Raw genomic sequence first — 54896 nt, 5'->3', positions numbered from 1 at the left:
TACTTGCATACAGACCATCCTCAGATGTATACTGTACATGGTACACACACCATTCATTGGTACACTGTGCATCGAATATCTACCATCCTTAGGTGTGTACACATACCTCAGATGTATATGGTACATTGGATATTCACCATCATGTACATTGTACATCGTATATCCGCTATCCTCAGATGTATACCGTACATATTAAACCCACTATCCCCAGGTGTATACTGTATATGGGATACTCACCATCCTCAGGTGAATACTAAATTCTATATATGGGATACCCACCATCTTCATGTATACTGTACATGGGATAACTACCCCTATTCCTAAGGTATACAATGTAGATGGTATACACATCATCCAGAAAAGTATGCTTGTAATACCCACTATACACAGGTGTATAATGTTCATAGGATACCCAACATCCTCAGGTGTATACTATGCAAGGCATACCCACCATCCACATGTATATATTGTACATGGGATACCCACCATCCTCAGTTGTATATTGTACATGAGATAACGACTATCCTTAGGTGTATACAGTACATAAAATACTCACCATCCTCAAGTTTATACTGTACTTGAGATACCCACCATACACTGGTGTATAATGTTCATGGGTTAGCTAGCATCCTCAGGTGTATATTGTATGTGAGAAACCCACCATCCTCAGGTGTATAGCGCACAAGGGATACCCACCATTCTTAGGTGCATACTATTATTATTATTATATTATTATTATACTTTGTCGCTGTCTCCCGTGTTAGCAAGGTAGCGCAAGGAAACAGGCGAAAGAATGGCCCAACCCACCCACATACACATGTATATACATACACGTCCACACACGCACATATACATATATAAACATTTACATAATTCATACTGTCTGCCCTTATTCATTCCTGCCGCCACTCCGTCACACATGAAATAACAACCCCCTCACCCCGCATATGCGCGAGGTAGCGCTAGGAAAAGACAACAAAGGCCACATTCGTTCACACTCAGTCTGTAGCTGTCATGTATAATGCTCCAAAACCACAGCTCCCTTTCCCTATCCAGGCCCCACAGAACTTTCCATGGTTTATCCCAGACGCTTCACATGCCCTGGTTCAATCCATTGACAGCATGTCGACCCCGGTATACCAAATCGTTCCAATTCACTCTATTCCTTGCACGCCTTTCACCCTTCTGCATGTTCAGGCCCCGATCACTCAAAATCTTTTTCACTCCATCTTTCCACCTCCAATTTGGTCTCCCACTTCTCCTCGTTCCCTCCACCTCTGACAAATATATCCTCTTTGTCAATCTTTCCTCACTCATTCTCTCCATGTGATCAAACCATTTCAAAACGCCCTCTTCTGCTCTCTCAACCACACTCCTTTTATTACCACACATCTCTCTTACCCTTTCATTACTTACTCGATCAAACCACCTCACACCACATATTGTCCTCAAGAATCTCATTTCCAGCACATCCACCCTCCTCCACACAACTCTATCTATAGCCCACGCCTCGCAACCATATATCATTGTTGGAACCACTATTCCTTCAAACATACCCATTTTTGCTTTCCAAGATAACGTTCTCGACTTCCACACATTCTTCAGTGCTCCCAAAACTTTCTCCCCCTCCCCCACCCTATGATTCACTTCCACTTCCATGGTTATCCGCTGCCAAATCCACTCCCAGATATCTAAAACACTTCACTTCCTCCAGTTTTTCTCCTTTCAAACGTATCTCCCAATTGACTTGTCTCTCAACCCGACTGTACCTAATAACCTTGCTCTTATTCACATTTACTCTCAGCTTTCTTCTTTCACACACTTTACCAAACTCAGTCACCAGCTTCTGCAGTTTCTCACCCAAATCAATCACCAGCACTGTATCATCAGCAAACAACAACTGACTCACTTCCCAAGCTCTCTCATCCACAACAGACTTCATACTTGCCCCTCTTTCCAAAAGTCTTGCATTTACCTCCCTAACAACCCCATCCATAAACAAATTAAACAACCATGGAGACATCACGCACCCTTGCTGCAAACCAACATTCACTGAGAACCAATTACTTTCCTCTCTTCCTACACATACACATGCCTTACATTCTCGATAAAAACTTTTCACTGCTTCTAACAACTTGCTCCCCACGCCATATATTCTTAATAACTTCCACAGAGCATCTCTATCAACTCTATCATATGCCTTCTCCAGATCCATAAATGCTACATACAAATCCATTTGCTCAATCAATACCCTTTCATATATTTTCCCAGGAATACTCAACAAACTTATACCTCTGTAATTTGAGCACTTACTTTTATCCCCTTTGCCTTTGTACAATGGCACTATGCAAGCATACCGCCAATCCTCAGGCACCTCGCAATTAGTCATACATACATTAAATAATCTTACCAACCAGTCAACAATACAGTCACCCCCTTTTTTAATTGATTCCACTGCAATACCATCCAAACCCACTGCCTTGCCGGCTTTAATCTTTCGCAAAGCTTTTACTGCCTCTTCTCTGTCTACCAAATCATTCTCCCTAACCCTCTCACTTTCCACACCACCTCGACCAAAACACCCTATATCTGCCACTCTATCATCAAACACATTCAACAAACCTTCAAAATACTCACTCCATCTCCTTCTCACATCACCACTACTTGTTATCACCTCCCCATTAGCCCCCTTCACTGATGTTCCCATTTGTTCCCTTGTCTTACGCACTTTATTTACCTCCTTCCATAACATCTTTTTATTCCCCCTAAAATTTAATGATACTCTCTCACTCCAACTCTCATTTGCCCTCTTTTTCACCTCTTGCACCTTTATCTTGACCTCCTGCCTCTTTCTTTAATACATCTCCCACTCATTTGCATTTTTTCCCTGCAAAAATCGTCCAAATGCCTCTCTCTTCTCTTTCACTAATAATCTTACCTCTTCATCCCACCACTCACTTCCCTTTCTAATTTGCCCACCTCCCACACTTCTCATGCCACAAGCATCATTTGCACAAGCCATCACTGCTTCTCTAAATACATTCCATTCCTCCCCCACTCCCCTTACGTCCTTTGTTCTCACCTTTTTCCATTCTGGACTCAGTCTCTCCTGGTACTTCCTCACACAAGTCTGCATGTATAATATCCATCATCTTCAGGTGTATAATGTACTTGTGATACTCATCATCCTTAGGGGTGTGCTGTACAAGAGATATCCACCATTTTAAGGTGAATACTACAGTTGGGATACCCACTATCCTCAGATCTGTACTATACATGGGATACCAACCATCCTCAGTTGTAGACTGTACGTGGATATCCACCATCCTCATATGCTGACTGTGTATATGGGTTACCCACCATCCTCAGGTGTATACTATATGTGGTATACCCATCTTCAAATGTGTGCTTTATATTGGATACCATCTACAGATGGATACTGTTCATGGTATACCCCACTATCGTCAGGTGTATTCTGTACATGGGATACCCACGTCCTCAGGTGTATATTGTACGTGGGATACCTACCATTCTCAGGTGTGACTGTACGTTGGATTCCCATTCTCTGGTGTGTACTGTATATGGGATAACCACCATCCTCAAATATATATTGTACACGGGATGTCCAACATCCTCAGGGGTATACATGACAAGGGATACCCATCATCCACAAATGTATATTGTTCATATCCTCGTATGTATACTGTACACGGGATAATTACTGTTCACAGTTTTATACTGTACATGAGATGTCCACAATCCTCAGTTATGTACATGATGCCCACAGTTCTCAGGTGTACACTTTACATGGATACCCACCATACTCAAATGTAAACTTCATGGGTTACTCACCCTCCTCAAGTGTATACTGTACATGTTATACCCCATCCTCAGATGTTTACATCAGATACCATCTTCAGATGAATACTGTGCATGTTATACCTACTATCTTCATGTATACTGTACATGGGATACCTACCTACTCATGTGTATACTGTAGAAGGGATTCTCTTCATTTTCAGCTGTATACTGAACATGGGATATTCACCATCCTTATGTGTATACTGAACATGGTTTACAATCCTCAGGTGTATATATACTTAAATGAATACCCACCATCCTCAGATGTAAACTATGTTACCATCCTTAGGTGTATACTGTACATGGTATGCCCCATATTCAGATGTATACTGTACATTGGATACTCACCATACTTAGATGGATATTGTATATGGTATACCCACCATTTCAGGTTATACTGTATATTGGATTCCGACCATCTTCAGGTGTATACTGTAATTGAATAACCATCATCCTCACACGTATACTGTACATGGCACACACACCATTCTTACATGTATGATGTACATGAAATATCCACCATCCTCAGGTGTGTACTGTACAAGGGCTACTCACCATCCTCATGTGTATTCTCTACATTGGATACCCACCATTCACATGTTTATACTGTATATGGGATAACCACAATCCTCAGGTGTATACTGCATAAAGAGATACTCAGTATCTTCAGGTCTATTCTATACATGTACTACCCAACGTCCTTTGGTGTATACTGTACATGGTATACCCCCATCTTCTAACATACTGTATACTAGATACCATCCACAGATACTGTTTATGGTATACCCACAATCACCAGGTGTGTATTGTGCATGGTGTGCCCACTATCCTCAGATGTATACAACATAGAATACTGACCATTCTCATGTATACTGTGCATGGTACACACACCATTCTTAGGTGTATACTGTACATGCAATATCCACCCTCCTCAGGTATATATTGCACATGGAATACCTACCATCTCCAGGTGTATACTGTACATGGGATACACAACCATCCTGAAGTGTATCCTCAAAATGGGATACCCACCATCCTCAGGTGTATACTGTACATGAGATACCCACCACCCTCATGTGTACATTGTATATGGATACCCACCATTCTCAGATGTAAACTTTGTACACGGGGTACCCGCCCTCATCAGGTGTATTTTATAAGTGGTATATCCCATCTTCATATGTATATTGTACATTGGATATTCACCAGCTTCAGGTGTGTATGTACAGGGTTTACCCACTATGCACAGTGCATATTCACCTGAGGATGGCGAGTATCCAATGTACAGTATATATGAAGATGGGATATACCACTTATAAAATACACCTGAGGGCAGGTAACCCAACTACACAGTTTACATGAGAATGGCGGGTATCCATATACAATACACATATGAGGATGGTAGGTATCTCATGTATGGTATACATCTGGGCATGGTGAGTACCCTGTTTTCAGTATGCACTTCAGGATGGTTGGGTATCCCATGTACAGTATACACTTGGAGATGGTAGGTATTCCATGTGCAGTATACACCAGAAGAGGGTGGATATTCCATGTACAATATACACCTAAGAATGGTGTGTATACCATGCACAGTATACATGAGAATGGTTGGTATTCCATGTTGTATACACCTGAGGATGGTGGGCACACTTTGCACAATACACACCTGATGATTGTGGGTATACCATGCACAGTATCTGTGGATGGTATCTAGTGTGCAGTATATGTTAGAAGATTGGGGTATATCACGTACAGTATACACCAGAGGACAGTGGGTAATACATATATAGAATAGACCTGAAGATATTGGGTATCTCATTATCCAGTATACACCTAAGGATTGTGGGGTATCCCATATACAGTATGAACCAGTGAATGGTGGGTATCCAATGTTGAGTATACACATGAGGATGGCAGGTATCCCATGTACATTACACACCTGAGGATGGTGGATATTTCATGTTCAGTATACACGTAAGAATGATGTGTGTGTGTGTGTGTGTGTGTGTGTGTGTGTGTGTGTGTGCCATGTACAGTATACATGTGAGGATAGTGGGTATCCAATTAGTATACACCTGAGGATGGTCAGAATCCAATATAAAGTATAACTTGAAAATGGTGGGTATACCATATACAGTATTCATCTAAGTATGGTGAGTATCCAATCTACAGTATACATCTGAATATGGGGGTATACCATGTACAGTATAACCTAAGGATGGTAACATAGTTTACATCTGAGGATGGTGGGTATCCATGTAAGTATATATACACCTGAGGATGGTAAGTAAACTGTGTTCAGTATACACCTAAGGATGGACATCCCATGTTCAGTATACAGCTGAAAGTTACGAATATCCCTTCTACAGTATACACATGAGTAGGTGGGTATCCCATGTACAGTATACACACAAGGATAGTAGGCATACCATGCACAGTATTCATTAGAAGATGGTATCCAATTTATTCATCTGAGGATGGGGTATAACAATGTACAGTATACACTTGAGGAGGGTGAAAAACCCATGTAGTTTACATTTGAGGATAGTGGGTATCCATGTAAAGCGTACACCTGAGAATTGTGGGCATCATGTGTAAAATAAACATTTAGATATCTGGTATCTCATCATGCAGTATACACCAGAGCATTTTGGGTATTTCATGTATGTACATAAATGCCCACACATGCACATATACATACCTTTACATTTCAACGTATACACACATATACATACACAGACATATACATATATACACGTGTACATATTCATACTTGCTGCCTTCATCCATTCCTGTCGCCACCTCACCACACATGAAATGACACCCCCCTCCCCCCATGTGCATGTGAGGTAGCGCTAGGAAAAGACAAGAAAGGCCACATTTATTCACACTCAGTCTCTACCTGTCATATGTAATGCACCAAAACCACAGCTCCCTTTCCACATCTAGGCCCCATAAAAATTTCCATAGTTTACCCTAGACGCTTCACATTCCCTGGTTCAATCCATTGACAGCACGTCGACCTCGGTATACCAAATCATTCCATTCACTCTATTCCTTGCACACCTTTTACTCTCCTGTATGTTCAGGCCCGGATCACTCAAAATCTTTTTCACTCTATCCTTCCACCTCCAATTTGGTCTCCCCCTTCTCGTTCCCTCCACCTCTGACACATATATCCTCTTTGTCAATCTTTCCTCTCATTTTCTCCATGTAACCAAACCATTTTAATACACCCTCTTCTGCTCTCTCAACCACACTTTTTATATTACCACACATTTCTCTTATCCTTTCATTACTTACTTGATCAAACCACCTCACACCAAATAATGTCCTCAAACATCTCATTTCCAACACATCCACCCTCCACTGCACAACCCTGTCTATAGCCCAAGCCTCGCAACCATAAAACATTGTTAAATCCACTATTCCTTCAAACATACCCAGTTTTGCTCTCTTGAGGTAACGTTCTTGCCTTCCAGACATTCTTCAACGTTCCCTGAACCTTCGCCCCTTCCCCCACCCTGTGACTCACTTCCACTTCCATGGTTCCATCCACTCCCAGATATCTAAAACACTTCACTTCCTCCAGTTTTTCTCCATTCAAACTCACCTCCCAATTGACATGTCCTTCAACCCTACTGAACCTAATAACCTTGCTCTTATTCACATTTACTCTCAGCTTTCTTCTTTCACATACTTTACCAAACTCAGTCACCAGCTTTTGCAGTTTCTGACCTGAATCAGCCTCCAGCACTGTATCATCAGCGAACAGCAACTGACTCACTTCCCAAGCCCTCTCATCTACAACAAACTGCATACTTGCCCCTCTCTCCACAACTCTTGCATTCTCCTCCCTAATAACCCCGTCCATAAACAAATTAAGCAACCATGGAGACGTCACGCACCCGTACTGCAAACCAACATTCACTGGGAACCAATCACTTTCCTCTCTTCCTACTCGTACACATGCCTTATATCCTCAATAAAAACTTTTCACTGCCTCTAGCAACCTACCTCCCACACCATATACTCTTAATACCTTCCACAGAGCATCTCTATCAACTCAGTCATATGCCTTCTACAGATCTATAAATGCTACATACAAATCCATCTGTTTTTCTAAGTATTTCTCGCATACATTCTTCAAAGCAAACACCTGATCCATGCATCCTCTACCACTTCTGAAACCACTCTGCTCTTTCCCAATCTGATGCTCTGTACATGCCTTCACCCTCTCAGTCAATACCCTCCCATATCATTTTCCAGGAATACTCAACAAACTTATACCTCTGTAATTTGAACACTCTTCTTTATCCCCTTTGCCATTATACAGTGGCACTATACATGCATTCTGCCAATCCTCAGGCACTTCACTGTGAACCATACATTCATTGACTATTCTTACCAACCAGTCAAAAACACGTCACCCCCTTTTTTTTAATAAATTCCACTGCATTACCATCCAAACCTGCTGCCTTGCTGGCTTTCATCTTCCGCAAAGCTTTCACTACCTCTTCTCTGTTTATCAAACCTTTCTCCCTGACCCTCTCACTTCACACACCACCTCGACCAAAACACCCTATATCTGCCACTCTATCATTAGACACATTCAACAAACCTTCAAGATACTCTCTCCATCTTCTCTCTTCACCACTACTTGTTATTACCTCCCCATTAGCCCCCTTCACCGATGGTCCCATTTGTTTTGTTTTACGCACTTTATTTACCTCCATCCAAAACATTTTATTCTCCCTAAAATTTAATGATACTCTCTCACCCCAGCTCTCATTTGCCTTTTTTTCCACCTTCCTCTTGACTTCCTGCCTCTTTCTTTTATACATCTACCAGTCATTTGCACTATTTCCCTGCAAAAATTGTCCAAATCCCTCTCTTCTCTTTCACTAACAATCTTACTTCTCCATCCCACCACTCGCTACCCTTTCTAATCTGCCCACCTCCCACCTTTCTCATGGCACAAGCATCTTTTGTGCAAGCCATCACTGCCTCCCTAAATACATACCATTCCTCCCTCACTCCCCTTACGTCATTTGCTCTCACCTTTTTCCGTTCTGCGCTCAATCTCTCCTGGTACTTCCTCACACAAGTCTCCTTTCCAAGCTCACTTACTCTCACCACTCTTTTCACCCCAACATTCTCTCTTTTCTGAAAACCTCTACAAATCTTCACCTTCGCCTCCACAAGATAATAATCAGACATCCCTCCAGTTGCCCCCTTCAGCACATTAACATCCAAAAGTCTCTCTTTCACGAGCCTATCAATTAACATGTAATCCTATAATACTCTCTGGCCATCTCTCCTACTTACATACATATACTTATTTATATCTCTTTTTTTAAACCAGGTATTCCCAATCACCAGTCCTTTTTCAGCACACAAATCTACGAGCTCTTCTCCATTTCCATTTACAACACTGAACACCCCATGTATACCAATTATACCCTCAACTGCCACATTACTCACCTTTGCATTCAAATTACCCATCACTATAACCTGATCTCGTGCATCAAAGCTGCTAACACACTCACTCAGATGCTCCCAAAACACTTGCCTCTCATGATCCTTCTTCTCATGACCAGGTGCATAGGCACCAATAATCACCCATCTTTCTCCATCCACTTTCAGTTTTACCCATATCAATCTAGTTTACTTTCTTACACTCTATCACATACTCCAACAACTCCTGCTTCAGGAGTAGTGTTAATCCTCCTCCTCCTTTTGCTCTTGTTCTCACCAACCCCTGACTTTACTCCCATGACATTCCCAAACCACTCTTCCCCTTTACCCTTCAGCTTCACTTCACTCAGAGCCAAAACATCCAGGTTCCTTTCCTCAAACATACTACTTATCTCTCCTTTTTCTCATCACATTTAGACACCCCAATCTGAGCCTTCGAGGAGGATGAGCACTCCCCACATGACTCCTTCTTCTGTTTCCCCTTTTAGAAAGTTGAAATACAAGGAGGGGAGGGTTTCTAGCCACCTGCTCCCATCCCCTTTAGTTGCCTTCTACGACACGCTGGAAATGCGTGGGAAGTATTCTTTCTCCCCTATCCCCAGGGATATACCTGCTAATATCAAGTGTGGGTGAGGAGAAAAATGTCATGGATGGTTACATAATGCTTATTCTTGCTATTATGCAGTTGGCTATGGGCCAGACTTACTCCTACATTTATATTTATTCATTCATTTTGCTTTGTCGCTGTCTCCCGCGTTAGCGAGGTAGCGCAAGGAAACAGACGAAAGAATGGCCCAACCCACCCACATACACATGTATATACATACACGTCCACACACACACAAATATACATACCTATACATCTCAATGTACACATATATATACACACACAAACATATACATATATACACATGTACACAATTCATACTGTCTGCCTTTATTCATTCCCATCGCCACCTCGCCACACATTGAATAACAACCCCCTCCCCCCTCATGTGTGCAAGGTAGTGCTAGGAAAAGACAACAAAGGCCCCATTTGATCACACTCAGTCTCTAGCTGTCATGTAATAATGCACTGAAACCACAGTTCCCTTTCCACATCCAGGCCCCACAGAACTTTCCATGGTTTACCCCAGACGCTTCACAAGCCCTGGTTCAATCCATTGACAGCACATCGACCCCGGTTTACCACATCGTTCCAATTCACTCTATTCCTTGCACGCCTTTCACCCTCCTGCATGTTCAGGCCCCGAAAACTCAAAATCTTTTTCATTCCATCTTTCCACCTCCAATTTGGCCTCCCACTTCTCCTCGTTCCCTCCACCTCTGACACATATATTCTTTTGGTCAATCTTTCCTCACTCATTCTCTCCATGTGACCAAACCATTTCAAAACACCCTCTTCTGCTCTCTCAACCACACTCTTTTTATTTCCACACATCTCTCTTACCCTATTATTACTTACTCAATCAAACCATCTCTCACCACATATTGTCCTCAAACATCTCATTTCCAGCACATCCACCCTCCTGCGCACAACTCTATCCATAGCCCACGCCTCGCAGCCATACAACATTGTTGGAACCACCATTCCTTCAAACATAGCCATTTTTGCTTTCCGAGATAATGTTCTCGACTTCCAAACATTCTTCAAGGCTCCCAGAATTTTCGCCCCCTCCCCCACCCTATGATTCACTTCCGCTTCCATGGTTCCATCTGCTGCCAGATCCACTCCCAGATATCTAAAACACTTTACTTCCTCCAGTTTTTCTCCATTCAAACTTACCTCCCAATTGACTTGACCCTCAACCCTACTGTATCTAATAACCTTGCTCTTATTCACATTTACTCTTAACTTTCTTCTTTCACACACTTTACCAAACTCAGTCACCAACTTCTGCAGTTTCTCACATGAATCCGCCACCAGCGCTGTATCATCAGCGAACAACAACTGACTCACTTCCCAAGCTCTCTCCACAACATTACATCATGACAATTGTTATAAAGAAAAATGGAATTTAGGTACCTGTGTTATATTAAAATCATTACATAGAACCTTGCAACATCGTGACACTACAGGAAATTTTCCTTATGCACTCATAAAAATTTGTTTTCATGACTCCCTAACACCATGAGAATCCGAATTTCCCTACTCTGTCTCTTTGTAATGGTAATACTGCATTTTTTGTACTTTCCCATCCCTATGAAGTGAGTATTTCACTGCTGAATGTAACATCCTGATTGTTTCTTCACTGTCATCCTGGTATATCTTCTGGATCGTTTTTCTTCTTTGGAGGATTACCTAACATTGACACCACAGTTACTCTTCCAATATGTATTGTCTGAATGGTCATATCAGTGTTTCTGACATGTGTCTGTGAATGAAATGCTATGGTGTATAAGTGCTTGAACCCTTCCCTATATCTTTGTTGTGCAGTATTAGATGGGAGGGACTGTGAATCTGGTTTACTGTAATATTAGTTTACTGACTGAAGGCTGTATGCACATTGTGCTCTTCGAGTAAGCCAAGCAGTTTTGTATGATTGTTTCTAATGTCATCGGTTGAAGTTATAGGATGTTTAGTGTGCTTCTAGGGTTCTGTGGAGTTGTAGAGTTGATTTGGCCAGGATGGGATTGTGTAATCTGTGCTGTTATTTATAGAGTGATGTGCTTTGGTGGTTGCTTTGGGGTTCAAGTCTAAGTGGTTGCTACATGCTTTGAGTAGTCCTTTATGGAGGGAAGTGGTGTGAAGTGGAGTTGATACAACTGAAGGCAGTTTTTACATCAGACTGGAAAGTAATTCCTGGTGATGTGGGTTTGAAACAGTGGGAAGAGATACCTTGGGGTTCAAGGGCTGAGGTTACCGGCTTGCATTAGTAGTTGGAGGATGATAATTGGGTCTGTTTTCTCTGGTACGACCCAAGATTTGGTATAGCAGCTGGGGACATCCTGAAGTGAGGAGAAGCAGGCTCTTTAGGGGCAACAGGATGGATGTTGCAGATCCTATCAGCTTCATGACCAGGTACACTGCTCCAGCTGGTCATCAGCTCATCCCCTCCACTGGTCCATGGTGCCAAGTCACACAAGGGAATGATTTAATTTAGGAATATGGTTGTATTATGTTTCTGATGGTAAACTCCATCAAAACCCAATCATTGCCTGCCAGTATCTTCTGCTTGTGCATTGACATAAGTTATCAAACAAAAGCTACCTTTTATAATGAGCAATTAGTGATGTGATGAAAGTGCAGCCATGAAAAAAGTTAATTTCCCTTGAAACATTACTGTAATAATTAGAGAGACTTTTAATGAGGAAATAGTCTAAAAATGAAAAAAATCACTTCCATGTTTATCATTATTCTCAACATTTATTTACTTATTGAAACAGCAGAAGGAAGCAACAAAACTTTGACACACTAAAGATCTTTACATGATATGCAACTAAGGTTGTCAAATTCATTATTCTAGTCTAGTTGACATCGCCCTGATATTCACAACTACAGCTATTTAAAATTTCTGTATCTATCATGATGGATACAAAAAATTAGTACAGCTGCAATCAACACAGCAATTGCACTGATGCAATACATATGGTACTATTGGACTAACATTTGATAAAATGATATTCATTTAAAGCTTTAATATTTTCATGAAAAAATTCAAGCACCACTTAGTATCAGAAGAACCTAGCATCACTAGTTGTTTCAGATAGTAGTAGGTTTATAGTTTCATGCTGCAATCATTATAACCACCTACTAAGATTATTATACAAATATGCATTTGAATATCTGAAATCTCGGAGCCTAATCAGAATATATGTACAACACAGTATCATGTAACTTTGAATAAGATCAGAGATGCATTACTTTGTTCATAAGAAGCTTGACTAGCATTACAGTATTTGTAGTAAATACTAAATATGTTTAGAATTATTTTAAATAACAAAGCTTGAAGTTGCTTTGAAAAATTAAACAATCAACAGTATAACAATCTCACCAAGAGTAATTAAATTCATGGAAAATCGAGAAACACTCTATATTATCCCAAGGTCTGGTATGTAAGTTTTTAAAAAACATTCAAAAACAAATGTAAGATTATTACAACCTTGAACACTACAACTGCAAACTCATTGAAAATATAATTCTGCCTTTTAGTTAAAAGACATTTAATTCTAATACAATGTAAGGAAAGTTGTTGGGTGTATGAACGAGCATATCAGTAGTTACTGTGATCTAAATGTGAAACTCCATTTCCATAAAGTAATTGTGGGGAAATAATTCACAGGTGTATCTTTCAACCTTAGATAGAACACATCAGTAAAATGCTTATACATACAAGTAATGTATGCAGCACAAATGTACCCATAACAAACAAATTTACAAAGTGTAGTCCGAGGTCATCTATTACTGTACAAAAATGCACGCTCCAGGACCTGGCCGAGAGCTAAACAGAATGCTGCTTGGATCCCGACCCTGCGCAGATGGTTCCTGGCTGAAATATCTCTCTTGCAACATCTTTTTATAAGCTTCTGTATCATCATCTTGCACCAGTGCAACCATACATCCACCCCAGCTGTGTGGTAAACAAAGCAAACATGCAATGTAAAGACAAAAACAGAAGATAAGGTGAAAATTAAAAATTCAAGGCTAGATGCATCACTAATGAAACTTGTTAGTATAAGTATGTGCATAGAAATTCAAGTAAGATGCATGGAAGTGAAAATAAAACCTTTACCCCCTTTTCAAACTGACAGAAGTTTAGTGAGAACCCAATATGTATCATAAAAGTGAGGGTTCAAAGGTATGGAGGAAATATTTCCCAACCTCCTGGTATTGAAGGGAACCTCCCTCTCTATCAGCAGCAAGATGCAGGAAATATGGAAGGAAGATCCCCTAGGACCACTGAGCTAGAGACAATAAGAAAAGCTACATCATCCAACAGAATTGGGGAATGGGAAATAAAGGTGGTACAACCTCCTCTTCCATTGTATCTTAAGACTATATTTATGGAGCATGAAGAAAAGTGTCAAAGTTGCCCTCTGGCTCAAAGGTTATGAAATCCTATGTGGCAATACTGCTATTTTTTTGGATTTCCAATGGCCTTCTAAGGCATGGTTATAAGTGAGGGTGAAAGCTGGCAGTTTAAAATATATAATGTCTGTAGGGACTGGAGATCACTGGGGTAAAGCCCCACCTATCTTTAGAACAACAAGCTTTCAAGTCTCTGAGTCAGAAGCATTACTTATCATGATGCTACTGGAATTGCTGAGAGATATGGAAGCATGTCAGGCACAGCCTAAGGCAGATTACCCATAGAGCCAAGAGGACTGTAGCCTGGCGTGAGAACTTTTTCCAGTGAGGCTCAGTCATCTTTTCCTACCATTTCCTCACTAATGCAAGAAATAGCACCAGGAAACAGACGAAAAAAGCCACATCTGCTCACACTCATTCTCTAACTGTCAGGTGTAATGCACCGAAACCACAGCTCCCTATACACATCCAGGCCCTACAGGCCTTTCCATGGTCTATCCTGGATGTTTCACATGCCATGGTTCAGCCTATCAATGGCACACTGACCCCAGTATACCACATCATTCCAATTCACTCTATTTTGTGCATGCTTTCCACCCTCTTCCATGTAAAGGCCCTGATCCCTCAAAATCTTTATCACTCCATCCTTCCACCTCCAATTTGGTCTCCCGCGTATCCTTGTTCACTCCACCTTCGACATATAAATTCTTTGTTAACCTCTCCTCACTCATTCTCTCCATATGTCAAGAGAGCTGGTCTGAGCATATGGAAAGAATGAGTGAGGAGAGTTTGACAAGGAGGATATATACCAGAGGTTAAGGGGAAAAGGAGGAGGAGGAGACTAAACTGGAGATAGAAGGATGGAGTGAAATATTTTTGAGTGGTCAGGGCCTAAACATACAGGAGGGTGAAAGGAATCCATGGGTTAGAGTGAATTGGAACAATGTGGTACACGGGGTGATGAGCTATTAATGGACAGAAACAGGGCACGGTTCCTTCACGTATTTGCAACATTTGATATTTACACCCATATTTCTTGAACAATCCCTTCTTGTTCAACACATATAATGTGTTTTAACAGTCATTCAATCACAGCTCTCCCATACATTTCAATAATACACCAAGAAATTTATCCCTCATGATTTGCTGACGAAAAAAGAAAATAATAAAATCAATATATCTTATATAACATCAAAATTATCATAAACATTTAATTTTAGCAAGCACCATACAATACCATACTTGAATAACTTACCCAGCTCCAGTTAGTCTTGCCCCTAAAGAAACTCCTCGTGATAATTCCACTAGAGTGTCAAGTTTGGGATGTGAACACTCATACAGTAGTTGAGTGGATCTATGGGAGTCTTGCATGAGTTTCCCAAGTTCTAACAAGGCTGTGTCTCCTTGCTGATCACACACTTTCTTGAATTCCCATACACGATGGGCCTCAGAGAAAACATGTAAGGCACGATCATGCAGCTTGAACAGTTGGATGTGTCTGGTATTTTCAGTCAATGTTACCTAAAAAATGTTTTCTTATAACATTATCTATGACATTTATGGATTTGTACATTCATCAAATAAATCATTCCGCAATTACTATGGAGTCTGTATCACATTCAGAAAGCAGCTCTGTGCAGAGTGGACTCATCTCTACTGAAGGCATAAAAAGGACACTTAGTAAAATTCCTATGCATCAGTCTCCTTAGTTATCAAAAACTATGAGTCACTGGAAAGTTTATCTCCCCAAAAAAGCAATAAAGATGGTACATCATTTATGAAAGTAAACGTATCTATCATAAGTCATATACATGTATGAAAAGGAAAACACAATTTTGTATACTGTATATAAGAAAACTACAGACACTGAACAACAAGAACAGATGTAAAGCAAGGCTTTAAGTTACAACACTTCAAACTGCAAGGTTTCAGACTTAAAGTACTTTAGAATTAGGATGCACATTTCCCCACTCGAGCATCTTAACGTGTACTTTACCAAGGCAGCATGCATGGTTTTACTTCTTTTCATGTTTAGTGCTAGTACTGATTTCATCATATCATTTATTTTCTGAGACCCTTGTACAGTCTTGTCACTCATTTTAACCAATGTACAAAGAGGAAATTACTGTACATTTTCCACATCCCTAATGTGTAATACATCATTTCATAGTCTTTATCTTCTACTGGCAGTGCCAGCCTTAAATAAAGGTAAATGAGGCAGTGGCATCAGGCCCTATGATTTATGAGCCCTATGCTTTCTATGTCTTAAGAAGACTGAATTCTCTGGTACTTATGTTTAGTGAAAATAACTTTTTCCACAATCTGGATTACTGTATCTTGATTCAAGCCCAACTTCACAGAAAACTGAGTTGGTTTGAAACATTCTTTATTTTCATTTATTCCCAAATATGTGTGTCACTTTTATCAGAATCTGCCCTTCCATCAACTTCTAAACATGAGTTTGCCTTTGGTAAACCTCAATTTTTTTAGATTCAATACAATTTTTAACCGCCAGGTTTACATCTCCTATGAATACGTATACATCTAAAATCTAAACACAGTCCATTTACTTTCTGTGAGTGATTTTGACAGTACACTGTTTTCAGGATTATAGTATCCTAGGACTGCCCTACCCGTTTGTTCCTTAGATTCACTTTACTAACTGGGTCTCTTACCTTCTCCGTCACTTCATCAACCCATCTCAGCTTTTCTAATGCACTTCCATTCATTTGTATACACCTAAAGAATTGTGTGCTCAGTTTTCCTTTGAGATACATACCTTCATTCTCATTATTTACATGCTTCATTAATGACACTACTATAAAAAATGTAAATGCAAAATACTCTCAGATGACTGTTTTATTTGTGTGTTCCTTTTTCACACTATATAAAACAAATGAAATATATGAAAGTACACTGTTTCAAGAGCCTCACCTGATCTAGCTCTTCAGAAGAAGCATCAAGTAGTTTGCAGATCTCCTCCTTTGTATATGGTCGTGCCTCAAATGTGTCCGAGACAAGAGCCATCATCTGTGGAAGAGTCCAGCCCAAAGCTTTTTGCAGATCTCCCAATTTCTGATATTCCCTCCAAGCCAGTCCTGTCACAATTTGAAGCATTATACCTTACAGATGGACTGGTCTAAACAACATGAAAAAAATGTGTCAGAGCTCTTTCTTGATTTGAAATAAATCAAACATCAAATGTGTGTTCCTGACTAAATCTTTTTTTCTTTTCTTTTATACATTTATACCATTTCCCACATCAGTGAAGTAGTGCCTGGAACAGATAAAGAGATGGTCTCATTTGCTCACATCATTCCATAGCTGTCATGGGTAATGCATCAAAACAAGAACCCCCTATCCACAACCATGAGCTAGAAATCTTTCAGGGGTTCTCAAGTATGTTGTCCCCTGTATACCAAATCACTCATTTACTCTGTCCCTTGCATTTCTTTTATGATCAACCCTCCTCACATTCACTGCCATATCCACTTTCAGGTATCTACAACACTTCACTTCCACCAAGTTCTATCCATTCAAACCTACACTCCAAATAACCTGCCTCTCTTCAGTGCTAAACCTTGCTTTCATTTCATTCTGCTATCTTGCAAACTCAGACACCAGTTTCTGTAGTCTCTCACTTGAATCTGCCACCCAATGCCATATCATCAGCAAATGAATGACTCAACTCTCAGGCCCACCCCAACCCCCAACAGACTACATACCTGCTTCTCTCTCCAAGAATTTTGCATTCACCTCCCTCACCAACCTATTCATAAACAGATGGTGGCATCATACACCACTGCCAGAGGACCTACCTTCTCATATACAAATCCTTCTCTTTCTCTAAATATTTCTCACACATTATTCAAAGCAGATACCTGATTCACACATCATCTACCACTCCAGAATCCACATTGTTCTTCTCCAGTCTGATGCTCTGTGCATGCCACCACCCTCTCAATCCCAACTCTTCCATAAAACTTACCAGGGACACTCAACAAACTTACACCCTTGTAAATTCACACACTCACCTTTGTCCCCCTTGCCTTTACAATGTGGCACTATTCATGCATTCCATCAATCCTTAGGCACCACACTCTGATACATACATACACTGAAAATCCTCCATTACATTTTTTTTTTTTTCCCAAAAGAAGGAACAGAGAAGGGGGACAGGAGAGGATATTCCCTCAAAGGCCCAGTCCTCTGTTCTTAACACTATGTTCTTAACACTACCTCGCTAATCTGGGAAATGGCGAATAGTATGAAAGAAAAAGAATTTTTTGAAACAAAATTATGAAGGGATATCTTTCCCTCTAAAGAAATTTGGTTTAGGTATGTACGTGATGTTCTTTGTGTTTGGCCAACAAACGAAAATTTACAAACATTTTTCCCTTTATTTGATAATATAGTACCTTCTATCAACTATACTGTGGAAGTGGAAAATAATTGTATGTTACTGGTTTTAGATTGCACGATCCATAGGGATAGAAAATGTTTAAGTTTAGCATGTACAGAAACCCCACCAATGTTTGTTCCTGTATTCATTAATACTCAGCTCAACATGACAGTAAAATTATCATAATTCCAGTTGCTGTTCCTTAGGACATTTTGAATATGCAGTCCAGAATTTGGCTTTTACCTGACCCTTCTGATCCCAATGAACTAAGTTTGGGATCAAATGGACATTTCTGTAAAAGTATATTACATTGCAAAATTCAGTCTAGTAACTTAATCATAGCATGGTACATATTCAGTTACTAAACACTATACCATATCATGGTATATATTCAATAACTACACATTTTTTCATTTTACACTTAAGTTTTGCAATAAATAACCCAGAGCGAACATAGTTCCAATCAAACATTGGAGGTGAGTGGTTCAAAAAGTTAATGTTTTTTCATATCAATTCCTGTAAATCTATGAGCCCGAATTTTCCTAAACACTAACAATCATCCAACCTAATCATCTTACACATTTCACATTAGAGATTAAAGTGGGCATTACCATACTTCAAATGCTGAATGCTAGTAACACTTAACTGGTTGAACATATATTTCATAAATACAGATTACTCTCACCTGCTTTCTTGGCCATAACTTGTGCTGCAAGACGACATTCCATAACTCGACAGTTGTAGTTTGAGTTTGAAGCTTTGTTCATTGGAGCTAAGCAGTTGGCCACAACAAAAGTAGCACCAGGTGGCAGAGTGACCGATGTTGCCTGCAGTGGGTTGAACTCAATAACTTTTGCAGTATCTGAAAATCATACAGTAATGTATGGGAAAGTTCAGAGAGAAAAGAAATTCATAAGAACAGCTTGAGTTAAGGAAGGTGCAAAGGTGTATATTAAATTAATTCACAAGCAACTCTTTGTTATCCAGCCTCTCACAGTTAAGAAGGAAAATCTACCTATACTTTATATACTATAAAGCTGCATAACAAACAAGTAAAACACTACTTGACAATGATAAACCACTACCATAAGCTGCAATGAAAATTACATATCACTCCATTAAAATGATAAAGTGCATCATATATATTTCAGCTCACTTTGTTTTCCATGACACTCATGGGATGCATGGCTGCATCCCACATGTGAACTAGTTGTGTATATTCACACATTACGGTAACTTTGTTAAATATGTCCAGTTTCCTGTTATTTTAAGATTCACTCTGTATATCTCCTTAACCAACCTATCATCAATCATAAATTTTTATCACCGAGGGTTGGGGAGAAAGAATGCTATCTTCGTCTTCCATGTTTGTTCTATTCATCGGTGTTACATATATGTCATCATAATAAGTTAGTGCCTGTGTGCTTCAGATGATCAAAATGAAATGAATCAATTAAATATGCATGGGTGCATCCCAAATGTGAACTAGTTGTGTGCATTTACACATTACAGTAATTTAGTTCAATATATGCAGTTTCCTATCACTGATGAGTCCATTTGAAATAAGACCACGAAAGAAATGAAAAGATGGAGTGAAAGAAGCTTTGGAGTGTCATGGTTTGAACACTCAGGAAGATGAAAAGTGTGGACAGGATAGAGTGAACTGGAGCAATGTGGTATAAGGGTGGGGGTTGGGATGGGGCTGGTGGTTGAATGAGTGGTTTGAGAGACTAGGCTATGGATAGTGGGCCTTTGTTTTGGTGCATCATACACAGCAGCTAGAGAGTGTATGAAAGCAAATGAATCAATCTGTTCATCTATTTCTGGCACTACCTCATTATGGCAGGAAACAAGTACAAAAAAAGAAAAAATTGGATTGCAGACTGACTGCAGTTGCCCATGAAATCAATACCTTAAAAGAGGTTACACACTTGTCCTTTCACAGTGTATCATCATTTATAAAATGCTAGAATACTTATCCTTTATACAATATTCAAAATGTACTTATTTATTTGCCTTTTCCTGTTCACCCTTACTTATTTTTTTATTTTTCGAGAGTACTTTACCTTTCACATGTACTTATTGAGACTGCCCTCATTCTTTTAACACTGCATTTTCTTTGAAACAGAAATCAGTCCACATACTATCTAAATGACTATGCATGCTTTTTTTTTTTTACTTTGTTAAATGCTTCAAGCATTTTTGTTGATTCTTCAACATGCAAAGTGTGGATATGGTCAGCAATGAAAAAGCCTTGGGATGATTCTGTATGTACCATCCTCTTTTAAAAACAATAAAATGTGTACTTGATAATGAAAGAGTACATCAGTGCAGCAGATGGTATGGACAGTACGAATATCATGAAAAAAAATTCAAGACCTAATGACACACAGAATACTTTTACACATATAAAGACACATACAACTAGAAATCGTGATTTTTATCATAAATGAATATAAAAGTTACCTACAGCAAAAGAAGAAAATAATAACCTGGAGATGCTAAGAAAGATATTGCCTGATCCATTCCCCCTCCCTGAGTCCCTATGTGTCTCTCACAGCGAGCACAAATCTCAGCAAGGTTTTCCTTAGACAAAGAGAGGCAATGAGAATGTGCAACAGCCAGAGCAGTAGCACAAACTAGAGCAGATGATGAAGACAATCCAGATGAAGGAGGGATATTGCCTCCTACCACAATGTCCAAACCAGTGAGAGGACCATCGATGTCCCCTTCATCCTTGATCCCTTTCACTCCACATAACACATAGTTGAACCATGCTGGCTGATCCTTGTTGATTCTGGGAAACATAAATATGCAAAAACATTATCAATTATTATTAACTTCTGCTTATGTATAAGAGAACATCTTACCATAATGAGAGGGCAAATGGGGAAGAGATAACAGGCAAAAATGAGATGAAGAGAAGATGAAATGAGTATTTTGAAGGATTATCAAATATGTTTGATGACAAAGTGGCAGATGTAGGGTGTTTAGGTTAGGAAGGTAGGTGATGTGAGAGTCATAGCAATTGGTCTGGTGAAAAGAAAGGTGGTGGCAAAAGCTTTGCATGAGATGAAATGTGGCAAGATAGCAGTTTAAAATCTTAAGAATGGAGGTGACTATTCTGTTGATGGTAAGTTAGGATTATCAGTGTGTATGGATTATGGTGAGGTGCCTGAGGACTCGCTGACTGCCTGCATAGTACCACAGGATAAGGCAAGGGGAATAATATGAATGTTTTAATTAGATAGGTATCAGTTTGTTGAGTGTACTTTGTAAGTTCTATGAGAGAGTAGTGACTGAGAGGGTAGTGACATACAAAGGGCATCAGGCTGGAAAGAAACAATGTGGTTTCAGGAGTGGTGGAGGATGTGTGGACCAGGTGTTGCTTTGAAGAATGTGCATCAGACATAAAAAGAGAAACAGGGACTTACATGTGGCATTCATGGATCTACAGAAAGCATATGATAATCTGATGATGCTTTGTGGAAGGTGTTGCGATTACATGGTGTGTTAGGAAAACTATTAAAAGCAGAGGAGTTTATATCAAGAAAATACGGCATAAGTTTGATAAGGTAAAAAGGAGGATAAGTGATTTCAGGTGGATGTGGGTCTGTAAAGGGGATATTTAATGTCACCATGTCTACTGAATGTTTATGGATGGAGTGATGAAGTTATGGAATACAAGGGTTTTGGGGAAAGGAGTGGGTCTGCAGTAGAGGAGGGGTGGGGGTACTTGGGATACAATGTTTGCTGGTTGCAGATTCAAATGAGAAACCATAGAATTTGGTGTGTCTGGTTGAGTGTGTGAAAGGAGACAGTTGACAGTAAATGTAAATAAAAGGAAGGTCTAGCACTAGAGAGAGACAAGTTAGTTGGAGGTGTGAGTCTGAATGGAGAGAACTTGGAGGAAGTGAAGCATTACAGATACCTTAGAGTGGATATGGCAATGAATGGTACAATGGGAGCAGAAGGGTGGATGAAGGTCCTGGGAGAAATGAGGAATGTATGGAAAAAGAAGTAACTATTTGAGAGGGCAAACATTGGTATTTTTGAAGCTATAGTACTCCCAGTGGTGACGTATGGATGGTCTATAGATAAGAAAGTAGGGAAGAGGGTGAGGAAGGTCGAGAGTGCTGAAGAGGGTGTGCTACGGTTTGCACACATGGAGAGAATGGTAAACAGAGGTTGACAAAGAGGATATACGTGTTAGAATTGGAGGGGACAAGAAGAGAAGACTGAATGGGAGATGGAAGGATGGAATGGAAGAGCTTTTCAGTGCTTGGGACCTGAATTTGCAGAAGGGTGAATGGCATGCACAGGATAGAGTGAACTGGAATGATATGGTACACAGAGGGCAATGCACTGTCACTGGAGTGAAACAGGGCATCCAAAGTGGCCACCTCACAAGCCTTGATTCAGCCCACTAACAGTGCATCACCCACTGCATACCACATCATTCCAGTTCATTTCATCCCTTTGCATGCCTTTCACCCTTCTGAATGTTCAGGCCCCAAACACACAAAATCTTTTTCAATCCTTTCTTCCATCTCCAGTTTGGTCATCCCCTTCTCCTTTTCCCTTCTACTTCCGACACACATATATCCTTTTTTGTCACCTTCTCCACACTCATTCACTCCATATGGTCAGCACACCCTCTTGCACTCTCTCAACCACACTCTTCTCATTACCACACCTCTTTCTTACTCTTTCGTTACTGACTTGATCAAACCACCTCCCTCAATAGAGTGTCCTCAGACATTAAATTTCCAACTCATCCACATTCCTCAGAACATCCTCATCTAGAGTCCATGCCTCACAATCATACAACAATGGTGGACCTACTATACCTTCAAACATATCAATTTTTGCCCTCCCAGGTAATGACATCTCTTTCCACACATTCCTCAATACTTCCAAAAGCTTTGTCCCCTCATCCTCCTATGACGCTTCTGCTTCCATGTTTCTATTCACTGCCATGTCCACTCCCAAGTATCTGAAACACTTCACTTCACCCATTATGGTCAACAACCAAAATATAAATTTTGTAAACAAAAATAAAAAATGACAATGTCACTCAGTTGACAATAAAATACAGTATAATTTCATCAGTAAATGTTACACACAATGGTAAAGGAGACTGGAAGTGAGTAAAAAAAATTGAGCAAGATTACATATAAAAGCAAAGTATCTGTGATTAATAAATGGATGCAGGAGTGTAGAATACATCTAGATGAAAACAGGAAGAAAAAATATAAACCATCAACTATGGGGAGTTCACTCTCACAAGAAGTGGTATTGCTCCAACAGTACTATAAAATATATGTAATACAGTGCAGGCAAGTGTAATGGTGTTTCTGAATAGCTGTTCAGTTTACAGTACCATGAAGAAGTAACTTATCAGATGAGGAAGAAGTCTTAAGGTCGTACTAAAACTTGCAGAGTGACTATGCAGAGATCATATAAGAGTGTACATATACAAAACAACTACTGGTAAAACAGAATGACTGACAGATATGTGGATAAATGGACAGCATTCCAAGAGCAATCTCCAGAAATGTGCTGAGAAAAAAATCAGAAAATCATTAACAATATTCTGCAAAGAGTGGCATTCTACCACATACAGGTACACCACTGATTTTCTGGCACTCTTGGTTCCAAAGCCTTGCCAGATTAACCATTTTGCCAGACCAACCATAGTCACATAATAATAATTCATCATCACGCCTCTAACCTACTAATTATACATCTCCCATGAGTCTAAAGTATTCATCTGCATTTTACATCTGCTCAGGGCTGAGGTGCTCGTCAGCTATGAGTTTCACAAATTCATACACATACTTGGGAGCTCCTTCGTGGTTTGCAGACCACTTTTCTCCACACACTCTATTCATGGAAATTCTATGACACTTCTTGAATCTTTGAAGCCATCCTTCACTATAGTCACACTCCTGCTGTAATTTAAGTTCTTTATGGAACAACTTAGCCTGGTCCATTATAATGCTACCTGACAAGTCCACTCATCAGTCCGACACTGTCGAAACCATTCCATCATCACTAGTGGCCGCAGCAATTTCAAGTTCCCTCATGCAATTTTGTCCGAACTAAAGGAGGTGCTGAGCCACCAGTCGCCAGAAATTCAGTGATGTACCAGTATATAAGGATGCAAAGTGACTACAGCTAAAGAACAAGAGAAGAAAATTAATCCTAATTAGTAATCCCACATCATTACATATTCTGGAGAATGAAGGCATTACTTACATAAAGTTATTGATACTGCATGAATATTTAGGGTAACACTCATCAATGTTGCAGATATTTAGTTTCTCTGTTGTGTTTTTTGCCACTGCCATGAGAATATCTTGTTCCACAGCCATAGGAAACACAGCATATCCACAGTAATCGACATGTTCACCAATGAGGTTGACTCTGTGGAGGCAGATTTCAAGAAAAAAAATTATTAGACCAGTCATTTCACTTTTCAAAAACTAAACCTAACCATCCGTAAATTCAGAAAATCCTTCTTCACATGACTAAAGCTGCACATTGGCAAAGGTAGTTTCTTCCCCGAAAAGAATAAAACTTATTAATCAGGGGAGGTAGCTTTTAATAAATAAGTGGAGGGAAATGGAAAATATTGAACAAATAGAAAAGAACAATATTCACAGTTATCTATGAGAATTATCAGTATGCAGCATACTCTTCAATGGCATTACAATAAAGCATGAACCACTGAAATGGTCAGTAGTGAGAAACAGGTATCTTTGAGGAGAGAGGCTTTACTCTTGACAATCCTACATCTGTACCTCTGAAGTTTGTTATACACCTGGCTCTATTCTACATGTATCAGTAATGAAATGACCCTCTTTATTTATGAAGTTTGCAGTGTAAATACATAAGGGGTGCATCAAAATTCCCCCTCACCTCCTACAAAATGCATCCTCGCCCCTCTCTCCAAGACCATTGTATTTACATCCCTTATTCCCCCGTCCATAAACAAATTAAACAGCCTTGGTGATTTCACACACCCCTGCTGCAAACTCAGATAAAGCTGCTCTTTTTGACACCTTGTTTTCCTCTAACTCAACTCTGGATGATTCAGATTCTAATACTCTGCCCCTATCTCCTCCCTCTAAACCTATATTATCTCCTATATTTTCCTTGTGCAAGATCTTCCTGGTATTTTCCCAGACCCAAGGCATATGGCTCAGATGGCATACCTCCACCTGTTCTAAGAAAGTGTGCCTCTTAGCTAGCACCAATCTTGATTGTCTATTGCACCCAACTGTCTAAAAACCCAAACTTTCCCTTCCACGTGGAAACATGCTTTGATGCAACCTCCTAGAGAAATGAGACCACCCTGCAACTATTGCCCCAATGCTCTCACTTTTGCCATTTCCAGAGTCTCTCAGTCTCTCATAAATTCTCACTTTATCAAACAGGGACAGCTGACACCCTAATCAAGACAATCCCATTAACCTGGCCCTCTTCTCTGTTCCTTTTTTTGGAAAAGTAAAAAAACAATATATATATATATATATATATATATATATATATATATATATATATATATATATATATATTGTTTAATATGTTTATGGATGGGGTTGTTAGGGAGGTAAATGCAAGAGTTTTGGAGAGAGGGGCAAGTATGCAGTCTGTTGTGGATGAGAGGGCTTGGGAAGTGAGTCAGTTGTTGTTCACTGATGATACAGCGCTGGTGGCTGATTCGGGTGAGAAACTGCAGAAGCTGGTGACTGAGTTTGGTAAGTGTGTGAAAGAAAGCAGAGGGTAAATGTGAATAAGAGCAAGGTTATTAGGTACAGTAGGGTTGAGGGACAAGTCAATTGGGAGGTAAGTTTGAATGGAGAAAAACTAGAGGAAGTGAAGTGTTTTAGATATCTGGGAGTGGATTTGGCAGTGGATGGAACCATAGAAGCAGAAGTGAGTCACAGGGTGGGGGAGGGGGCGAAAGTTCTGGGAGCGTTGTAAAATGTGTGGAAGGCGAGAACATTATCTCGGAAAAGCAAAAATGGGTATGTTTGAAGGAATAGTGGTTCCAATAATGTTATATGGTTGCAAGGCGTGGGTTATAGATAGAGTAGTGCGGAGGAGGGTGGATGTGTTGGAAATGAGATGTCTGAGGACAATATGTGGTGTGAGGTGGTTTGATCGAATAAGTAAGGAAAGGGTAAGAAAGATGTGTGATAATAAAAAGAGTTTGGTTGAGAGAGCAGAAGAGGGTGTTTTGAAATGGTTTGGTCACATGGAGAGAATGAGTGAGGAGAGATTGTCAAAGAGGATATATGTGTCAGAGGTGGAGGGAACGAGGAGAAGTGGGAGACCAAATTGGAGGTGGAAAGATGGAGTGAAAAAGATCTTGAGTGATCGGAGCCTGAACATGCAGGAGGGTGAAAGGCATGCAAGGCATAGAGTGAATTGGAACGATGTGGTATACCGGGGTCGACATGCTGTCAATGGAATGAACCAGGGCATGTGAAGCGTCTGGAATAAACCATGGAAAGTTTTGTGGGGCCTGGATGTGGAAAGGGAGCTGTGGTTTCAGTGCATTATTACATGACAGCTAGAGACTGAGTGTGAACGAATGTGGCCTTTGTTGTCTTTTCCCAGCGCTACTTCACACACATGAGGGGGAGGGGGTTTTTATATCGTGTGGCGAGGTGGCGATGGGAATGAATAAAGGCAGACAGTATGAATTATGTACATATGTATATATGTATAAGTCTGTGTGTATATATATATATGTTGAGATGTATAAGTATGTATATTTGCGTGTGTGGACGTGTATGTATATACATGTGTATGTGGGTGGGTTGGGCCATTCTTTTGTCTGTTTCCTTGCGCTACCTTGCTAACGCGGGAGACAGTGACAAAGCAAAATAAATAAATAAATAAAATATATATATATACGTTGAAATGTATAGGTACGTATATGTGTGGACGTGTATGTATATACATGTGTATGTGAGTGGGTTGGGCCATTCTTTCGTCTGTTTCCTTGCGCTACCTCGCTAACGTGAGACAGCGACAAAGTATAATGAATAAATAAATATATATTTATACACACCCTATCCTGAGCCAGGTACCCATTATATCGACCAACCACCAGTGGTGGATGAACAGCTGTGGACTGACTGCCATAACCAGGATTCGAACCTATGTGCTTGATCCTGGGCATCATTGTCAGGAACTCTACTGCTAAACCTACACCACGGGAGTCCAGGTCTACTGGTGATCTCTCCTATATGATATCTCTGGTCCTCTTCTCTCATGAGTTTTGCCCTTAACATCAAAGCATTTGCAGGATGTGGCATAAGTATTTGCTTCCTAAACTCCCCTACTCAAGTGTCACTGCTTCTCTTTGTTTTCTAAAGTATAGTTTCCTCTCAAACCATTCCACTGCAAACTTACCCCTCCTTTCCTAACCACAGTGGTATTCCCCAGGGTTCTGTCCTATCATCTACTCTCTTTAGTATATCTCAGTATTCTTTCTGAATGAATTCACTTCTAATGAGATCATGGTATTAAGAGGAGATTATATAATATAAAGGAAATAATGAATCATATTCAACCGTAAAAAGCATTATTTCTTAAAGTGAGGCTATCTGTTAATGCTCAGGATGTGCATTTTAAAATATCTTACCACCAATTTGTTTCATTCTGAAGTCATACAAATACTGCTATTACTTCAAATAATTATGAAGAATATATACCTTCCAGGTGCTCTAGCAAAGAACTGTGGACCATGAAAGAACTCTGAAGCAAACTTGTCTGAGAGAGCTGAGAGGCGACGGCATTGTTCCCCCTCTTTGGGAAGCTTCTTGATTGGTGGACACTTGGTGCTCATCTCTGGAGCAAAAGTAGGAGTAAGAGAAATATGTTTCACTAGACACTCTAGGTACAAATATATATAAAAATTTATTTCTATTTATATATTTTGCTTTGTCGCTGTCTCCTGCGTTAGCGAGGTAGCGCAAGGCAACAGACGAAAGAATGGCCCAACCCACCCACATACACATGTATATACATACACGTCCACACATGCAAATATACATACCTATACATCTCAATGTAAACATATATATACACACACAGAAATATACATATATACACATGTACATAATTCATACTGTCTGCCTTTATTTATTCCCATCGCCACCTCGCCACACATGAAATAACAACCCCCTCCCCCCTCATGTGTGCGAGGTAGCACTAGGAAAAGACAACAAAGGCCCCATTCGTTCACACTCAGTCTCTAGCTGTCATGTAATAATGCACCGAAACCACAGCTCCCTTTCCACATCCAGGCCCTACAGAACTTTCCATGGTTTACCCCAGACGCTTCACATGCCCTGGTTCAATCCATTGACAGCACGTCGACCCCAGTATACCACATCGTTCCAATTCACACTATTCCTTGAACGCCTTTCACCCTCCTGCATGTTCAGGCCCTGATCACTCAAAATCTTTTTCACTCCATCTTTCCACCTCCAATTTGGTCTCCCACTTCTCCTCGTTCCCTCCACCTCTGACACATATATCCTCTTGGTCAATCTTTCCTCACTCATTCTCTCCATGTGACCAAACCATTTCAAAACACCTTCTTCTGCTCTCTCAACCACACTCTTTCTATTTCCACACATCTCACTTACCCTTACATTACTTACTCGATCAAACCACCTCACACCACATATTGTCCTCAAACATCTCATTTCCAGCACATCCACCCTCCTGTGCACAACTCTATCCATAGCAAACGCCTCGCAGCCATACAACATTGTTGGAACCACTATTCCTTCAAACAGACCCATTTTTGCTTTCCGAGATAATGTTCTCGACTTCCACACATTCTTCAAGGCTCCCAGAATTTTCGCCCCCTCCCCCAACCTATGATTCACTTCTGCTTCCATGGTTCCATCCGCTGCCAAATCCACTCCCAGATATCTAAAACACTTTACTTCCTCCAGTTTTTCTCCATACAAACTTACCTCCCAATTGACTTGACCCTCAACCCTACTGTACCTAATAACCTTGCTCTTATTCACATTTACTCTTAACTTTCTTCTTTCACACACTTTACCAAACTCAGTCACCAGCTTCTGCAGTTTCTCACATGAATCAGCCACCAGCACTGTATCATCAGCAAACAACAACTGACTCACTTCCCAAGCTCTCTCATCCGCAACAGACAGCAAACTTGCCCCTCTTTCCAAAACTCTTGCAGTCACCTCCCTAACCACCCCATCCATAAACAAATTAAACAACCATGGAGACATCACACACCCCTACCGCAAACCTACATTCACTGAGAACCAATCACTTTCCTCTCTTCCTACACATACACATGCCTTACATCCTCGATAAAAACTTTTCACTGCATATAACAACTTGCCTTCCACACCATATATTCTTAATACCTTCCACAGAGCATCTCTATCAACTCTATCATATGCCTTCTCCAGATCCATAAATGCTACATACAAATCCATTTGCTTTTCTAAGTATTTCCCACATACATTCTTCAAAGCAAACACCTGATCCACACATCCTCTACCACTTCTGAAACCACACTGCTCTTCCCCAGTCTGATGCTCTGTACATGCCTTCACCCTCTCAATCAATACCCTCCCATATAATTTACCAGGAATACTCAACAAACTTATACCTCTGTAATTTGAGCACTCACTCTTATCCCCTTTGCCTTTGTACAATGGCACTATGCAAGCATTCCGCCAATCCTCAGGCACCTCACCATGAATCATACATACATTAAATAACCTTACCAACCAGTCAACATTACAGTCACCCCCTTTTTTAATAGATTCCACTGCAATACCATCCAAACCCGCTGCCTTGCCGGCTTTCATCTTCCGCAAAGCTTTTACTACCTCTTCTCTGTTCACCAAATCATTTTCCCTAACCCTCTCACTTTGCACACCACCTCAACCAAAACACCCTATATCTGCCACTCTATCATCAAACACATTCAACAAACCTTCAAAATACTCACTCCATCTCCTTCTCACATCACCACTAATTGTTATCACCTCCCCATTAGCCCCCTTCACTGAAGTTCCCATTTGCTCCCTTGTCTTACACACTTTATTCACCTCCTTCCAAAACATCTTTTTATTCTCCCTAAGATTCAATGATACTCTCTCACCCCAACTCTCATTTGCCCTCTTTTTCACCTCTTGCACCTTTCTCTTGAACTCCTGCCTTTTTCTTTTATACATCTCCCACTCATTTGCATTTTTTCCCTGCAAAAATCGTCCAAATGCCTCTCTCTTCTCCTTCACTAATAATCTTACTTCTTCATCCCACCACTCACTACCCTTTCTAATCAACCCACCTCCCACGCTTCTCATGCCACAAGTATCTTTTGCGCAAGCCATCACTGCTTCACTAAATACATCCCATTCCTCCCCCACTCCCCTTACCTCCTTTGTTCTCACCTTTTTCTATTCTGTACTCAGTCTCTCCTGGTACTTCCTCACACAAGTCTCCTTCCCAAGCTCACTTACTCTCACCACTCTCTTCACCCAACATTCTCTCTTCTTTTCTGAAAACCCCTACAAATCTTCACCTTCACCTCCACAAGATAATGATCAGACATCCCCCCAGTTGCACCTCTCAGCACATTAACATCCAAAAGACTCTCTTTCGCGTGCCTATCAATTAACACGTAATCCAATAACGCTCTCTGGCCATCTCTCCTACTTACATACGTATACCTATGTATATCTCGCTTTTTAAACCAGGTATTCCCAATCACCAGTCCTTTTTCAGCACATAAATCTACAAGCTCTTCACCATTTCCATTTACAACACTGAACACCCCATGTACACCAATTATTCCCTCAACTGCCACATTACTCACCTTTGCATTCAAATCACCCATCACTATAACCTGGTCTTGTGCATCAAAACCACCGACACACTCCTTCAGCTGCTCCCAAGACACTTGCCTCTCATGATCTTTCTTCTCATGCCCAGGTGCATATGCACCAATAATCACCCATCTCCCTCCATCCACTTTCAGTTTTACCCATATCAATCTAGAGTTTACTTTCTTACACTCTATCACATACCCCAACCACTCCTGTTTCAGGAGTAGTGCTACTCCTTCCCTTGCTCTTGTCCTCTCACTAACCCCTGACTTTACTCGCAAGACATTCCCAAACCACTCTTCCCCTTTACCCTTGAGCTTCGTTTCACTCAGAGCCAAAACATCCAGGTTCCTTTCCTCAAACATACTACCTATCTCTCCTTTTTTCTCATCTTGGTTACATCCACACACATTTAGACACCCCAATCTGAGCCTTCAAGGAGGATGAGCACTCCCCGCGTGACTCCTTCTTCTGTTTCCCCTTTTAGAATGTTAAAATACAAGGAGGGGAGGGTTTCTGGCCCCCCCCACTCCCGTCCCCTTTAGTCGCCTTCTACAACATGTGAGGAATGCGTGGGAAGTATTCTTTCTCCCCTATCCCTGGGGAGAGGGGGGAAAGTAAATATAAAAATATTTACTATTTTTCATTTGACATATGGTTATGATGATAATCTGGAAGTTACATTTTTGTGTTGAACCATGCATGTAAGTAAAATGATAAAAATTTCAAAGCTTGGATAAGTTCTTATTGTGTGCCAGTATCTCTTTATTAACACTTATAGAAGTACATAATCATCTTTACCACTAAATAAAAAAAAAAGATATCCAGCACTAAAGGCAAGGTGCTGCATACAAAATCATTTTTCATATAACGTATTTCAGTAACCAATCACCCTTGCTAATCTATCATATTTCTTCATTTAATTAAAGTTTTTCTGATTCTAATCTAACTAATAACATTCTACAAAACATGATATTTTGGGGAAAATGTGGCCTTTCTTTATCTGGTCCTAGCACTAAAATATAAGAAAATAAAGTTACAGAAAAAATGCTTGAGGCTTTAAAATTACCCACCTTCAAAGACACAAGAGTGAAGGGTAACCTGGTCACAACCTTTAAGTCTTTAAAAGTGATAGGCAATGTGGACAGTGAACAGTTCTTCAAAAAGATGTAGGGAGAGAACAATCAGAGGACACTAACATCAAGTATTATTTGAATATATATATATATATATATATATATATATATATTATATATATTTTCCCTGGGGATAGGGGAGAAAGAATACTTCCCACGTATTCCCTGCGTGTCGTAGAAGGCGACTAAAAGGGGAGGGAGCGGGGGGCTGGAAATCCTCCCCTCTCTTTTTTTTTTTTAATTTTCCAAAAGAGGGAACAGAGAATTGCGCCAGGTGAGGGTATTCCCTCAAAGGCCCAGTCCTCTGTTCTTAACGCTACCTCGCTAATGCGGGAAATGGCGAATAGTTTGAAAGAAAAAGAAAGAAAATATTATATATATATATATATTTTTTTTTTTTTTTTTTTTTTTTTTTTTATACTTTGTCGCTGTCTCCCGCGTTTGCGAGGTAGCGCAAGGAAACAGACGAAAGAAATGGCCCAACCCCCCCCCCCATACACCATGTAATACCCCTCCAACTGCAAATATAATACCTACACGCTTTCATGGTTTACCCCAACTTCACTGCCTTGATTCATCATGACACCACCAAACCTCTATCCACATGCTCCAATCACTCATCCTTGCCTTCTTTCATCCTCCTGCCAGTCAAGCCCCATCACACAAAATCTTTCTCACTCCATCTTTCCACCTCCAATTTGTCTCCCTCTTCTCTCGTTCCTACCTCCACCACATATACCTCTTGGTCAGATCTTTCCTCACCATTCTCTTGTCCCCCTCACAACACCCTGACTTTCAACCCATCTTTTCCAACACTCTCCCTTTACCCTTGACGTTCTTTCACTCGAGCAAAACATCACTCCCTTTCCTCAAACATCTCCTATCTCAGCACATCTCTCTCCTGCGCACAACTCACACCTTTAGACCACGCCATCGAACCTACAAGATGTTGAACACTACTCCTGTCAACTACCTTCTTTGCTTTCCGAGACTATGTTACGATTCTACAATATCAAGGCAGAGTTTCGCCCCCCCCTCCCCCCCTTATAGATCGCACTTCCGCTTACCATGTGGTGAATCGTGAAGATTCTTCCTTCCCTAGATATTAAAACATTTACTTTCTTCCATTTTTCTCATATAAATCTGCAATTACTTTTGCTAACCTGCATGTACTAAAATGTTAAATATATTAAACTTATAAGTTTATATTGTTATATCTATTTATTAACATTATAATACATAATATCTTATAATTAAAAAAAAAAGATATAGCATAAGAAAGGGTGCATAGAAATGGTTTTCAATAACGATGAGTAGAAATTGACCATGAACTATATATTCTTCGATTTAGGAACAGGATCTATAACTAACAAATTCTGCAAAACATGATTTGGGGAAAAATGATGCTTTTTTATCGGGCCTGAACTAATATATAAGAAAATAATGTTATCAGGTAAAAAAGGGTTGAGGCTGCTTTAAAAATTACACCTTAAAAAATATATATATATATATATATATATATAAAGGCAGCTTTCTATAAATCCTATTATAGATAAAGGTAGTCACTACAATTTTGGTCAATACTTACTGTCATATACCATGCTCCAGCAGCAACTATCAATCTTCAATATTTCTAATATGGAGTGAGGTACCAGAACAAATAATCACACAACTTATGCAATCCTCTTCCTAAGCTCCTTTCATTTCTAATATGGCAGATTTTTAGAAAATAAGGAAAATCTATATTTGCTCAAATTTTTCTTTATTCCTGTATGAAAATTCCTAATAGAATATATACATAATTTTATGGTTTAAGTGTGTAGTAGGTAACACTTGGAGATGGGGCAAAACTGGTGATTACTCCAACAATGTTATCTAGCAGAGACAAGTGTTTGTAATCTTACAGATAAAGGGTACTTGGAGACAGCAGGTGATGAGAAATAAGAAAGTCACTTTTCAATTATTATTCCAATACTTTTGAAATAATTAGGCTTTGGATACATCTTTTATTAACAAATGTAAGGAGATTCTGGAAAGGATATATATATATATATATATATATATATATATATATATATATATATATATATATATATACACATACATGACAGCTAGAGACTGAGTGTGAACGAATGTGGCCTTTGTTGTCTTTTCCTAATGCTACCTCGCGCACATGTGGGGGGAGGAGGTTGTCATTTCATGTGTGGCGGGGTGGCGACGGGAATGAATAAGGGCAGACAGTATGAATTATGTACATGTGTATATATGTATATGTCTGTGTGTATATATATGTATACGTTGAGATGTATAGGTATGCATATGTGCATGTGTGGACATGTATGTATATACATGTGTATGTGGGTGGGTTGGGCCATTCTTTCATCCAATTCCTTGCACTGCCTCACTAACACGGGAGACAGTGACAAAGTATAATAAAAGAAAATAATAATAATAATGATAAAATATATATATATATATGGGGATAGGGGAGAAAGAATACTTCCCACGCATTCCCCACATGTCGTAGAAAGCAACTAATGGGGACGGGAGCAGGGGGATAGAAACCCTCCCCTCCTTGTATTTTAACTTTATAAAAGGGGAAACAGAAGAAGGAGTCACGCGAGGAGTGCTCATCCTCCTCCAAGGCTCAGATTGAGGTGTCTAAATGTATGTGGATGTAATCAAAATGAGAAAAAAGGAGAGATAGGTAGTATGTTTGAGGAAAGGAACCTGGATGTTTTGGCTCTGGATGATATAAAGTTCAAGGGTAAAGGGGAAGAGTGGTTTGGGAATGCTATGGGAGTAAAGTCAGGGGTTGGTGAGAGGACAAGAGCAAGGGAAGGAGTAGCACTACTCCTGAGACAGGAGTCGTGGGAGTATGTGAGAGTGTAAGAAAGTAAACTCTAGATTGATATGGGTAAAACTGAAAGTGGATGGAGGGAGATGGGTGATTATTGGTGCCTATGCACCTGGGTACGAGAAGAAAGATCATGAGAGGCAAGTGTTTTGGGAGCAGCTGAGTGAGTGTGTTAGTAGTTTTGATGCACGAGATCGGGTTATAGTGATGGGTGATTTGACTGCCATTTCCCATGATAACAAGGCAGCACCAAGAACAGATTAAAAAGGCCAAATCCACTCACATCCTTTCTATTCTCTAACTGTCATGTGAAATGCCCTGAAAGCAAAGTTCCCTATCCACAATCAGGTCCTAAAGACCTTCCTAAGATTTACCACAGACACTTCAAATGCCCTAGTTCAGACCAATAATAGCATATTGGCCCCTGTATACCACATCATTCCAATTCACTCTATCCCATGCACAATTTTCACCCTCCTGAATATTCACACCCCAGTCGCTCCAAATCTTTTTCAGTCTGTCCTTCCATCTCCAATTTGGTCTCCCCTTTCTGCTTGTTTCCTCCACTTCTGACACATATGTCCTCTTTGTCAACATTTCCTCTCTCATTTTCTCTATATGTCCAAACTATTTCAGCATACCCTCTTCTGCTCTCAAAACCATACTCTTTTTATTACCACATTTGCTCTCTTTATTTCCACACATCTTTCTTACCCTTTCATTACTTACTCAGTCAAACCAACTCACACCACACGTCCTCAAACACTTCATTTCCAACACAGCCACACTCTTCTACACTGCCTTATCTATAGCCCACGCATCACATCTATATAATATTACAGGGACTAAATAACTTCAAACATACCCATTTTGCTCTTTAAGATAATGTTCTCTCCATCCACACATTCTTCATCGCTCGCACTTCCATGGTTCCATTCGCTGCTGAGTCCACTCCCAGATATCTAAAACACTTCATTTTCTCCATTCAAACTTACATCCCAATTAACTTGTCCCCCAACTCTGCTGAACCTAATAACCTTGCTCTTATTCACATCTACTCTCAACTTCCTCCTTTCACACACTTCCAAACTCAGTCACCAACTTTTGCAGTTTTTCACTCGAATCAGCCACCAGTGCTGTATCATCGAAGAACAACAATTGACTCACATCCCTGGCCCTCTCATCCCCAACAAATTGCATACTTGCCCCTCTCTCCATTTACCTCCCTAACTACCCTATCTATAAACAAATTAAACAACGATGGGGACATCACACACCCATGATGCAGACCGACCTTCACTGGGAACCAATCACTCTCCTCTTTTCCTTGTACACATGCTTTACATCCTTGATAAGAATATTTCACTGCTTCTAGCAGCTTACCTCCCACACCATATACTCTTAAGGCCTTCCACAAAGCATCTCTTCTCAACCCTATCCAATACCTTATCCAGATCCATAAAAGCTACATGCAAATCCATCTGTTTTTTTAAGTATTTCTAACATTCTTCAAAGCAAACGCCTGATCCACACATCCTCTATTCATCTTTCATTCGTACTTGTTCGCTATTTCTTGCATGATTGAGGTAACGTCCACAACAGATGACTATGCCTTAGAGGGAAAGAGATCCTGATTTGGATCTTTCCTCTGCTCTTTCTTTGCAGAATTATATTGGAAGGAAATTTCCAATGCTCCACTCCCACCTATCTTAATCACCTTTCTCTCTTATCCCCAGGGATTGCATATAAGAAAAAGCGTCTTTTGAATAACAAAACAAAAAAGAATGTGTATCATTTTAGCATCTATTGCAAACTGCCACGTCAATATAAACCGCGGTCATTGGATCAATATATTTCGTTGGTATCATTTTAGCATCTACTGCAAACTGCCACGTCAATATAAACCGCGGTCATTGGATCAATATATTTCAACGAAATATATTTCTCCAAATCATGTTATGCAAAAGTTATCGTGGTCTGAACTCTACTAGCGCTGCAGAACACTAAACAGCAAATATTCTAAACTAATAAAATGCGGAGCTAAACTATACAACTACCTAATCTTTTAGTCTAAAGACTAATGAATACCAAAATCTACGGTTAGAAAGGATATCCCATAGAATCATTATGTCAAACTGCCTTGGAAGCCCAGGAATCATCATCTTCCTAAACACACGATGTCACTGGCTTGTCTGTCGATCCAGCAAAGTCCTAATATTGGCTATTACTTACCGATTTGCTCCTTATCTGTGGCATCCGGGAACATCGAAATGGGTATTATAACTTCCGGCATCGTGGTATGTAGAAGTAAAACACCTGTGTTTGTTTACGTCAACGCCATCGTCCGAACTCTCCTCTACACTCGTGTATTGACATGAACTCCCAAAATATACTAACGGAGAAGGAAACATGTTGAAACTATTCTTAGCCTTTCTATTCCGTTGTAAACACGGAGAAAACATTATCAAGTACACCGTCCGTTAGTCTACAGGGCACCATACCCTGGTAAAAGTCAAATTCTCTGAAATGTATTCAGACAAATGAATAACAAACGAAAGATAACTGTCACACTCAATGCTCGTTTTTTTACAGGATTACAATTGGCACACTATTTTCTTTCTTACAGGTTTACAATTTAGTACGCTAGCTTCATAATTACAAAGCATGGCTTTAAAACTTTCTTTTTATAGAGAAATGCAGAGACAGCCTTGCTCATGAAACACACTGAAAATCAATCATCAATTACGCTTCTAAAAATGACAAAAAAATCTACAAATAAAAGTAGGAGTAATTTGAATTCTATCTATCTAAGGAACTGATCAGTTGTACAACTTTTTGACACATGAACTTATAACTAGGTAAAAAAAAAAAAAGGTAAAAAAAAAAGGTGTGTCCCATTCAATCTGCAATGTGCTCCTTCGTTTTGAACGGCATTCATTGTCCTCAATATCTACTTAAATCTTATGACGAGCTAGCTACTCGACAATTCTTCCAAATGTTCAATAGTCAGTCCTGCTCTCTTCTTATTCTTTATAACTTAACTGAAAACGTATCGTTACACTGGTGTTAAAACCTTACGCTACAACAAAGATTTGATCTCAGGCAGCCCTATAAAAAAAAAATGCTGAAATGGGTGTTTCATAGCCAATGATTTTTAAAAACTGATGAATTCTAATTTTGCTCATGCAATTCTTTGGGTTGCAAAAATCCTCGAAATGATCATCTACATGAAAACCTAACTGCAGTGGGCGTTCCCAAGACCTTACTGCCACGCATTCACGGTCTAGCCCCGTGGCAGCGGCGCCCACGCCCAGGTTCAGGTCTTGATTCTATTTCTGGTTGTGGTACCAGTCAGTCCACAGTCAACCCAGCTATTCATCCATTCCTAGGGATTCTTTGATAAAATGGGTACCTGGCTCAGGCTAATTATATATATATATATATATATATATATATATATATATATATATATATATATATATATATATATATATATACAAAGTATTAACGGGATGGCCTTAGGACCTCAGTTGCTTGTACCATTTCAGCTAACAGAAAAAAAATGAACTGTGGGAATCTTACCTCTTAGTCGAACGTAATTTTGAAGTCTCGTTCTAGACACACTAACTCAGCTGTTAGCCAAGGCAAGACTCTTCACAAAGACTAAAGTCTCTAGGTGAAAGGCCATCCATCTGGTGCTTGTTAACACCTTGTAAAATCACGAGAACACTCGTGTGTTCCCAGCCACCAGGTTAAGCTCTCCTACATTAGAGAACTGAAAGAAATAACATAGCATTTGTTAGAGAATGGATTGTTAAGACTACAGAACTAAGTACAGCGGCTACAGCCACTTAGTAATACAGGAGAGTGTATGTGGTGAGGAACTCAATACCTCTGCAAAGTATGCATGAGATGGAAAATATCAGAAGAAAAAACAAGCAAAATATAAATAAGTTGAGCTCAAAATTGAGGAGCCGAAGCAGGAAGGGTAGCATTTGACTCTGACTTACCATGTGACTGGCACACATATAGCCTAACAACAGATGCTTAAAACTGAGGATTTACCCATACCGAAAAGAAAGGGATGTCTATCGCCAAATGAGTAAATCTATTGTTAATATCAATCTAGATTTAAAAATACCCCCAGAAATCTTTTCATTGCTATGGATATTTCACAAAAATCAAAATGGGAAAGATTTAGTTTTAAGAAATTAACATAATACATAGTTTTTTTTTTTTTTACAGGACCCACCTTTGGTCCCCTCAGGATATAGGTTTCCAACGTATGGGTCGCGAAGGCTTGGGGTGGTGGGGGGGGGGGGAGATAGAAAAACTTAGAATGGAATTTTTTTCACATATACGTTTCAGTTTGGGGAGAAATTGAGACTAGGGCACTCTAGGTCCTAAGCTAGAATGAAGAAATTTGTATATCATGTGAAGAATTTTATGTATCATAAAAAAAATTGTACTGTCCGGGTTTTCAACACTTGTCTAAATCAAAACGAAGAGCAGAAACAGACAGGATGTGGAGGATGACATGATACTGCCTCTCACAAACACCCAGCCATACATAGCAAGACTCTTCAAAGATGCAATCCCAACCACCCCACTAGCTAGGTTGGAGAGTTGATGAAACGACGGGTAACAGCAAGTAAAAATATAAGCTTGCTTTATTAAACTTTGAATATATGTACCTAATGACACTATGATGTATAATAGAAGCAGTAAAATCTTGTTCATTGTTTTGTTGTTGGGACCCACTACCTAAATTGTGAAATAAATCTTCCTTTGTTTCTCATACATTTTCAGGAAAAAGATGTATTTATGGAACATCACGTTAAGGAATATTTCGTTCAAGCCATTTTACTTGTTTCTAGTCTTTGTTTTTAAATTAGTTTTTTCTTAAGTTTAACCATTTTGTGTCATATGTATCTGTCCATCTCCGTTTGTACTGATATAAGACCACCACAACAGAAATGAGTTAAATGCTTCATATGTTATTTTTGGCAATCATTTCTTTCTTTCATACTTGTTCACCATCGTCTTGCGAGTGTGAGGTAGCCTCAGGAATAGAAAAAGAAAAGCTTTGATTACTTCACATCAATTCTCTAGCTATCACGTGTAATGCATCAAAACCACAGCTCCCTATCTGCAACCAGGAATCAAAGACCTTTCCATAGTTTCCCCTAACTACTTAATTATGCCCTGGTTTAGTTCAGTGACAGCAATCATTTCTTGTGTGCAACATGGCTCCAATTCACGCTAACCTTAATTTAATGCCTTTCACCCTTCTGCATGTTCAGGCTCCAAGCACTCAAAATCTTGTTCAATTCATCCTTCCATCTCCAAGTTGGTCTGCCCCCCCCCTCCTTGTTTCATCCATCTCTGACACATATATCCTCTTTGTCAACCTCTCCTCACTTATATATCTCTCCATATAGCCATATGATTTTAGCACACCCTCTTCAGCTCTCTGAACAATACTCTACTTACTACCACATCTTTCTCAACTTATCATTACTTACTCATTCAGCACCCCTCACACCATATAGTGTCCTCAAAAATTTAATTTAAACACATTCTTCATATTCCGTATATTCTTATCTATAGCCAATGACTTGCATCCATGCAATACCATTGGGACTACTGTGCTTTCAAACAAACCCATTTTTGGTCTCAAACATCCAACCTACAACAAGTGGGTGAAAAACAAAATATTATTGACTTCAAATGTATTTTGCTTCCTAGAAGTCTGTTTGATTTCTGAAACAGTATGGAACATATAACATCTAAGCCCGCCAAATATTTCATCTTAAATTTCATCACGAGTAAACTTGAGAAAGTCATATGAAGCGAAGAATTTCTGCAACATGGGTATGACAGAACCATTCCACACAAGAATCAAGTTAATGGTTCTTTTTCAGAGGTCTCAAGCACCATAGTTGTTCACACAAAATCCTGAAGCTTATATGCCTCAAATTAATAGTCATATTGCTGCCCCCTGTCACTCTGTCCCATCTTTAATACTTACACTTGCGCAAGATGAATTTCATCAACCAGGTATAAGTTTGTTGAGTATTCCTGGTAAATTATATGGGAGGGTACTGATTGAGAGGGTGAAGGCATGTACAGAGCATCAGATTGGGGAAGAGCAGTGTGGTTTCAGAAGTGGCAGAGGATGTGTGGATCAGGTGTTTGCTTTGAAGAATGTATGTGAGAAATACTTAGAAAAGCAAATGGATTTGTATGTAGCATTTATGGATCTGGAGAAGGCATATGATAGAGTTGATAGAGATGCTCTGTGGAAGGTATTAAGAATATATGGTGTGGGAGGCAAGTTGTTAGAAGCAGTGAAAAGTTTTTATCGAGGATGTAAGGCATGTGTACGTGTAGGAAGAGAGGAAAGTGATTGGTTCTCAGTGAATGTAGGTTTGCGGCAGGGGTGTGTGATGTCTCCATGGTTGTTTAATTTGTTTATGGATGGGGTTGTTAGGGAGGTAAATGCAAGAGTTTTGGAAAGAGGGGCAAGTATGAAGTCTGTTGGGGATGAGAGAGCTTGGGAAGTGAGTCAGTTGTTGTTTGCTGATGATACAGCGCTGGTGGCGGATTCATGTGAGAAACTGCAGAAGCTGGTGACGGAGTTTGGTAAAGTGTGTGGAAGAAGAAAGTTAAGAGTAAATGTGAATAAGAGCAAGGTTATTAGGTACAGTAGGGTTGAGGGTCAAGTCAATTGGGAGGTGAGTTTGAATGGAGAAAAACTGGAGGAAGTGAAGTGTTTTAGATATCTGGGAGTGGATCTGGCAGCGGATGGAACCATGGAAGCGGAAGTGGATCATAGGGTGGGGGAGGGGGCGAAAATTTTGGGAGCCTTGAAAAATGTGTGGAAGTCGAGAACATTATCCCGGAAAGCAAAAATGGGTATGTTTGAAGGAATAGTGGTTCCAACAATGTTGTATGGTTGCGAGGCGTGGGCTATAGATAGAGTTGTGCGCAGGAGGTTGGATGTGCTGGAAATGAGATGCTTGAGGACAATGTGTGGTGTGAGGTGGTTTGATAGAGTAAGTAACGTAAGGGTAAGAGAGATGTGTGGAAATAAAAAGAGCGTGGTTGAGAGAGCAGAAGAGGGTGTTTTGAAATGGTTTGGGCACATGGAGAGAATGAGTGAGGAAAGATTGACCAAGAGGATATATGTGTCAGAGGTGGAGGGAACGAGGAGAAGAGGGAGACCAAATTGGAGGTGGAAAGATGGAGTGAAAAGGATTTTGTGTGATCGGGGCCTGAACATGCAGGAGGGTGAAAGGAGGGCAAGAAATAGAGCGAATTGGAGTGATGTGGTATACAGGGGTTGACGTGCTGTCAGTGGATTGAACCAGGGCATGTGAAGCGTCCAGGGTAAACCATGGAAAGCTGTGTAGGTATGTATATTTGCGTGTGTGGACGTGTGTATGTACATGTGTTTGGGGGGGGGGGTTGGGCCATTTCTTTCGTCTGTTTCCTTGCGCTACCTCGCAAACGCGGGAGACAGCGACAAAGTATAAAAAAAAAAAAAAAAAAATGTATCAGACCAACTTTGGAGTCTGTTTAGGTCCCCTTGTAAGGTGATGCAATCCTCCTCACTTTTCACTTCCCTTATGAAATCTGCTGCTACCTCCCCCACCACCAACATGGCCACCTCCACCATCACTTCAAAGCCCCACAGTTACTACAGGTAAAGGTCTAGTGTACCTCCATAATTACTCTGATAAGCAAAGTATCTGTCCATAACTTACTGTATTACGCTCTATTATTCTGCATACAGGTCATTAAATATATATTTCGAGACATACAGTACCGTTTATTTAATGTTTGACTCCTGACATTTTTTGAATATCGTTGAATTTATTGGACTACAATTCCAATATACCCATTACAGGTACATAACAAACCAACTGAATATAATGTACAAATGAATTTATTGGACAGGGTCTCCCACCAATTAGTCCAATATAACAATCACTAACTGTTCTCTACTCCACATATGAACCTCCCAATTCCAACTATGCTCCATAAGTTATCTATTACCGATGTTTTCTTTTTTATTTCTACCTATGCTTGGGTTTCACTTCCATGCATCCGAATTGGGACAAATTTATGCAAGTTTCTTGCTCACTACACGTTAATTTTCTATTCACTTGCAAATTCAATGCACCTCCACTTTTTCTCCTTTGAAGGAATCTTTTCTCAGGTTAAGCTTTCCTAATACCATACTTACTGAACTTCACTCCTGAATAACTAAACATATCCACAGGTCCCAGTTCTTCACCATTCACATTTACATTTCATATCCTTCAAAAAGAAAATCTTACTTGTACTTTCCCATACTTTCTTCATCATTATCCTACATACAATGTCACAGTAATCTAACATTCTACCCAACTACCCCTCTCACTAAAATAACATCACAGCATTGCTGGCATATTAAATCTGATAGTACAATTTCTGAGGTTTTCTGAATCAGTGGGAATGGGAAGACATTAGTGTTTTCAAATCAAATGCCCGAAGCATTGCCATGCTCATCAAAACAAGGCTTTAAAATACTGTGTACATAAAGGACATCCAAGCCACAATTATTATCAGTGGCTGATATGGGGAGGGAGGGAGTCAGTAAATGTATTAACTGATGAAAAGTGACACTGAGTAGAAATTTAGATGGTAGAATATTTAGAACATGATGGCAACACAGAAATTTGTTCAAAAATACATCCTGAATAAATCCTATCTACATGCCAAAAAACAATATCATTGTTATTCTTACTATTATGGGCAGGTACTTTGAAACCTCTAACCTTCCTGAACCAAGAAAACAAGAGGGAAGCAAGAGAATGGGATCAAAAAATGCATCAATAAAGGACAAAAATTTGGAGATGTTGGTTGAAATAATAAAGCACCAAATTCAATAAGTTGTATGGTATTGAAGAATGTTCAAGAGATGGAGCCCATGAATGTAAAACTCCCACCCTATACAATACATATATGTAATTACATAAGGTAATTAAACAACAACTGTGATAACATCCATTATATCTCATCAGTGTTAAACAGTCCAGCACCATCACCACATCCTATACTCATGACCACTGTAATTAAAGTGAAACATGTACTTTCATACTTATAAATATACCTCCTACTTTTTCACACTACACACTAAAGATATCAACCAAGACCACATAATGATTTCATCATATCTAGTCACTATTCTAACAACTTCAGTCACTTCTCTCACTACATGTAACCATCTATTCCACTGTCTACCTCCCCTTCTTGTATATCTCTGACATATGCTATACATAATTATACCATCCTAAACTCCTTTCTAGTGACTTCAAACCATATAACCTTTCCATCTTCATTCTACCTACCCTCACATTTCCATCTGTAGCTCTCTACTTTCAAAACAGCAAATCATTCATTTCTAATGATTTTATTTCTGACCTAACCTGATTTACACTTGGGTTTCACTTCATACATCAGTATTAGTGTGAGAATTCCTTAGTTCAAGTTTAATGCACTCTCATATACTTAATCACTCACTCAAGTTACCATTTATTTTGACACATACACAACTTTCATTAGGAAAATAAATGTAGTAAACATTAAACTAAACTAAAACATGCCTGTCCCATATAAATAACGTCTTTCTTTTCTTTCATATTTGTCTCATTCCCATTTCAATCATTAGAATTTATTTTTGTGTACAGACTGAAAGTAAAATAGTTAATTCTTCAAGAGAAAAAACTCTGCTAATGATATCTAATTCTTACATATCTCCAAATTCCAAATAAATCATGTTACACCCATTCAAAATCACAGATGATATTTACAAATCTATTTACATTTCTAAACCTATATGTCTAATCTAGTATTATCTTGATGTCTCATGTAATTTTAAGTTATTTTCTAGCTGAATATCGGTTTCAGGTCTTCTGTATATCCAAATAGTATCAATGCCTTCTCCAATAGTGGCAACTGGCTTCCACGATGGAAGAGGAAAGCGGCAAGCAATAACACGACCATCTGGTTTTAGTTCTTGAACCAATTTGGATTCCAATTCTGGCATCTGTAAGAATTACCTCAATTACTTTAACTGCACTGCAGCCTCCTCTATAATCTAAAACATGAATTCTTATGGTATCTTTTCAGCGTGTTTTGTATTCACTTAAATACTATGCATTTTGTAGAAAGGTTGAAATCCCCTTATACTCTAAGTTCATTACCATGTTAATGCACAACCAGGTGGTATCAAGGTGGCGTTGCACACACTTTCTGTATTTCATGTTTTACAGAATCTATTTCCCTGACCTATTTACAATGAATAGCTAATTTAACAAAGTTATAGAAGCTTATACTCAGTAGCTTAAATGTATATATAAGGTACAAGACTGAAAGTCAATTTCATTTCCATAAATGAATGCTGTTCTTTACAACACAGGAAACTGACAAATATCCCTATTTACTTGTAAATATTTTTACAATGGACTCATCATTCATATACTGAGAAGAAAAAAGTTGACTTGCATCAATTCCGAATTATGGAAACAATTAATCAAGGGTCTATTAAGACATTAAACAGATGCCAATATCAATTCATGCTCTTTTTAATTAAAGCCAATATCAATTCATGTTCTTTTTGGCCAATATCAAATGATGTTTATCCCTGGGGATAGGGGAGAAAGAATACTTCCCACATAGAAGGCAACTAAATGGGGAGGGAGCAGGAAGCTGGAAATCCTCCCTTCCCGTTTTTTACTTTTCAAAAAAAAGGAACAGAGAAGGGGATCAAGTGAGGATATTCCCTCGAAGGCTCAGTCCTCTATTCTTAAGGATATCTGGCTAATGTGGGAAATGGCGAATACATATGAAAAAAAATTGATATATTTTTCCCACCTTATTCATATATTGATTATACTTTGTCGCTGTCTCCCACGTTAGCGAGGTAGCACAAGGAAACAGATGAAAGAATGGCCCAACCCACCCACATACACATGTATATACATACACGTCCACACGCACATATACATACCTATACATTTCAATGTATACATATATATAAATATACATACACGTTTATACATATGTACATAATTCATGCTTGCTGCCTTTATTCAACCCTGTTGCCACCCCGCCACACATGAAATGACAACCCCCTACCCCCGCATGCGTGCGAGGTAGCGCTAGGAAAAGACAACAAAGGCCACAATCGTTCACACTGTCTCTGTATATATATCCAGCAGAATTAGTACCCTTAAAAGCCTACAGAGGTCTCTTCCAATGCTAAGAAGGCACAGGAAAAAATTTCTCTTTCCTCAGCACCCCTATAACCACCATTATAAATGCTAGGTCATATGTACATGGTGTCCATACAGAAAGTATGTGGTTACTAGATGACCTTAGCTATTAGGAAGAAAACATATGAAAATCTGTATCAGATGGTGAGGAACATGAAGGAGAATATAATAAAAAATGTGAAGAAATAAGTGATTCACAGAACAATTTTATCAAGATAACACAAGAAGGAGGGGCCAGCATTCCCAGTGGACTTGTGCTTGTAGAACTTACGTAACCATTTCATCCTTTTTTTTTTTTTGTAAGGGTATGGAGAATTATGGTAACATAATACACAAAGATCTAGAATATTTCCAAAGAAAACAACATTTCCAGTATCCTTCTCATATGCGCCAGTCACTCGATCTCCTATGATGTGTGAAAGGTGTAATATTTCCATATACAGTCATGTTATTTATCATCAACACGGTGTCTGAGTAAAAAATACAAGTATGTATAAAATAAGAATGCGTACACTGTAAGAACAGTTTTTTCATTACAATCTCCCTCACACTGAATTTTAGGGGAAAATATTTAACATATCTGATAATTTCCTGCTATTTACCACTGACTCTGTGTATTACATAAATTTATAATAAAAAAGCTCTTAACTGAATGAAAAAACATAGTTTTCACATCTTCCTCCTCATCAAGCTTTGTCAAATGCATAATTCAAAACCCCCTTTGAAAGGTCATTTAGCATTGGATTTCTTTTGAATACTATCACTTTATATAGATTTTCTTTTGCACTCTTTGATGTTATTTCTGAACCATATTTACCATTTAAAATTTAATCTTCTGAGAAAGTGAAAGGGTAAGAGTGAAATACCGTATAGTAGCATTAAAAATATGGCTCATTCTATTAAATTCATAAACATACTTTTTCAACATTCTCACATATTTCAAATCAGCCAAAGCAATTACATACTTCAAAAGACGTAGCTTATTCCAACCTCAGTACTAGATTTAAGTGCTATGTGACTAAAATAAATAGCCCTTAATTCTAGATTTGTAATTTCTGGCCATGCCAAATCTGGTCTGACATTGCTTAACAAAAAAGGACCTACACCTTACCATGGATGTCTTTTTAACTTTGAGATAAAACAGGAATGATGGAAAAACAGTAGTTCCCTAACCATAAAATAGCTAGAATATATGAGAAATAAAGTTGCTCCTCACACAATAAAGTCTGGAATTCATTTGAGCAACAATCACAAGTAGTTTCATCTCATTCAAGTAGAACAACTGGGCAACGTTAGTCAGATAACTCCATTAAAATTTCTGTTGTTTTTCTGTTGAGTTTTGGAAAAGGCTAAGTATCAACCTTTCCAAGAGAAGCACTTGGGCAGCATCCTGAGATAACCTCACGAGACCCTGTCTTGTGCAAACAACTGTTAGGTTGTCAATTTCCTAATGTATCTGTGGTATTCCTTTACTTTGCCAAAGGCAAACTGCAATGAACGAAACTAAATGTACTCCTTCATACTCCCAAACAGTTAAGGAGACAACAAAGACTTTCTTGGGGTTGTTACTATCAGTGCTTAATCCAGATTATCTTAATCTTTACAGCTCTGGGTAATTTGGGGATCCACGATATTTTTTTGTAGGAGACTGAGAGGGTTCTGTAGTTTTAAAAAGCTCAAAACCCCTGCTATAGACCATCTAATATCTGGCAAATTAAAACATTTAATTTCTTTGTGGCCCTTGGCAACTCAAGGGTGGTGCAACATGATATTCATTTCTTTCCCTTTGCCAAAAAGCTTTGGAACTCTCACTCCTCCTTATGAATTTCCTAACAACAACAGCCTTTTTCTTTTTAAGAGGCTGATTTACCACTTCCTCCAAAACTCTTGATATAATTTTGTTCTCTCTCTTTAATCCTCTTCACATTTCCATAAAGACCTAGCTTCAACTGGAGTGCCATACAGAAAGGAGCCTCCGACATGAAAAGAAATATTAACAGCAATTAAAAGAGAAATGAAGTTATATATGTGTATACTTACCATCTCTTCAACGCCAAAGATGACAACATTGTGATATTTCTGAAGATCCACTTTCCACAGATCATGTTTGATGAAAGATGTTGACGAATACACTCCAGTCTTCCATGCTGCCCATCGAGAGTACCAAACCAGCCAAGGATTCAACTCTACTCCTACACTTTTCACCTTAGCCTCATGTGCAGCAGCAATCACCTGAGTATACAATTTACATAAGCTAAGCAACAAAAAAATAATCATTATCTTGTACATTACTTTAGCATATGGCAATAAAAATAAATACACTATCCAATCATTTCCACTGAATACCTGGCAATGGTTATCCATGTGGAGAGATCATAATAATCAAAATACAATACAAGTTGAAAAGCTCGATCCAATCAATTCTAAATCTAAAAACAGTCATTCTGAGAATAAGGTAGTACATAATCTGGTCCTGGATATCTACAAAAATTAAAACAATAATGACATCTTTGGTGTGACTGCATCATTTAGAATACATTCATGTCAAAGAATTCACTCCCAAGGAGTTTACATTTTGCTGCAACTGGAAGTATTGCAACCTTGGGTTGAAGGAGCCCTTAGGAAGGTCCTGTGTAACACCAGGACTCTTTCATTGAAAACTTGTCCAGGGGTAATACAAATAAATAAATATAGATGAGTAACTCACATGAAAACAAATTCTACACTGGAGTTCCTCAAAGTGTAGTTCTCTCCTACTCTCTTCACTCTCTTCCTACACAACATCCCATCACCTCTCACAAACCACATCACAACACCCTGACACTACAGTAGCAGCAACAAACATGCAGCATCAAGCTACATAATTGGATCAATGGCTCAACCAGGATGAAATGTCTGCATCTCCACAAAATTCCCTTCTTCGCCTTTTGCAATTATGTAAAGATCATGAATGTGTTGAAAATGAAGTGTTTGAGGAAAATGCATGGTGTGAGGAGAGTTGATCATACAAGATATGAGAGGGTAACATAGAGGTGTGGTAGTTAAAGGTGTACATATAAAACAACCAAAAAGGGTTTACTGAAATGGTAAAGACATGAAGAGGAAGAGTGAGGACAAGATAACTAACAGGGTACACATCAGAAGTGGAAGGAAGAAGGAAAAATGAGAAACCAAGGAACACATGGAAGGTTGGGGTGAAAGATGCTTTGAAGGTTTGTGGCCTGGGCATGCAGGAGGATGCAAGGCATGTATGGGTTACAACGAACTGGAGCGATCTGGTAGACCAATATAGACATGATGTCAACAGACTGATCAAAGGCATATGAAACAGCAAAGGGAAACCATGGGAAGGTTTGCAGGGCCTGGCTGTGTAGAAGGGCTCTGGTTTCAGTGCATTATACATGACAACTAGAAAACGGACAATACAAAATGAGGTCTTTCCTTCATCTGTTCTTGGTGCTACCTTGCTACTGTGGGAAAATGTAAGCAAGTATGAAATAAAAGTAGTAATTGTAATAGTACAAATAATAAAAATCATGATGATATAGAAGAGGAATGGAATATGTTTTGGGAAAATGCTTATATATGCAGGTGAAGTGCATAATGTGTGGAAGATGGGATAAGAATGTTTGAGAAAGGGTAACCAGAGGTTGGATGAGGAGATCACATTGCTGGTGAAAGAGAAAAGAGAGGTGTATAGGCATTAACCACATGAAAGGAGTGAGAGCAATGTGCAAAAGAAAGTGACATGAGTTTAAAAGGAAGGTGCACAACCTGAAAATAGGGCAAATGAGAGATGGGGGTAATAGAATATTAACAAGCTCCAGGGAAAACAAGAATATGTTCTGAAAGGTGAATTGTGTGAGGTGAACAGAACAAATGGGGGCACTGGTGACAGAAGCAGGTGGGGAAATGGTAATAGGTACAGAAGATTTAGAGTAATTATTCTGAAAGACTGCTGAATGTGTCAAATGATAGGGTGACTGACATGGGAGGTTTGAGACATAGAGGTATACTAAGAAAGAAAGTCATCACAAAATGGTTTGATGAAAAAAGACAAGGTGAAAGCCTTGCATAAGATAAGGTATGGCAAAGTGGTAGGAATTGATGGGACTGCAGTTAAATTTCACAAGAAAGGAGGTAAAAATGTTGCTGATTGGTTAATCATGATTTTTATGATTTGCAAGGCCTATTGTGAAGTGCTTAAGTACTAGCAGAATACCTTAATAATACCATTATATAAAGGTAATGAGAACAAAAAGAAATACTTGGATTAGAGAGGTATAAGTCTGTTAAATATATCTAATAGGTTGATATGTGAATGGTGATTTTGCCGATGGCAACATGAAAAGCGTATCAGATAGAGGATGAACAGTGTAGCTTTAGCAGCAGCAGAGGATTGTACACCAAATGTTCACTGACAGGAATTTGTGTAAGAAATACCTAGATAAAGAGAAGGGTTTGTAGGTAGTACTAATGGATCTGAAAAAAGGAATGTGAAAGGTTTGATACAGATGTCTTGTGTAAGAAGCTACAAATATAAGATGCGGGAAGAACTACTAAAAGTAGTAAGGAATTCATTTCAAGATTAAAGGATATGTGTGAGGTGTGTGAAATAAGAAGAGCAGAGGAGTGGTTCCATGTGAAAGTGGGTCTGTGTTAATGGTGTGTGCAGTCAACATGACTGCTTAATCTTTCTATGGTTGGGGTTGTGAGGGAGATAAATCAGAGGGTCTGAGAAAGAGAAATGGGTCTACAATATGCCGGGAAATACTCCAGAAGTTGGTATCTAAGTTAGAGTGTGTGAAAGGATGAAGTTGAATATTAATGGGAATAAAAGTAAAGTTTATCCCTGGGGATAGGGGAGAAAGAATACTTCCCACGTATTCCCTGCGTGTCGTAGAAGGCGACTAAAAGGGGAGGGAGCGGGGGGGCTGTAAATCCTCCCCTCTCTTTTTTTATTTTCCAAAAGAAGGAACAAAGAAGGGGGCCAGGTGAGGATATTCCCTCAAAGACCAGTCCTCTGTTCTTAACGCTACCTCGCAAACACGGGAAATGGCGAATAGTTTGAAAGAAAAAAGAAAAGAAAGAAAAGTAAAGTTACTAGGTTTGGCAGGTTGGTCTGAGTCTAAGTTTGAATGGAAAGAACCAACAGTAAGTGGAGAGATTCAGATGCTTAGAAGTGGACCTGGAAGTAGATGGAACTATATGAGCTGAAATGAATCACAGGTTAGGTTATGGGGGTCAAAAGTTTTGAGTGCTTTAAGAAGTATGTGGAGAGAAGCTCCAGACTGTGAGGGAAAAGATGGGTATGTTTAATGGTACAGTTGTCCCACCAGTACTCTACAGGTGTAAGTCATGGGCCCTAAACAGAAAATAACAGAAAAGGATGGATTATTTGGAAATGAAATGCTTGAGAAAATATGTGATATAAGGAGGGATGATCATGTACGGAGAAATAATGTACGAAAGCGGTGTGGGAGTAAGCTGAGCATGACTGAAAGAACTGAATGAGGTGTACTGAAGTGGTTTGGTCTGACATGGAAAGGAGTAAGAGAGATAACAGGAAATAGTTGTCAAAAGTACAGGGAAGAAGGTGGGGAGACTGAAACAAAGATGGAGTGAAGTAAAATGACTGATGCAAGCATCCTCATGGATGTTTTCTTTTCCACTCTATTTGCATTTCATATCACTATGTAGTCATCCAATGTTTTCTGTTATCTGGCACTATCAAATCCCAAATTCAACTGGAAGATCAAAACTGGACTGTGTCGAAGGCTATGCAATTTCTTGCCTATTACTAGGAGAACCGGGTGGAAATCATATATCATAAATGCAACATGATTCTATGCAGCCAAAGTTATTCAAATTTTCATTCACATTTGGTGACAGGCTATGGTATAACTCGTCAGTATAAAAGAAAACGTCCTAATCTCACTAAATACTTACTATTCGACCATCGCCACTTCCAAGGTCAATTAAGCTACCAGGGCGCCCTCTTAGGGCTTGCAAGACATTGTTTACTTGCTCAGTTGTTGCTGGTACATATGGGAGACACATCTGTTGAAGAAAAGCTGTAGGTAACAAATATATAGACAACAAATACTAAATGAGAAGTATTCTACATTATTTATAAAGGATGCCGTACTATAAAATTTCTTTTGAACTTTGAAAAAATTATTTATACTTTCCTAAAAAAGAGGCTAATGAGAAAGGGAAATAAGAATTGCAGTCAGTTGAGATTGGCTGTGGAGAATGGGCTATAATTTCAGTACACTATGCAAGGCACCTAAAGTGGACATGTGCAAAGGACATTGTTCAACAAAATAAAAAACTAAAGACACATACCATAGGCATCTAAACTTTATCAACAGAAAAATGCAATGAAAAGGCTTACTGTGAATAATAATTTTGATACATAATAATAATCTTTCTTTTTAAAGGAACAACAAAGGATGCCAGTCATGGCATTTATGTCAATTATGAGATTTAGTGAGATGTTACTGGAAAGAGACCATTATATTTGCTGTCATTGACATAAAAATAGGTAATCATATCAGTACATACACTATATGTACTGACAATAATGTTATAAAATGTCTATCAATCAAATTAGTAGAGATAAAACAAACCTTTCTGAATGCTGGGGCAACAAAGGGTGCAGTAATAACACTGAGGGCAACAGCAGCTCCACCTGTAAGGCCAACCAAAGCCAGACCCCAACTGCGTCCATGTCTGATACTGCTCTCTTCAGACTCCCTGAAAAGTAGAGAACAATTGTTTAATTATATTTGATCTAAGAATTTTTAAACAGCATAAGACCTCTAGGTGAATAACATCTAATCTGCAGTATCATGACCATAACCTTAATTTTCCAATATCAGGGTATCACAAAGGCTTGTGTAATTCCAAGTAGATGAAGACACATACATACTATTTACAAAGTCTGCATATATAAAAACCAGTTCCTCCTATGGAAAAGGCCTGTGAACAAGGGAAGTGTGAAAGTCACTCTTTTTAGTTACAGTAAGCCAAATCCTATGAAAAACCCACCATCTGTTTTTATTGTCTCCCCTCAACATGTTTCTATGCATAACAACATATTCAGTGATATTCAATGAGATTATAACGGTAAGGCTATGAATATCTTAAAAAGCGTTGGAGAGAAATGTCCAAAAAGCATGAGTATGCTGAAAACCGAAAAATGTCAAAATAACGTTTAGTCTGCTAGTGCATACTAATAGGTTAAATAATGTTTGATCTACTGCCATCGACTTGTCGGCAAGATAAAGATGCCAACTAGTTGGCATCAAAATAGCGTTTCATTCACTAATGTCGAAGAGCATGTACCAGCGACTCAAACGTCATATTACCAACTTGCCGGCAGAATAACAAGTACATTTACATATCATTACTATCGCCATATTCAGCTGTTTACGAGGGTGGCTATGCTTATAATCTAATCTATACAACTTTACTATATTTCTTTACATTAACTAAACTAGTTTATACCTTCTTAAAATACTCATAAAGTCTTTACTCAGCCATATTAACAGAATCATTGTTTACTATACTCACATGTTGGACTTATCAGCTGACTACCATAAACAAGAGTTACCAACTAATACTAGCAAAGCGCGCTAAACTCGCCCTGAAAGTAGCGAGATATCGCTAGAAAAAAAGAAGAAAAAAAAAAAAGAGCTACGGGTAAACTCTAACTTAATCATAAAGTAATCTACTTATTTAAATGTGTATCATCATTACCCATACAGGGATTGAACCTACAGTAAAATTATAAAGACTGATTTTTCGCAATTATCAGACAGTACTAGTAATGCGATGTAATTACATGATCATAATAAATCATCTAAATCCCAGTCTGCCATATCATTCTG

The 54896-nt window shown here is 39.1% G+C and overlaps 2 protein-coding genes across 7 annotated transcripts; both read right to left on the bottom strand.

Moving 5' to 3' along the window:
* Positions 1-12682: 12682 nt before the first annotated feature.
* Positions 12683-39399, bottom strand: Galk (N-acetylgalactosamine kinase). Of its 4 annotated transcripts, none has more exons than XM_071671191.1 (8): positions 39260-39399; positions 28508-28643; positions 25035-25202; positions 21266-21570; positions 19459-19635; positions 17306-17469; positions 15627-15892; positions 12683-13913 (listed from the first exon to the last, which is right to left on the bottom strand). In XM_071671191.1, exons 2-8 carry the CDS (start codon positions 28639-28641, stop codon positions 13745-13747), a joined length of 1383 nt encoding a protein of 460 aa, XP_071527292.1. In that variant the 5' UTR covers positions 28642-28643; positions 39260-39399; the 3' UTR covers positions 12683-13744. The 4 variants fall into 4 exon arrangements, with proteins under 4 accessions (XP_071527292.1, XP_071527276.1, XP_071527285.1 ...); XM_071671175.1 differs by lacking the exon at positions 39260-39399 and adding an exon at positions 37910-38252; XM_071671184.1 differs by lacking the exon at positions 39260-39399 and adding an exon at positions 34409-34635.
* Positions 39266-54675, bottom strand: LOC139754132 (ATP synthase subunit C lysine N-methyltransferase). Of its 3 annotated transcripts, none has more exons than XM_071671276.1 (5): positions 54514-54566; positions 53634-53760; positions 52951-53061; positions 49042-49233; positions 39266-39452 (listed from the first exon to the last, which is right to left on the bottom strand). In XM_071671276.1, exons 1-5 carry the CDS (start codon positions 54561-54563, stop codon positions 39396-39398), a joined length of 537 nt encoding a protein of 178 aa, XP_071527377.1. In that variant the 5' UTR covers positions 54564-54566; the 3' UTR covers positions 39266-39395. The 3 variants fall into 3 exon arrangements, with proteins under 3 accessions (XP_071527377.1, XP_071527368.1, XP_071527359.1); XM_071671267.1 differs by lacking the exons at positions 39266-39452; positions 54514-54566 and adding exons at positions 43491-45773; positions 54580-54675; XM_071671258.1 differs by lacking the exon at positions 39266-39452 and adding an exon at positions 43491-45773 and having other exon boundaries at positions 54514-54560.
* Between the last annotated feature and the right edge of the window lie 221 nt (positions 54676-54896).

Source organism: Panulirus ornatus, chromosome 2 (genome assembly GCF_036320965.1).
Source record: "Panulirus ornatus isolate Po-2019 chromosome 2, ASM3632096v1, whole genome shotgun sequence".
Lineage (NCBI taxonomy): Eukaryota > Metazoa > Arthropoda > Malacostraca > Decapoda > Palinuridae > Panulirus > Panulirus ornatus.
This window is presented reverse-complemented; position numbering and strand designations above follow the sequence as displayed.

What these genes read in the sequence shown, in the direction of transcription:
- LOC139754132 (XM_071671258.1), bottom strand. An exon ending in TTGCCCCAGCATTCAGAAAG is followed by an intron (nt 53,062 to 53,633) that starts GTTTGTTTTATC and finishes TTTCTTCAACAG; the next exon opens with ATGTGTCTCCCATATGTACC. An exon ending in TCTTTGGCGTTGAAGAGATG is followed by an intron (nt 45,774 to 49,041) that starts GTAAGTATACAC and finishes TAATTCTTACAG; the next exon opens with ATGCCAGAATTGGAATCCAA.
- Galk (XM_071671175.1), bottom strand. Translation starts at nt 37,970, where the DNA reads ATGCCGGAAGTTATAATACCCATTTCGATGTTCCCGGATGCCACAGAT. An exon ending in CACAGATAAGGAGCAAATCG is followed by an intron (nt 28,644 to 37,909) that starts GTAAGTAATAGC and finishes CTTTTGCTCCAG; the next exon opens with AGATGAGCACCAAGTGTCCA. An exon ending in GCAAGACTAACTGGAGCTGG is followed by an intron (nt 13,914 to 15,626) that starts GTAAGTTATTCA and finishes TTTACCACACAG; the next exon opens with CTGGGGTGGATGTATGGTTG.